General features: G+C 41.8%; 7 protein-coding genes across 14 annotated transcripts in view; 5 read left to right on the forward strand and 2 right to left on the reverse strand.

The window, feature by feature from the left end:
• Positions 1-3,462: 3,462 nt before the first annotated feature.
• On the reverse strand, positions 3,463-10,902 carry tsr1 (TSR1 ribosome maturation factor). The gene is made up of 15 exons (XM_035622975.2): positions 10,749-10,902; positions 10,242-10,345; positions 9,928-10,156; positions 9,242-9,376; positions 8,665-9,116; positions 8,196-8,340; positions 7,696-7,880; positions 5,339-5,559; positions 5,092-5,251; positions 4,883-4,993; positions 4,654-4,786; positions 4,292-4,408; positions 4,014-4,154; positions 3,847-3,921; positions 3,463-3,744 (listed from the first exon to the last, which is right to left on the reverse strand). The coding sequence occupies exons 1-15, from the start codon at positions 10,864-10,866 to the stop codon at positions 3,566-3,568; spliced, it is 2,505 nt and encodes an 834-aa protein (XP_035478868.2). The 5' UTR covers positions 10,867-10,902; the 3' UTR covers positions 3,463-3,565.
• Positions 10,903-14,467: 3,565 nt separating this feature from the next.
• taok1a (TAO kinase 1a) lies at positions 14,468-33,209 on the forward strand. 2 transcript variants are annotated; one of them, XM_035622974.2, is made up of 23 exons: positions 14,468-14,986; positions 17,628-17,877; positions 20,445-20,516; positions 20,624-20,725; positions 20,822-20,867; positions 21,009-21,105; positions 21,205-21,318; positions 21,410-21,501; positions 21,725-21,818; positions 21,944-22,025; positions 22,141-22,308; positions 22,442-22,642; positions 22,761-22,889; positions 23,293-23,529; positions 23,628-23,756; positions 23,889-24,092; positions 24,217-24,456; positions 24,809-25,021; positions 25,173-25,355; positions 26,151-30,379; positions 31,462-31,600; positions 32,186-32,230; positions 32,308-33,209. In XM_035622974.2, the coding sequence occupies exons 2-20, from the start codon at positions 17,746-17,748 to the stop codon at positions 26,685-26,687; spliced, it is 3,072 nt and encodes a 1,023-aa protein (XP_035478867.2). In that variant the 5' UTR covers positions 14,468-14,986; positions 17,628-17,745; the 3' UTR covers positions 26,688-30,379; positions 31,462-31,600; positions 32,186-32,230; positions 32,308-33,209. The 2 variants fall into 2 exon arrangements, with proteins under 2 accessions (XP_035478867.2, XP_035478866.2); XM_035622973.2 differs by having other exon boundaries at positions 14,468-14,802.
• Positions 33,210-33,782: 573 nt separating this feature from the next.
• paf1 (PAF1 homolog, Paf1/RNA polymerase II complex component) lies at positions 33,783-38,885 on the forward strand. Of its 2 annotated transcripts, none has more exons than XM_035622981.2 (14): positions 33,783-34,052; positions 34,988-35,020; positions 35,110-35,202; positions 35,296-35,417; positions 35,508-35,574; positions 35,661-35,762; positions 35,854-35,959; positions 36,287-36,355; positions 36,548-36,651; positions 36,741-36,857; positions 36,959-37,087; positions 37,350-37,455; positions 37,915-37,999; positions 38,120-38,885. In XM_035622981.2, the coding sequence occupies exons 1-14, from the start codon at positions 34,006-34,008 to the stop codon at positions 38,575-38,577; spliced, it is 1,638 nt and encodes a 545-aa protein (XP_035478874.2). In that variant the 5' UTR covers positions 33,783-34,005; the 3' UTR covers positions 38,578-38,885. The 2 variants fall into 2 exon arrangements, with proteins under 2 accessions (XP_035478874.2, XP_035478875.2); XM_035622982.2 differs by having other exon boundaries at positions 33,784-34,052; positions 34,991-35,020.
• A 180-nt stretch (positions 38,886-39,065) lies between these two features.
• On the reverse strand, positions 39,066-42,409 carry gmfg (glia maturation factor, gamma). Of its 3 annotated transcripts, none has more exons than XM_035622985.2 (8): positions 42,311-42,409; positions 40,761-40,867; positions 40,246-40,342; positions 40,079-40,128; positions 39,951-40,000; positions 39,770-39,852; positions 39,593-39,666; positions 39,066-39,291 (listed from the first exon to the last, which is right to left on the reverse strand). In XM_035622985.2, exons 2-8 carry the CDS (start codon positions 40,761-40,763, stop codon positions 39,220-39,222), a joined length of 429 nt encoding a protein of 142 aa, XP_035478878.2. In that variant the 5' UTR covers positions 40,764-40,867; positions 42,311-42,409; the 3' UTR covers positions 39,066-39,219. The 3 variants fall into 3 exon arrangements, with proteins under 3 accessions (XP_035478878.2, XP_035478876.2, XP_035478877.2); XM_035622983.2 differs by lacking the exon at positions 42,311-42,409 and adding an exon at positions 41,972-42,128; XM_035622984.2 differs by lacking the exons at positions 39,066-39,291; positions 42,311-42,409 and adding exons at positions 39,324-39,452; positions 41,972-42,128.
• On the forward strand, positions 41,507-52,750 carry LOC118299353 (protein Smaug homolog 2). Its single transcript, XM_035622976.2, has 13 exons — positions 41,507-41,958; positions 43,134-43,655; positions 43,806-44,276; positions 44,403-44,645; positions 44,776-44,885; positions 45,193-45,279; positions 45,622-45,892; positions 46,046-46,131; positions 46,506-46,621; positions 46,886-47,084; positions 47,521-47,647; positions 49,186-49,269; positions 49,835-52,750. The coding sequence occupies exons 2-13, from the start codon at positions 43,460-43,462 to the stop codon at positions 49,861-49,863; spliced, it is 2,019 nt and encodes a 672-aa protein (XP_035478869.1). The 5' UTR covers positions 41,507-41,958; positions 43,134-43,459; the 3' UTR covers positions 49,864-52,750.
• Positions 52,751-52,849: 99 nt separating this feature from the next.
• Positions 52,850-56,929, forward strand: socs9 (suppressor of cytokine signaling 9). 2 transcript variants are annotated; one of them, XM_035622977.2, is made up of 2 exons: positions 52,850-53,037; positions 54,090-56,929. In XM_035622977.2, exon 2 carries the CDS (start codon positions 54,253-54,255, stop codon positions 55,945-55,947), a length of 1,695 nt encoding a protein of 564 aa, XP_035478870.2. In that variant the 5' UTR covers positions 52,850-53,037; positions 54,090-54,252; the 3' UTR covers positions 55,948-56,929. The 2 variants fall into 2 exon arrangements, with proteins under 2 accessions (XP_035478870.2, XP_035478873.2); XM_035622980.2 differs by lacking the exon at positions 52,850-53,037 and adding an exon at positions 53,050-53,361.
• Positions 56,930-61,870: 4,941 nt separating this feature from the next.
• The window catches only part of lrfn1 (leucine rich repeat and fibronectin type III domain containing 1), a 147,492-nt gene continuing 140,757 nt past the window's right edge, over positions 61,871-68,605 (forward strand). For all 3 annotated transcript variants that reach the window (XM_035622178.2, XM_035622185.2, XM_035622179.2), the window contains exons 1-2: positions 61,871-62,362; positions 62,867-62,934. The gene's annotated coding sequence lies outside the window, so the exon portion shown is untranslated. The remainder of the gene's footprint in view (positions 62,363-62,866; positions 62,935-68,605) is intronic.

Below are 68,605 nucleotides of genomic sequence, written 5' to 3' on the forward strand. Positions count from 1 at the left end.
ATGAATGACTGCATATCTGGGATAATAGCACTTTACCAGTATTTATGTAAGTAAGTAGTTCTGTTTTACATGACACAATATTTTAGTCACATAAATACAAGCAGTGTACTGCATTTTATATGCATTGCACCCAATGGAACTCAGGTGAAACTCACTCGTTCATGTTTAGCAGGCTGCAGATTCTCCACAGGGGGAGCCATTTTGTCCGAATTTTACCACATTTATTGCGGTATTTGTGTATATAAAAATGGTTGTGGTGACCTTGTCCAGAAAGTCCCGGAAGCCTGTATTCTCTTGAATGGTCAACAGAGGGCCAGACTCTACTGGTTGCAAAAAAAGGTACAATTTCTATAGAAGTTGATGAGAAAATTATTGTAATTCTCACTTAATTCATGACATCAGTAAAGATTTTCCTGAGGGTTTTTTGGTCTCAATCTCTGTTTTCAAGTCCTCTTCAATACAGCATGAAGTTCGATTTTTTTTTGGGTAAAATATGGTCCTACTTAGTAAAATAGACGATAAAGCACCGTATTCATTGGGATGTGGAAAGCTTGTGATTGACAGCTAGTACCGTCCGATAGGTGCGGGTCGGACGGTGCATTGGACAGTAGGTGGACATGCATTGGACAAGCTCTTAGTCAGGCCCAGTCCCCGCTCCTCCAAATATGGTCACTTGGTTTCAAAAAACCAAGATGGCGCTGGCCAAACTACTAAACTCGAGGCTTCAAAACGGTCCAATGGGTGACGTCACAATGGGTTGCCACTTGATACCTACGCTTTATATTTTGAGCTCTGCATTTATGTTTACAGCAGTATAAATTTTCCTTTCTGCAGCAAAGATGGTGTGCCTTTTCACGTGTCGACAGACGGCTCATCCTCGAAGGTTTTAAGATGAGCCTGTCACCTCTAAACCGTGTGCTGTTTTTTGCATTAACCTGTGGCTTTGTTGGAGGCCCGACTCAACACATGCATGATGTTTGGGTGTGCTTGTGCTTGCTTGAACCTAAAGTGTGATCTGCTCACCCCTAGTGCCCGGGCCAGTGTGTATTTGAGACCTATTCTCCCTCTCCTTTCCCCCACTTCTCTCGGAGTTTTATGGGCTGTGTGCTGCGGTGCAGTGACCTCCCTCTCACCCCGGTGCCACCCAGCCGGTGCAGTATTCAGGCGTGCATGGCCCCTGCCAAAACCCCATAGCGCCACATCTGCAATCCATAAACGCCAGCCACTCTTGCTCTCCTCCTCCCTCGCCCACACCGCCTCTGACTCTCACACTCCTCCATTTCACTCTCACTCTCTCTCTCTCTCTCTCTCTCTCTCTCTCTCTCTCTCTCTCTCTCTCTCTCTCTCTCTCTCTCTCTCTCTCTCTCTCTCTCTCTCTCTCTCTCTCTCTCTCTCTCTCTCTCTCTCTCTCTCTCTCTCTCTCTCTCTCTCTCTCATCCACTAACCTTTTTATTTTAATTTCCAAACCCCATGCATCCCCCCTATTTGCATTCCTTTGACTGCTTCCTCCCACCACTTCTGGCTTTATTCATGCTGAACATCCACTGGCTCGTCCCTTATCTCTCACTCCCTAACTGCCCCCTTTTCTCTCCTTTTGTTTCTTTATCCACATCCAACGGAAAAAAATCTCTCACCCATTATATCTTCAGTGGGAGCCAACTAAGTGTGGTGGCAGTGAACTGGGAACCACAAGACATTCCTGATCCAAACAGCACTAAGTCACCAGCGTTCACGTCTTCTGACAGTGGTTTGTGCCAAACACACACTCCACTTATCGGGAGGATTCAGCTTTACCGTGTTGCAGTTGGTCCCCAAACAGCTAAATGTTTATCTGTTGCAAGTTGATAGTCAGGACAAAAATGTCCTGTTTGCATCTACGTAAATTCAGTTCCATTTTAGTGCATGTTTTACTTTAAGAGCATTCTCCATCATGGGGGTATTGAATTCCCCCTCCCCTTACCATGAACTGCTGGCCAGCAGAGCACGTGGCCCCCCTCCCTCAGCCTTAACAAGATGTGTTCAACACATCACTGTGCCCTTGCCTTAATGTGTGTACAAAAAAAAAGTTGAAAATAAATTGAGTGTTACAACAAAACTGTCCAGAGCTCCCAGCTTGCCCCCCATGGGCAATAGAGAACTTTGTCTTTCCCGATTCCATTATCTTTTTCCACTGTAATCAAATAAAAAATGCACAGAGTGAACTTTTCCTCCCCTTCGTTCCTTGGATCATGTTCTCCTCTCCATCGCAAAAGTCTTCACCTTCTGGTTTCCCAGACATATTGGCATGCCTCTATGCTGCAGTCCCAGCAGAGCCCCACAATGAATCATGTTGCTGCAAGCATGCAAGAGCTCAGTTTTATGATAAATATTGCGATTCATAAATCAGTGTTTTCCTAAGTAAGAAAGCACAGGGCAGGGGAGGATGCAAAACTGTAGAGCGTTTCAGCTTCAGCTTGAAAACAACAGAGAGGTCACGATCTCTCTGTGTGTGTGTGTGTGTGTGTGTGTGTGTGTGTGTGTGTATGCATGTGTTGACTAAAGCTAAAAGGGAGGCATCAGGTCAGAGCAAGACCACCGTGTGTGTGTGTGTGTGTGTGTGTGTGTGTGTGTGTGTGTGTGTGTGTGTGTGTGTGTGTGTGTGTGTGTGTGTGTGTGTGTGTGTGTGTGTGTGTGTGTGTGTCTATTTTTAGATGCACATACAATTTTAGATAGACCACTTGTAAATACAGGGTATGGGGAAAATTATTGCTTTTAAGGCTGTTTTTCTTCTCTCTTGCCCTCACACTAATATCATGTCAGTGGTGCCATGTAACTGAAATAGTTTCAACAGAAACATATCTTGCACTTTGTGCTTCGAGTTGTTTGTTACTGTATTAAGATTAGGGCTTCATTAGTGTTCGTAGCCACTAAGGCATGTTTGTGATGAAAGATTATACAAATGACTGAACCTGACAGCTGCTATTTGTCAAAACCTTTAAGGCCAAGTTATTTATTGAGAATATGGACAAGAATTTTTGCTCATAAGTACGATATGGGAGTTCTTTTCTCATGATTAAAGTCCTTCGATATCACAAACATTATCTATATAATGATTTTGTCCATGTTTGTAGGTTTTAATGTGGATGCAGGCTTTTAGCCACATCTGCACGACTTCAAAGAGTTGCCAGTGTAATGGGCTTGACATGCAACTAATGTAAAAACTATTATTGACCTGCCAGTTGTTGTGGTTACAGCAGTTGATATTTGTTTAATCATTAAGTACACTGTAAACGCACACGGCTATTTGTTCTCCAGTAGTCACTCATTTTTTACCTATTTCAGACAAACGCTGTTGCTCAACAAAAAAGTGAGGAAACTATATTACTTATTCATCACTGCCATCTAGTGGCCAAAACAGACTTAGCAGCAAGTTATAGGCTTCAAAGCAAAACGGAATATGCTTGCTCAAGAAGAACAATTAAACAAGGTCAAAATAGGTTTATTTAATACACATTACACACTGATGTTAATTATTTCTGTTAATACATGTCATTTGTCTTTCTTGCATTATCATGTTGTCCCTCCACTATTCCATGTCCGAGTCGTCCAACACCACGGTGACCTCTCTCTTGACCCACGGTAAAGATAAGGGCACATAGGGGTCATATGTCCAGCGAGGATAAACTCTCTTGAACAAATTCATCATGACAGTGTCTTGAGAGCGCAGCTGATTATCAAACACACACTTCATGTGACCGTGTGTTCCTGTAAAAAAAATATATGCCATTCAGAATTCACAATATATTACAAACTCTGCCTGATCAAGCAGCTGACTTTTTTTTTGGGGGGGGGGGGGGGGGTTCTCACCTAAAGCCTCTTTGATGTGACCTCTCCGACCCCACTTTGTCCGCAGCTCCACTGGCTTAAACCACATGATGTCATCTGTCACAGAGAGAAACAAAAGACCAATAAACATGAACAAAAAAACACAGAGAGGTCAAGGATTAAGAAAAAGTGGAAGAACGTCCTCTCACCCCGATTAAAGAACATGTAACGGACAACCGCAGAGCGCCTGTTAATTTTGAACGGGTGTCCGCTCACTACAATCCTCTTCAGCACAACACGCCGAGGGTCACAGCTGAGCACACTGCCTGTAGCCACCAGGTCCTGGATCCCTAGAAGACATGGCAACACGAATGCAAGCTCAACTACCACTTCAGACTTAACTCAAGTGAATCGTTCAATTCAATTGATGGTTTGAAGATTAAAATCAAGGCTTGTTTTCAAGGATAAGCAGGACTTTTCATCTCACCATCATCCTTTTGTTTGAAAAGCAGGACTCCTGCAGGGGAGAACGTGATGGGCGCGTACACCGACACCACAGTGGGGGCATCGGGCCTGAGGAAGCGTTCCATCTTATGCTTGTCAGCTATGAAAGAGCAGAGTTCAGTTCAATGCCAAGTGATTCATTTTTTTGCTGTACGGTAAATCAAGCAGCTAAATCAGTTGCAGATCTTCACACCGGCAATCATTCTGCTAATATATTTGCATAGACGTAACAGCTCATCCTGTTCCTCTCAGTTCCTGTAATGCATGTGCAGCAGAGATTTTAAGAATTATTGTTTCATTCAAAAGAAATTAAGGTTAACATGTGGGCATGTTTGCTCCAATTACCTGAGGTGTGCTGAGAGAAAATTGGAGAGGCCCTGAACCTCCGAAAACCACAGTGGAACACCAGCTCCTCTTTGGATTTGATCGGCTCTGTGTTGCTGGGGTGCCTCCGCACCAAGACGTGCATCACTGACATCTGTGAACAATTACGAGGGCAGAACAGTCAATAAAAATATGAGTGTACGGTCCAGTTTCAAGTGGACAGTTACGAAATCAGAACTGTGGATCATACCTTCTGTTCATGGGGCAAGAGGGACACCAACACCAGAGGTTTGCCTGATTGGACACTCTCCATCACAGAAAAAGGCACGTCCATGATGTGCAGCGTAACATACCAGCCCACCTGAAACCAGAGGAGCAGGAGAGTCGGTGAAGCAACAATTCTAAAATCTAACAAAAGTGCATCTAATAAATGAAGACAATCATTCATTTCTTTTTTACCATCGCTCCCTCGTCTTCAGCTGCAGCCTCGGCCAGTATGCGGTGGCGAGTGCGATCAAAGTTTTGGAACTGGAAGATGCGAGAGTAGTTGAGAGGCAGGTTCTCCATGGGGTCCCAGGGCGAGGACCGGAAACTCTTTAGGCCTCTATAGCGCTGGAACCTAGACAGAGGACAGCAACTTGTGTGAGTTTACTTACCCAAACTCACACATTTATTCCTCATCCTACATAAAAGAAGCAGAACTGACCTGATTCTCGCTGCTGAGTCCAGTGGTGTGTCCACCTCATCTGGAAACATTTCATTGGCTCGAGCCTCACGGTAGCGTTTCAGGCCTTCTTCTTCTGCAGCCTCATCAATGTGTTCATCATAGCGCTGATCTGCTCCAGTTCGCTCTGAGGGGCACACCTCCTCCTCTTCCTCCTCCTCCTCCTCCTCCTCCTCCCCTTCTGAACCACATGAAGCAGCGTCCTGAGCAGGGAGGATACAGTACAAATCAATATAATATAGCACTGAGCCCTGTGGACAGAAGAGGTCTAAAAAAAGCAAAAGAAAACAGCAAAAATATCCAACATCTTTGAGCGGCCATTTGAGAAGACGTTCAAAGAAGCAGCTTGCTCCCTTGTTTTTGAATATCCCCCAATACAGAATCAAGCACTGGCTTCCTCAGAAATACTGTAGTTTTTCTGTTGATCACACTGGCCTGCATTGACACGAAACAGATTCAGCAGAACAGTGCCACAGTGCTTTGCCTGTTTAGAACAATAAAAGTTGCTATTTAGATCAGTCCGCTTAAAGGCTGCAATTAAAAAAATTGCAGCCTCAATATTTCACAAACAATGACCAGACGCACATGTTGGCAACACATTTTCGCAGTCAAAGAGATTTCTAACAATAGAAATAGTTATTGTATGGTAGCCAAACATAAACAAGACCAGCCCAGCCACAAGAAAAGCCACAAGTGTTTTAAGGAGACGTGTACTGTTCAGAACAGTATTTGCATCTGTATGTGTGAATGTGATAAGGAATTCTAGACCAAACTAATCCTTAGTTTGCATATATCTAAATTTTGTGTCTGCAAACGACTGCTTCCAGCATATCCAGACATCAACCCTTAGGATATGTAGAAAAATTCAACTTTGAATGCTAAACATATTAATGAATCATCAAAGAAGACATGCAGTACAGTGCTCCCATGACTGGCAAATTACAGGAGGAGCCAGACACATGAGGGGAAAGCACTCAGCATGGGGCTGATTCACAACCTTTCCAACATCCTTGCTGCAGTAATAATAATCAATATCATTTGAAGCATCCTTTTCCCTATTGTTACCCTCTCCTCAATATGTATTCCTGTGAGCTAACCTCGACATCAAATACATGCTAATAACAATTACAGATCATAAATGAACCCGTTGCATGAGGTGAGTTTCCCCCGACTTCTTTTCAAGCGCCACTGGAAATAAATAAACTCTCAACCCCTCCCTCCGTCCAGACAGGAAGTCCTTTTTCACAGGACAGGAAGACAGGAGGCTTCTCTTGGGAATCTTGCTCCAAACACTATTGTTGTGGCGAGCAGCCTGGCACTACAGCCCAGAGACAGACAAAACAAACAGTGCCGCTCAGCAGCGCGGTGCACTGACCGTGGGTCACGTATGCACTGGTCCTGCCCCGGAACCACTGACACTCAGATTTCACAGCTTCTCCACAGGTTGACTACAGCCAAACTGTTGCTATGACAACAAGATGCAGCTGAACAAACCAACTGTTAAAAGAGTGTTCAGGCTGAACCATAGATTAAATGGATGTAGTCACTGGGTGCGGGGAAAAAGTGCTTGAAGACTGTATTCTCTGGAATCACCAGCAGAGGGCGACTCACAGGTTGCAAAATTATGTCATTTCCATAGAACTGTATGAGAAAATGACTATTTATAACGTCAGTAAACATATTCCTGAAGAGTTTATGGTCTCAAGCTATAGTTTCAAGTCTTCTTCAATACAGCATGATGATACTTTTGTAAATTGTGGTCTCTTCCCCAGTTCTGTCTGTTGGCCCTTGTCAAGTTAAACTCCTTATTCTGATTTATTATAAAAAATAATATTGTAAATAAAACTACTTAAATTTAACATAGACTTATTTTGTCCTTGTGGCTGCTCGGGGCAGGGCATAACAATAGTGGTGTACCTATTATTTTGCTGTGATTTTTCTACTGCATTTTTTTTTGTCATGTTTATATGTTCATGTGTCTTGCAGTCTTGTATAGTGCCCAGATATAAATCATATCATATCACATATTTGAAAAAGGCAATTTGGGAAATTGGAAAATTTAATTTGACCTTTGTCCTGTTTTTTTGTCCTTAAATTCAAGCACAAAACTTTCTTTTTAAATTTGATTTCACAAAAATAAATATAGTAATTAGTTGAAACCCGTTATTCAGATGTTTTTAATCACTAGTGTTATTCAGTCCGTTTATTCACCACAAATGTCATGCTGCCATCTTGTGTTTTACACTGACACACACACACACACTCACCTCCCTACTTCATTTTCTGTCGTCACCAACTGTAATAAAGATTTAAAATGCTTGCAATATTTAAACGTTTACCTGAGAGTTTATCTCGTCATCCTCCCCATCCATGGCTTCGTCCATCATGTCATCAACATCATCATCCTCACTGCTTTCTTCATCCGTCTCGTCTTTCTCTTCCTCGTCTTCATCAACAATCCACGCAGCCTGGTAGTCTGATGTTCCTTTGGGAACCTTCATTACACGTTTGTTCTTTCTGGCCTCTAAACAGCAAAAAGAAGCATCAAAGAAACATTTAGATTACTATCTCATTGTGGCAAAATTCATTACATTAATAAATGAGCCTATTAAAAAAATGTAATCAAGAAAGCCAGTTTAGTACCAAAAAAACTGTTGTGTGCAATAAATTTTCCATTTACAATTTAACTTTTCATTTTACTAACTGAAGGTAGCATCGGAGCAAAGGTTTTCTATCTAACGTGTTTATCAAATCTGTTTTGTATGAATATGATCACATTGATGAGGGTATCTTCATCTTGCCAACTGTATCATTTTAAAATGCTATAATGTTTCTGCACCTTCAGCTTCCAGCAGCTCGGTTTCAGTCGGCCACGTCTGCTCTCCGTCCATGGGGTCCACCTCAGCCTCAGTCTGCAGACTCTCCCTGCAGGATGGGTCTGCTTTCATGAGCACCCGCACTGGAGCCCCGTCTTCACCTTCCTCCTGTGGGTGAGACAGATCACTGGGTAAACGGTTCACATGTTTACATTCCTGAATTGTTTTTGTCATCTTACAGTCAGCCACTCATTTCATTTATGCTACATTATGCTACAATCTGAAAATGTGATACTTAAATTAAAATCTAAATTCTGCTCTTTCTCTTAAATTCACAAATTCACATTACAGTACTTATTTAACAAACTTATTCTGGACATTTGTATAACAAATTAATATTTGTCAAGTTAGATCATGAAGAGAGGAAACATTAAATTTTTTAAGGACACTACAACAGCAATTCTTACCAACAAAATGACCAAAAACTCTTACCTGCATGTCAATGTCACCTCCCTTGCTCAGCTTTGCTGGTCTGGACGTTGAGTTGAGGGGAAGAGGGTCTGACGGTGCATCAATCTGACTGAGCTGAAAGTCTCCATGTCCACTGATGTGCACCAGTCTGTCAACCTGTAGAGGACGCCCGCGGACATACCCAGAGACGCAGAGAGCACCTAGGCCGGTGTTCCCACCAGTTGTACCCTCAGCAGGGATGTTGGGTGTAAAGGTGACATGCTGACCCAAAAGATGGGAACGTCTGGAGCGGAAACCAAGCTTTCTCTGTCTCTGTGTGCCCAGGTGTCTAAGAAGTAGAGTGGCATCCTGCTCTGAATCCAGGGGGAAGAGACGGGCATCAGGGAAACGGACCTCTGTGATCTTTGACAAAGCTCTCTTCGACTCAACTCTCTTCTTCACGGGAATATCGGACACACCTTGACACACCAGTGCTACGTGGAACAAAGTCATGGAAAGAAAACACAAGGGTTTACAAAGTGTTCGAAAAAGGGAATAAACATTCCGGTGACAATAGTGGAGTCTGAAGGCTCCGGTTTGTTCAGGTATATATACGCACCATGGCTGGGGAGGCCCTGGGCAAAGAGGCAGGACAGGCAGTAGTCTCCATAGCTGTCCCAACCTTCAGTCGAGTCCAACACAAATACAAGACTATCTGCAATCTTTGCCACATCCAGCAGGGAGTGCATGTCAGCTGTACAAAGGAAACACAGAGACAAGCTTCAGAGTGGGAAAACAAAATGCTCATCTGACACAATTAGTCCAACAAAGGTATGTGCCATGGTATGATCTTTAAATACCTGTTGTAAGCTGCCACTGCAGCACAGTGTGGCATTTGATTTCACTGTCTCTGGCCGTCTTACTGTTTTAAATTATGGACAGTCTTATATCCTTTGTTACGTGACCTGAGGTACATATGTTTAAACTCCAGACTAACGTGAATAACTTTAAAGAATCATCTTTTGTTGGCTAAATAAAGTATCGCCTTGCTTTGAAAAAAAGGGAAATACGGTGTTATTGATTGAAGTAATTCCATAAAGTTTGTAGGCTCTTATATTCTTGCATGTTGTGAACAACCGGTCAGTATTTGTGTGCCTTTTTATTTTTATTTTTTTCATAAAACAGGTTTTAGTCCCATCGCTGAGGTTTGCAACACTATTCATGTAAGATGTAACTGCATTCATTCATTTTTGCCTCAGTCAAGTTTTTGGCTGCTCCAACTGCTCCATATCACTAAACACTCACCTGTGCTGTGGCTTAGGATGGTGAACCTTTGCTTGAACCGAGGCAGAAACACGCCAAAACTGTCACCGATGCCACTGACGCACTGCTGCTGGTGGACGATGCCCCCAGCTCCCTCTTCACAGAGCATCTTGGTAACAGCGCCGGCATCGACTCCAGCGTGGAGGGACACCACAGCAACCAAATGAGGAGGACCGTCCCTGCTGCCAAGCCGCCGCTTCTCTGTCAGCACCTAGACAGAGGGGGTATATGAAAACTCTTCAGTACCACACAGGATTTCAAGAACAACCGATTCTTAATGTGAAACAAGGTATTACCAGGTCTTTCTTGTTCCTGCGTAGCTGGCTGGCTTTGTGCCTTCTGTCCATCCTCTTGTGCTCCTTCCTCTGTTTCTTAGTCAGGGCCGTCACTGACACTCGCCCTGTGGGACAGTTCCACACAAGTGTTCAACACAAATGGGCTACAGCTGCTGTGTGTAAATTAAGTAAGTGTACAGTGTATCTGTGGGACATGCATTTATAGTGTTAAATAATTCGATTTTGATATAATCAGGATGTGATTAAGACGCATGCAAGTAAAGTTGTGAGATATCATTATCATATCATATCTTTTATGTAGAGTCTACATGTATGACAGAAGAGTCTGAATTCATTTAAAACGCCGTATTCTCGCTCAGTTGAACACAGTGAGACTGTTTCTCTGCTGAGAGATCAATCCACCCACAAGTCAGCACGTGTGTCCGCAGAGCCGGGACCACAGCCACGAGCTAACAACACAGCTAACAGCAGCCGATCGAACACACGGTCTTATCAAGCGTGGCTTACCTTTGTTTTCTCTCTCAATTTCACCTTTCGTCCGGTGCTTGCCATGTTTATGCCCTTTGTTTTTCTGTTTGTACGTGCCCGATCGGTGGCCCTGTTGTTTTTCCTCATTCGCAGCCATTTTTTGCCATGTGGGACATTCAGGGTTTTTTTTACTTCCGCCCTTCACACTTTCCGGTGAGTTTTTCCTTCAAAATAAAAGCCCGAGTAAATAACGTCTTGATATTTGTGGGACAGGGTTTGCACATCAGACAGACGTGACTGAATACTGCATTATATCAGTGCGTTTACTGCATACATTTGAAGCACAAGATAAGAAAACCGGAAACTAGTTTATTCTGCTCATCAGTAAAAACAATTATTAAAGTATTATTATTTTAAATACTTCATATTGTTTCTGATAATACATACATTCCTTTACACAGTAAATATTTGAATGCAGAACTTTTACTTTAGTCAAGTGTTATATTCTTCCATCACTGGATAAGAGATTGGATTTGACTGGATTCATGACTGGATTGTCATGATCAAAAAAAAGAATCAGTTGTTTCTCGTAATGCAGCACTTAAAAAAATACAATAATCATCAATGATATTGAAGTTGATGAGTTAGTTTATTTCCAGAGTTACACAAACCCACCTCTAAAACGATGAATTCATCCTGTCTTTCGTCATTGTCTGATATTTAATCATCTTTCTCAAATGGTGCAAATGATTCTTCCTCTTTTTTGTCATTATGCAATTCTTGAGTTTATCCAGGGTGAGAAGCCTCTCTTTACACAAAAGCACAAAGCATTCTCCCTCCCTTGACCTGGAAAGAGTAAGAGGGGAGAGAGACTAAGAAGTATAGGGATGGAGGCAAGAGAGAAAAAAAATGAAGGAGCGCCTGGTGCAATGATCATAGCAGCATCATTAATGGATCCCATTGTTTTATCCTAATCAAGTGTATATACGCCATGGTTCCTACCCCCAAACATCTCTTATCCCTGCTTTTGAAAGAAAGCCTTCAACTCCTCTCAGCTATACTATCTCTGAATTCTTACCTTACTACCATCAATTAATCCGTAGCACTCTCCAGGCTTGTTTACTCATTTAAAGATTGTTGTTAGTAGCAGTAATCTAATCATTGCCTAGGTTTCAGTTCAGAAAAAGACTGGCGACACACTTTCTGTTGCAGATAAAAATGGAAGGAATGACTCATCTTCAACTATATTTCTTGTAGTAACTTAAGACACGACTTCTATGTACCCTTTGTTTTTATAACTGGAGAGTGCTGTGGCCTTAAAGAAGATGTATTGGGTGATCATTGTTGGAATCAAAAAATTAATAGATAAAATTAACAATCAGAACAGGTGAAAGAGAGAAAGGAAACAAATAACAGGAATATTCAAAAGGTCTCTCCTTAGCAATTAAACATTGATGATACATTGCTATTATGAGTAATGTTTCCTATGAAACAAGTTTCTTCATCCATTTGATTTAATTGTCCTCACTGACGTCGTTATCATCATCATCCCTTTCATAAGTAAATTGTGCATATTCATTTCAGCCTGGTATTAGGAGCCCATTTGGTTTTCAGTGAAAGCCTTATAAGACCAGGCTGTTCTTCTTTTTGTAGCGCAGTTTGGTTGTGGCTATTTTGGGCGCAGAACAGCCCTAATTTTCTGCTGTCACCCCCAGGATGTTCATTATTTGTGGAGAAGCTCCAAAGTTGCGCAACACACATGCAGCACCAGTCACATGTGGTATCATCTGGCAGATGAAGACCTGAGGAACTTTGCCATGTGATGGGTTTGAAACAGACAGGTGACATGCCCTTCTCACAGCACCCTGTTCTGATCAGGAGTCGGAAATACTTCATTTCATTATTTACACCTGCGCTTCTCTCTGTGCTTCTTCTCTTGTGACATGTCAAAATGTCTGCGATGAAAAAGGCTCATTGTACAGGCTGAGTTACCAGGCAGACTGTGATGGCTAGAGAGAGAGAGAGAAAGAGAGAGAGAGAGAGGCTGAAGTTGAAAGACTGAGTACAGGGGTTTCTTCTGTATACTGTTACATCATGCACAGACCCACCAGCAGAGAATCTATTAGTAAACAATAGCTGACTATCATACCCTGCTTGAAGGGGAAAATTGCCTACTCTACGTCTGCTGATGAGAGTCATCAAGTATGATGTAAGTATATATTTGTATATATATATATACAAATGTTTATTCATTTATTTATTTGTGTGTGTGTTAGTCATCCTCAGAACACCATCTTTTATGCTGCAGATAATCAGAAACTTGTTCAGGGAAAATTGGAAACAAACCAATGTTTGATTTTGAAATTTCTGAAACTTGAGATCAGTTATATTGTTTGTTTGGAGATACTTGTGATGTTTCTACTTTGAATCCTCAGGAGAAAAAATACAGTGGAAGGCCTCGAGATTAATTCTCTTGCCTCACAACAACAAAGCCTACTGTCAGGGATCCCCAGGGCGAGTCACATAACACCCTGTTCCAGTGGAGCTGCTGAGTGGCCAACAGTAGAATACAGGTTTATTCCCTAGCGTGGACCATGGACGTATAATCCTGTGAATATGTGTTTTGAGTTGTGTTGAGTAAGCCCTTTGTGGCCCTTTTTTGTGTTTTTGCCAACGCAGTGTATTCGGTGCCAGTGAATATGCATTTCAGATATTTTCATATTCATTAACACCTATAATAGTCAAATATACATAAACTAAGTACATAGGCACATTAAGCTCATGAAACAAACATGACAGCAATGTCATGACAATCAATAATATTGGTTAAGAAGAAATGTTTATACTGCAATTGAATGTGTCCCCCAAGTTTCAATGCTTTTTTGTGTGTGTGCGTTTGTGCTGGTGGTGGTGGTGATGTTGGTCGTCAGCCAGTTGCATAGTCTGATTCTCCCCCTATAATCTATCAACACCACAACTGGCCAGTCCAATGTGAACTTTGGCATGTCCCAGATCCAACAGATTCTGTGTAATCACCTGAATTTTATGTTCTGCCAATATTAGGTAAAAATCTTCCTGACCGATGTGCTAATTAACCAAGAAGTTTGATCATCTGATCTGAAAGAAATTTTGTTACTGACGTTCAGTGGTATTTGTAGCAAATTAATCTACTGGATTTATTAAGACGTTTTTTAATGAGGCCTTAACCATTTCTCTGGTGCCACCCTCAAGCCAAACATTTTTTAAATAGCAACAAAATAAAATAATTCTATCATGACATGCAAAGACCGCCTTCATGCTTTTAATATTTGCTTTTTATTTTCCCATAGTCCATTTTTGCCATTGACTCCCATGTTTCTGTCTTTAGTCTGTTTGCTGTGTTTTTGAATCCTTTTGTTGTGTGTCATCTGTTCCATTTATAAATGAAGCTGCTGCCCTTCTTCACTAGGATTGCCTGGCAGAAGAGAGATTGTGTCTCAATGGCACTTTTCTTGTCAAAGAGAGGATACATACACTTAGACCTGCTTTCCATTTCGGGCACTTGGTGAACTTCTCATCTCATGTCACCTTCAGCGTACCAATCAAGATCCAGTCTACTTCTCAGGTAAGAATGTTTCACTTGAAAGGCGAAAACAATGACGAGGTGACACGTGTGAATAACAGAGCCTGTTATTCAAGAGTTGCAAGAGTTCAGTGCAAAACTCTCCTTTATATTAATTGTGTGCTGTTGCTCTGTATTATGCTCCAGTGTCTCCGCCTCTGGGTGTTGGGTCAGAGAGAGTTTACTGCAACAGGCAGCAGGGCGGAACTGCTGTTCGCAGGAGGGAAGACAGGCAGTCGGGCAGAGCCTTGGCATATGTTAATAACTAGTCCACACGCCGACGTGCTGGCTTAAATCGCCTGTTTTTCTGTGGCGACACCGCGGACACCGTCGCGTCGCGTTCACGGGTGTCTCGGTGGGGTTTGAACTTCCCTCACATTCTCCACCAACGTATTCTTCGCGAAGGGAGGCGGCGGCGGAGCGCTCGGCAGCCATCTTTGGACCTGCCTGGGAGTGGGATCCGACTCTTCTGGCACCCCAGTTACCTCAAGGGTGGGGATTTTTTTTGTTGTTGTTGAAATCTACCATAATGAACAAATGTGTCTGTTACAATCGACTGGCAGCGTTCAGAACCACGAGGATTTAGCGCGCGGGAAGACCACTTTTAGAATTCCAGACACTTTTGAACGCGACACGACATTACCCGACGCGCTGAAACCTGGCCTGTCAGAAGAGGGTGAGTTTTAAGCTAACCAGCTAAGCTAACTTAGCAAACACCACACAGGCTAGCCTGCTAACTTAGCAGTTTCCGACAAATGTCGCCTTAACGTTGTCTAAACCCGCACCACCCGAGCAGTTGTCCGGCTCTACGCGTCGTGAACGCGCCGTGAGCGTTGCTCGGGCTGTTTCATCATTTGACACGTAACTTAGCTCAGCTAGCGTCAACTTTGGTGTGTAGCTAACAGTGCAGTCAGCGTTGGAGGGTGTTGTTTTGGGGTCTTCACATTTCAGACTTTGTTCGTGTGACTCGCTTGGGTGTGTGTGTGTGTGTGTGTCAACCGAAACAGCTGTTGGAAAGTGACAACTTTCAGCAAATCCCACTAAAGTGTTCTCTGTAATCCCACTTGTGTTGTAACTCCAGCGAGGTGTTTCCCAGCCACAGGTAAGTCGGGATGTGGGGCAGCAGGTAAGACTGGGCTGCTGCCCCACATCTGAGCGTTGTGGCAAACCTGGATCGTTTCAACTGTTGTGGTTTTAAACATTTTTCTTCGGAGCAACAACACTACTGTGTGTGTAAGTATGAACGTGCCCTTGCTCTGATTGAGGCCTCACTGCTTCTTTATTAATGCACTCCAATGTAGGGCTGTACATGGAAATACATTGGCTGTAAGATCATAGTCTTGGAATTATTTGTTCTTTGTCATGGGTGGTAAATATTAAGGAAACACTGTTGGTTGACACAGTGTGATTCACCCCCCCCCCCCCCTCCTATGGATTGTGTCAAAGGGGAATGGTTTAACTGACCTACATTACTGATGAGTTTAAGTTTAGTAGGGATTTCTAAGAAGAGATGACAGTTGCATTTCGTAGAGATAAATGATCAGTGTGATGCTTTATTTGACTGTCCAAAAATGCAACGCTTTGCATGAAGGCATGCCATTGTTGTTAAGTGTAGACGGACAGATAATCACTCGTCAAAATGCTCACCATCGCCCAGTCCTACCTCCTCATTGCCGTGCGAACAGGAAGTGCTGAGAAATGCAGAGCAATGCGGGCATACATTGGGAATTCCAGCCCTCCAGCTTTGTTGTCCTGTCTTGCTGCATTCTTGGTGTGTGTGTGTGTGTGTGTGTGTGTGTGTGTGTGTGTGTGTGTGTGTGTGTGTGTGTGTGTGTGTGTGTGTGTGTGTGTGTGTGTGTGTGTGTGTGTGTGTGTGTGTGTGTGTGGTGCTAGCAGGAAGGCAAGGGTGTTTTATGAAGGTATCGGTAATCATCACTCACTTTTGCGCTCCACAGTTGAAAATGCCATGTGTGAGATATGACAACCAAGCTCATTCGAGAGCAACAATGTCGTGAAGAACAATGGCAATAAAGAGGCACAGTCCCACATGGTAATGAGGCTTTATTTCAGGGCTGTGGCTGCATCTGTGTGGAATAGTGAGTTGTTCAGTGTTGTTGTGAGACAAAAGATGTCTGCTTGAACTGGGGGCTGTTTCTCCCCGGCTGGGAAAAGAAGTCTTGTGACTCTAGCGTCAGCTCTGCATCTGTTTGCAGCAGATCATCTGAGCCGCATGTACTCAGTAAACCTTCCTCAGTGATCTTTTACAGTCTACATCTGTATTACAGCAGTGAAGTTGTATAACAAACCATTTAAGTTGTATAGTTACAATGTTAAGCCTGATAGTTTTTTCAATATAATAACAGACACATGGGAGGGGGGAAACACATTTCCTCTCAAATCTCTAGTGGAATCTAGTCCTGTAGATAATTTTGTATAATGCAGTGAACATTTGATTTTTCTCTCAGTAGTGTCAACATTCAGAGGAAATGGTTCTCAATAAATAGTGCTGCTCACAGTAAGTTTGATGGATTACCCACTATGTAAAGTCTTTCAGGTGTTATATCTGCATTGTATTGATGTTTTCTCTGTGGTTATCTTCAAAGGGAATCTATGAATATTTTGTTGATGGTGCGTGTGAGAGATTTTGGTGAACTGGCTCTTAATCACTCGTAGGAAGGTTACATGGACAATGTTTGGTATGTCTGAGAATGTGAGTTTACCAAACACTTACAGGTTTAACAAGTAGTCTTGTCAGTGGAATGCTTTCTTTAAGTTCAGGCATTTATCTCACAGCGAATCAGTGTGTTGTTACCTCATCTCTTTCTTTGTTCCAGCTGATTCTTTGTATCCTCATCACATCTATCTGTCCACATACGAGTTACTGAAGGTGTGTGTGGGGGCGAGGGGGTGTCAGGACACAGCCCACCAATTTCCTCTCTGTAGTTGCTGTTACTATGGAAACAGGAGACTTATCTCTTGCTACCTCAGGATTTCCAACTGGCCATTCCCCACATTTGCACCTGACGTCCTGGTGCAGTTTGTGTATTTGCTTAGCCTTCTCTTGCTCCTGTTAATAGACTCTGCTATTGCAGATGTGGACAGTCAGAGAGCTGTGATTTTTTTACTTGCATATTGTTTTGCATTCCCTCTAACTGTAACATGGAATGGTAAAGAATGTGTGGATTATGCTCCAATGCACTTATGGCGATCATTGTACATGTAATTTATATTAGGGACACATGAATACATTAGCTTATACCACTCTGCTCCTGTATTTCTTTAATTGTACTCATTCTCATTTCTCTTTGTTCTTTTAGCTCTGAACACATATGAGACCACTGTCCTGCAGATGAGCCATCGGTGGGGGCTTTCAAGTCGCTGTCGCAGACCCAGATAGTTGCTGGCGGCAGCGGCATTGCCCCCCAACTCACCATTATGCCCAACAGCAGTCGGGCGGGAAGCCTGAAGGACCCCGAAATTGCTGAACTCTTCTTCAAGGAGGACCCAGAAAAGCTTTACACCGACCTGCGTGAGATTGGACATGGCAGCTTTGGTGCTGTGTATTTCGTGAGTATTTTTCAATATGAGGCTGAGGTCTGAACCTAAGGCCATGTTCATTGTGACACCTGAACCAGGGCTCCAGACTGACTTTTTACATTGGTTAGAATGGTGCACCCAACATTTTTCACTGCACCTTTTGGCAACGCAATAATACACTTATTATTCCTATCTTGATAGTTCCTATATACATTGGTAATTTCTTAACACATTATGTAAATGACTGTAAACAGGAATAAATGTGCTTTTCCATGAAAATGATTTGGGAGCTAAATTTGATAAATGGTTGCTCTTCTTTGGTTGTATTAGCAGCAGTGTTACATTTTATTATTTTATAATTTCTGCTTCGGTTTGCCGCTGCCTGGTGCTAAAACGCTGCTGGAAGGGGGGCTGCTCTGCGGACCACGCACCTGTCGGTCACGGCAAAGGTTGTGTTTCTTAGAGACATTGTGCTTTTTTTTAAACGTTTCGTTTCGGAACATCGATTCTCCGACAGCAAAAGCACTCTTTGCAATAAATGCAGTGCATAATGTTGACTGTTTTATCATAGCTGAGCCACAAAAAATGGACAAGCCATTCCTTCTGAAACACATATACTTTGGCTTGTACGGATGTGGTTGGCTCTGACTCGGAGTCGGATGAGGCCATCTCCACCAAGCATATTGAGACAGGACTGGACATCTGACTGGCGCGAGGGTGGACAGGTGGTGAAGCGGTTAACTCCACCGATGATGTTGTGTCTGTGCTGGGCTTTTCAGGCCTGGGGACAGGTGTTTCGGGCACAGCATCTTTCTTTACGATAAAACAATCTAGAGTTCTCTTCATTTTTCACTCAAGGAGGAGTAGTATAGCCTACAAGGCGTGGTTTCACACGTAGGATATTAAGGCGTATACACTATGGGTGCGGTCGAATTGTCAAACTTGCTTAGGAAGTTTCCTAAATCTTGACGTGACCTTGAAATATTTCATCGGCAGATATGATAAGAGCTGTTTGGGTTCTCTACATGCATTGGAAAGGTGTTTCAATGCTTCCTTTCCTATCTTCTTTAGCATAGGGTACACTGGACCTGCCTATGCGAAAGGAAAGAAGATTTAGACGTCCCACAATTCATTGTGGCAGAGATATATATAACATAACATGACGTGCCATGCTCGAACGTTAACGATGCAATCCGAAATAGAAGTAGAAGAGTATGAATATGTGATGTACATCATCATGTAAGTTACCGTTGTATATGAAACATTTACAGCTGATGTCACACAGTGGTAAAACACACTGAAATATGTTGATGGAGCCACTGCGTTTTTTGTAGTCCATCTTCGGATATTTGTAGTTTCACCACGGCAGACGTATCAATAACATCCGCCGCGCACAATGACATAGTATAGTGAAAGTCGAGTCAGATTCTCTAAGCAGCCCTGTGGGCTTTTCCTAATTCCTTTGAGTTCTCCTTTACACTTTTCCTTGACCTATTGACATTTTCCATTGAGGTGAAGGAATAGTAGATAGGAAAAGACGATAGGAATGACAATCTGAATTCACCCTATGCATGATTTATTTTTCCCCACCAACATTCAGCGAAGACGATTACTAGGGTCAGAGCCAATCAGATACAAAAGCCCGCCCCTACTCTGCCTCTGACATAACGCTACACAACGACCAGCAGAATGTTAGGCTCAACGGTGTGACCAAGGGAAACATTTTTGTGTTGCACTTCACAGATTTTTAGTCGCATGTGTCTTTTGAACTGTTTCAAAAAAAACATCCTCTCTCATTTCAGTGAGGCCTCTGTGGTGGTACATAAGGACACATAGGGGTCTGGCAAAAGATAAAAGGCTGTCAGAGCAGAAAAGTTTTGCCTGGCTCAATTAATTTAATACATTTATGCATATATTTGTTGTGTAACAAATGGCAAAATTCATTTGTAATCCCGCATCATTGTTACAGTGGGTAAAATGCCTCCACGATAACATCGCTGAAAATCACTTAAATATTTTTTTTCTCTGCAATTGGAAATCACACACCACAAAGGCTTGCTGGGTCCCTTTCATGAATAAAAAATGATATTTCAGAATGATTTCAGAAATGTAGCCCTGTTGTACAGACACTTTCTCAGTGTGTTGGCCAACAACCGTCAATTCGTTGACTTCAAGCAAATTAATTAGCAAGCAATCTTTACACTAAAATAAAATATAGAATTTTTTTGTCATAGTTACTGCTGTAATGTGAACGTTATGCCTGAGCAGTTAAAAGCATTCATGGTTTATGTAAGTTAACCTACAGAGAATTGTCTTACAAGTTCCAATTTGTGTTTGTCATACAATGCCAATGTTGACCAAAGGCTTCATTACATCTACACATCTGAATTCAAATGTGGGTCATGAAGTTGAGTCTCAGAAACACAACATGTGTTGAGGGTTGGGGCAATGAGATCAGATATATTGATCTAATCGATTTACTAATGTAAAAAAAAAAAGCATTACTAGGAAATAATACAGAGACTCTGGAGTATCATTGTCACAGTTATGAAATGAAGATGCCAATTTCACCAAATTGTAATATGCTCATTACTCAGGCACGGGATGGGCGGACAAATGAGGTGGTGGCCATCAAGAAGATGTCCTATAGTGGAAAGCAGTCCATTGAGGTATGATAGCTTTCACTAACCCCCGTCATGTTAACAGGCAGTTGTTTTTTTAAATCAATGTTATTACGTCTGTTGTTACAGTGCTCTGCTTTTTACTGTTTTCTCAGAAATGGCAAGACATTATCAAGGAGGTGAAATTCCTGCAGAGAATACAACACCCCAACAGCATAGAGTACAAAGGATGTTACCTGCGAGAGCACACTGCCTGGGTGAGATTCATCACGAGAGTTAGTAATGGTGACCGCACTAATTATTCATGGTGAAAAACAATGAATTAACACAGACCACTCTTAATTTGATTGCAGCTGGTTATGGAGTATTGTCTAGGCTCTGCTTCAGATTTGTTAGAAGGTGAGTTAAAAAAGTTTCAAACTCATCATCTTTGCACGAGGCTGCTTGGCTTCAAGCAGAGAGGATAGTCTCTCTTTTTAAGTTTATCCTTGTTACGCTTTTTCTTGATTTACATCACTCCTGGTGAATGTTCCCTTCCAGTTCACAAGAAACCTCTGCAAGAAGTTGAAATAGCTGCAATTACCCATGGTGCTCTTCAAGGCCTGGCTTATCTTCACTCCCACAACTTGATTCATCGGTGAGTGTTCAGGAGCATGCTGGGCACAAAGCACCGCTGCCCTCAGGCGGTCTGTCTTCTGTGTGGAACTGTAATCTTTCCTTCATATGTGTTTGACAGAGATATCAAAGCAGGAAATGTCTTGCTGACAGAGCCAGGGCAGGTCAAACTAGCAGATTTTGGTTCTGCCTCCATTGCCTGTCCTGCCAACTCCTTTGTTGGGACTCCATATTGGTATGCAAAAAAAAAAAATTGTTATAAAAATATAAATATATATTTTTAGCATTCAGCATTTTTACTGTACGGTGTGTGTTTGTTTTCTCAGGATGGCCCCAGAAGTCATTTTAGCTATGGACGAGGGACAGTATGATGGAAAGGTGGACATCTGGTCTTTGGGAATAACCTGCATTGAATTAGGTAGAGTCACAGATTCACATCATTCACAATATTGAGACCTCATCTGTTGTTGCATCACTTGCATCCACACATCGCTTTTATAATTTTATAATCTCATAGCCAGAATTAATTTTGCTCATTTAATCGGTCAGTCACTCAATAATATTGCTCTTTCATCCTCCTTATAAATACATTTTTTTCCTCACATCCGACTCCTTGGTGTAACCCGCTGCTTGGTTTGTAGCTGAGAGGAAGCCTCCACTGTTCAACATGAATGCAATGAGTGCCTTATACCACATAGCACAGAATGAGAGCCCGATGCTGCAGTCGAGTGAATGGTGAGTTCAGAATTTAATATGCAAAAGCTGATTTTGTTTTTCTTTCTTAAACCACGCAGAGACCAGATGCAACAAAATAAAATAAGAATATTATAATTTTTCCATATTTCATCTCTCAACTTTAGGACGGAATATTTCCGAAACTTTGTAGATTCATGCCTTCAGAAATTTCCCCAGGATCGGCCCAACTCAGAAGAGCTATTAAAGGTACTTATAAAAATAAAAAAAATGCTATGAATGGGCCACAACTTTAGTTGACTTTAGTTATCTTTTAGACACATTAGAATTGAGGATTTTAAAGCAAACTGTGTCCTTCCTCCAGCATGCATTTGTCCAGCGTGAACGACCAGAATCGGTTCTAATAGACCTAATAAATCGGACTAAAGATGCAGTGCGGGAGCTGGACAATCTGCAGTATCGTAAAATGAAGAAGATCTTGTTCCAGGAAGCCCACAATGGCCCCACAACTGAGGCACAAGATGAAGATGAGGTCTGTTTTGCCTGTCTCAACTGCTGCCAACCTGCATCTCCATGTTAGCAAGGCTCTACTGTACCATTTGATAAACCTATGTTATAAGAGAGTCTTGTTGTAACCTTGTTACCGTCTGCGCTGTTATTTTCAGGAGCCAGAACACAATGTGGGTAGGACAGGCACAGTGAACAGCGTGGGGAGCAACCAATCCATCCCCAGTATGTCAATCAGTGCCAGTTCCCAGAGCAGCTCCGTCAACAGTCTAACAGATGCGGGCGATGACAAGAGTGAGGTGGAAATGGAGGGAGACCACACGGTCATGTCAAACAGCTCTGTCATTCACCTCAAACCGGTATGAAGTTTAGGTCTTGGGCTATTCTGAAGCCATGTCTTACTGTATATATTGTGTTCAAGAGTAATGGTATATGTTTTAATCTATTGTTCCTCTGTTCTTTTTGTGTCCCCTTCAGGAAGAAGAGACGTATAATCAGGAGTCAGAACCTCACTCTCGGCCATCTGAGCCACAGTCGCCACCTGCACACACTCCACGGCCGAGACGAAACCGCGAACACTTTGCCACTATACGCACAGCCTCAGTGGTAACAATACATTTATTATATCCCCTAACCCTAACCCTTATATCTCCAGGTTATATAAGAAGAGGGCTAAAATAACTGGTTGATAATGTTTTTATTGCTTGTATACCTATTACAAATGTTGAACATCAGTGGGTTGATAAATGAAAGAACTCTTTTGAGATTTCGTCCTCATGATCCTTTGCTCATGCTTTAAAGTTTTAAAATACTAGTATTCCATGAAATTGCCCTGTTTCTCATTTTCTTTAATATTTTACTTTAAAACATATTGTTGCCTCACATATATACTGTTCTCTCAAAAACGATTTCCTTCCAACCAACAATAATAATAATAATAATAATAATAATAATAATAATAATAATAATAATACATTTCTAATGAGAATCTGTGTCTTCTCTTTGCCAGCTCACTCGCCAGATTAAGGAGCACGAGCAGGATTCTGAGTTGAGGGAGCAGATATTGGGCTACAAGCGCATGAGGCGGCAGCATCAGAAACAACTGATGGCTCTGGAAAACAAGCTGAAGGCTGAGATGGATGAGCACAGACTCCGTCTGGACAAGGAGCTGGAGAATCAGAGGAATAGCTTTGCTCAGGAGATGGAGAAACTCATCAAGAAGCACCAGGCGTCGATGGAGAAAGATGTATTTTTTCGTCTCCTTTATGTTTAATAAGATTTACCATGAACTGTGGCCAATACATTGCATAAATCAAACTGATTTTTTGTGCATTTCTCAATCAGGCAAAAACCGTTAGCAATGATGAAAAGAAGTTCCAACAGCATATCCAGAGTCAGCAGAAGAAAGAACTGAACAGCTTCCTAGAATCCCAAAAACGGGAGTACAAACTTCGCAAGGAACAACTGAAAGAGGTCGGTGGCTTCATCTGCACTCTTGCTCCATACATAAACAAACCTTTCACCTAACTTACTGTAATCAAATAAACATCAATCAAACGTATGAAGTCAGTTTGATCAGTGATCTGTAATCCTTCTTCCCTCTAGGAGCTGAATGAAAACCAGTCAACACCCAAAAAAGAAAAGCAGGAGTGGTTGTCCAAGCAGAAAGAAAACTTCCAACACTTCCAAGCTGAGGAGGAAGCCAATTTACAGCGCAGGCAGAGGCAGTACCTTGAGCTGGAGTGCCGCAGGTTCAAACGGAGGATCTTGATTGCTCGCCACAATGTTGAACAGGACTTGGTGCGAGAGGTCAGTCCGCTCTCCCACATTGTACGATTGAGTTTCAAATGTTACAAATACTGTTACAAATCGTTCTCGTGTTACAATCTCATCTTTCTTGTTGTTTGCCGTTTCTCCATGCGCAAATAATTAGGAGCTAAACAAGCGTCAGACCCAGAAGGACTTGGAACATGCCATGCTTCTCCGCCACCATGAGTCCATGCAGGAGCTGGAGTTCCGCCAGCTCAACACCATCCAAAGGACGAGGGCTGAGCTGATCCGCCTGCAGCACCAGACGGAGCTCACCAATCAGCAGGAGTACAACAAGAGGAGGGAGAGGGAGCTTCGACGCAAACACGTCATGGAGGTTCGCCAGCAACCCAAGAGTCTCAAGGTAAGAATAAGTGTGTGAGCATGCATGACCACTGAATCGCTCATTTAAATTATGATCGTTAAAATAAAATGCTGCTCTAAGTACCTGAAGGATCACCAGTAAGCAAGTCCCTGTTTGTCATCAGACCTATTCATCTTGTATTAGCTAAGATTTGGTGAAGCATTGATCTGTGGAATTTAGAGCACAAAGACTGAATCAGGGTTATAAGCACAGCTTTAACCTTGTGGTTAGCCAATGATATTGTGATTTTACCAATCTAATATGTAAAAATAAGTCTCTGTATTTTTGGTGTTCAATTTTTACTTTTAGATATAAATACATGTATAATTAAGGCATTTTCTGTTCAACATAGTCCAAAGAGCTACAGATCAAGAAGCAGTTCCAGGACACCTGTAAGATCCAGACCAGACAGTACAAAGCACTAAGGAACCATCTGCTAGAGACCACACCAAAGTCGGAGCACAAGGCTGTTCTCAAACGACTAAAGCAGGAGCAGCACCGCAAACTCGCCATCTTGGCAGAGCAGTATGACCACTCCATCAATGAGATGCTTTCCACTCAGGCGGTAAGTCCAGAAATCATGAAATCATAAAGGAAGACCATGACCATGAAGGCTCTTAGCCATATAAAATGTTGCTACCTTTTCAGAAGATGTTTCCAGATCAGTAATGTTTGTTGTCCCTGAGCCCTGACCTTGATTGTCTCTGTGTCCTCAGCTCCGTCTGGATGAGACTCAGGAGGCTCAGTGCCAAGCCTTACGAATGCAGCTACAGCAGGAGCTGGAGCTTCTCAACGCCTACCAGAGCAAGATCAAGATGCAGACAGATGCCCAGCATGAACGCGAGAAGAAGGACCTGGAGCAGAGGGTGTCACTCAGGAGGGCCCTGCTGGAACAGAAGGTTGCTTTCTATAACTGATTCTCATTTGGTGATTTACATTGGTCTGACTCCATGATTATTACCAGGATTTGCGTTGTGTATGTATTTTTTCAGTTTTCAAAACCAAGCACGCTCACATTGGTTTTTTATTTATTCTGGTTAACTTGACCTGCTTGAATTGATGGTGGGAGGTTGGTGGACCCCAACAAAGTAAACAGGAGGGCAAAGGAGATGTCAATCAAGCACAGTCTCTAAACCTCCAAACCTAGAGAGGTGTAGTTAGGTAAAATAAGTGAATAGACTTGATGCGTATATGTGTACCACTGTTGTGCTGAGACTTTAAGGGTGTTCCCACAACTGCATTTGCAGACTAAAACAATCACCCTGAGACCATTTAAGAGAAGGTGGTCTCGGTCCCCGACATTGAGCGGTTCATTTTTGGTGGGAATGTGTTGCAACCTCGATGCGAAAAAACAGCTCCCGTACCCAAGTGGGCTTTGCGTTATGGGATGTGGCAGAGCACGCAAACTGAAGCAGCCTGCATAGTAGTAATAGCAGCTATCTTGAGAATGCACTGGGGTCATGTGGACGAGCAACAGGGAACAAGGTGCCTTCCTCAAGTATTTACTTTCTTGCTCGGTGGATTGATGCCAGTAAAATGCAGTACAATTAAGCAGGACTGTTGGGAAACACATACAGGATAGGAAAGCATCATTAATGTTATCAGGAATGACTGATCCTACTGTAACAGTTCAAAATTTCTGCTGGGAAAAAGGCATTTATTGACATTATTATTTACTCAACTTTTTCCCTCAGATTGAGGAGGAGATGATGTCCTTACAGAATGAACGCCTGGAACGAATCCGGAGCCTGCTGGAACGTCAAGCCCGAGAAATTGAGGCTTTTGACTCGGAGAGTATGCGCCTGGGTTTCAGCAACATGGTGCTATCAAACATCTCCCCTGAGGCCCTCAGCAGCAGCTTTCCTGGAGCTTCAGGGAATTGGAGTCATCAGCAGCAGTTCCACCAATCTGGGAGCTCTCAAGGGCCACACTGGGCCAGTGGCAGTGGCAGTTTAGGCGCAGGGTCAAGTCACCAAGGCAGCCTTCACCACTATCACTCCAGTCCAAGAGGGGCATCTATGCAGCAGGGCTGGGGGCAGGGAGGTGGGGGGCCATCCCCGTGGGGCCACGCGTCAGCAGGAGCCCTGGTGTCCCGTAGCAGTGGAGGTGTACAGAACAGCCCCCAAGCAATGGGGAGGACACCCTCAGGAGGGCGCAGTGAGCAGGGCATGAGCAGGAGTACCAGTGTCACCTCTCAGATATCTAACGGGTCACACCTCTCCTACACATAGGTCCCCTGTCGACCTCGGAGTCCGAGTTGAGCGTGGAGATGTTGAGTCCAACAAACACAGAAGGAGTATTTGCTGAGCTCTGTGTCTCTCTGTGGCGCCCCTCCATTTCTCCCATGTACAGATGTGGATGTGTGAGTAAATAAATGTTGCTCAGGTCAAAAAGGGCTGGAAAAGGCACAGCCCATCCTCACAGCAGTTTATCAGCAAACATACAGATCCTTAAATTTATGTTACATTAGCAGTTTGAGTGTCAACACATTATACTCCAATTTGTTTTTATTTACAGCTCCTCTTTTTTAGAATATGTTTCGTGCTATTTACAGCCATTGCTCTCATTTTGCACATGACACACTGTTAAAGCCTTTGACGTGTGTTAACTATGTCCTTAGAAATGTGGTATCATACAACCACAGTTTGTACAGGACTTCCCCTCCTTGATTCACCCAATTCATAGTCATTTATAGTCTGGCCGGTCCTCTGATGGTGGTTAAAAATGCGGCAAACCCAATATTTTTCTGTTTTGCTGTGGTGGTACCAGCCTGCTGTAATGGTCATTGTGATAAATTAGATGACTCCTTTTATTCAGTAGTTTTATTTTACCTGATTTCCGTTCATTAGCTAAAAGAGACTTAACAAATTTAAAGCCAGATAAACAAATCTTAACTGTTTTAGGCTTATGCTTCACTATTTTAGTGCCTTTTAACCATTGGTTATCAAAATCCCTCTCCGAAGTTTATAGATTAACACTTAAAATTTCATCAACCATTTCTAATCAGTGCCAGTGTATGTTTTTTCAGTTAATTCTATTTCATCACATTTTAACTCAAGATGTCTGGGAGACTTTTCTCAGACGATTGTGTTCACTGCGTATGCAGTGGAGTTGATTAAAATCTTACACATTTTAGATAAATTATTTGTGCATATCTGTAACTGTAATGTGGGTGAACTTGCCATTACAGAGAATGTCATTGTACACGTTGAGAGGAGAAATAGTTTTTGCCTTCAAAAACAATCCTACTATTGACCTGTTTATTTTTATTAGTGCCTTTTTAAACTGCTGCCTTTTTCAAAGCACTTTATACAGCTAAATATGTGTAAAATTAACGTTGGACCTCTTTTCCCAAAGCACCTGGTGGATGAGTGTTTTGTCGGTACGTGCGTTGTTAAGTTGAGGAGACGCGCTAACCTGTGCTGTGATTTTTATTTTTTTCATTTTAGGAGCAATTTCCCAAATACGGACAAGGTCTAGTTTATGGCAACATAGTACAGTACTGTATGAGTGAAAGCATGTTCCCCTTTACGGCATTCACTGTGTTTTGAATGTGTTATCTCCTTAATGTTAATGCTGAATATTGAATGAGTGGAGGATGTGAGGATGCTGCAGATGTTTTGGCTTCGGTTTCCATTAAACAAACTGAACTCAGTTAACTGAAGATCGTCCTTTATGTGCAGGCAGGTAGTGTGAGGAATTGTCATGACCATGACAGCAGGCTTGTCTTTCTGAAAAAAGAAAAAAAAAATGTTGGGGCCCAGTTAAGTAACACTAAAAGTTAAATTTAAAAAAAGGTGCTATGTTAAAATTGCTACACCAACCCAGCAGGACCCAGGAACAAGGGTGACTGAATGAAGCACATGCTCACATGATGATATCCCAACAAAAACACTGGGAACTTGGCCATATACAAAAAAAATGTGTCAAAAAGCACTTAGGTATTCCTTTTGATACCTGTTACAGTTCCTATTTGAATAATATCTGTTTCTGTTCACTCTTTTCTCTGGTTGATGAAATATCTCTGGAGAAGTCTGTAACCTTTGACCTTGACAGCGTCCTTTAAGTGAGGTTTATCATTTCCATACAGAGAATTTAAAAACACTTTTTTGAAAAGACCTTTAAGGATAAATATCCATAGAAGTTAAGGATATATGCTCCCCCCAGAATCACAAAGCTGGAAATAAATGTTCATATGTGTTTATTTTATTAAATAAATCATTTAAAAACTAAACTCACATTTTAAGAAGATAATTTCTCAAACTAACTATTTAACTGACAGAATACAATGATATTAGCAAACCTTTCACTCTCCAAGTTGAGGCGGTTGTTAAATGTCTGGATATATGCTCAGTGGAAGATATTCTTGGTCTCATGTACAGAATCAAAATGCCTCATATGCAAGTACTTGGTGTCATCTCCTTCAAATGCCACTTAGTCACCTGCCGTCTCTGAGCATCATCACGGCAGAGTTCACCCCCACAAACCCCCTCCCCCCTGCACACATTTGACCATTTGTCCCCATTCCACTCTGATTCAGAGCCAACTGTTGAGACGCTGGCTCTTTCTGCATGTCATACTGTGATGTGTTCCCGTCACGTTTAAGGACACAAAAACGCTGGGGTCTCTTTATTACACAAGTGGGATTTCATGTTCCATGTGTGTATATCCTACCTACAGTAGAAAAGTATGCATAATATCAAGTTATGTGGGGGGGGGTTCGAAAACGTTTCTTTCTTTTGCCGACTTGTTCCAGCTACTGTAAACCAACACGTTACATTCATCATTAATTGATATTTGATTAAGGGGAATGTACTTATCATTATTGAAATTTTACCTTAAGTCAAAAGCCAAGGCCGAGACTTTTAATGTTCGGCCAATCAAACCTCAAATACATGCCAGCCTTAAGTTTTTATGCACATTTTGTGTTCACTTTTTGTCTGTGTTGTGCGTGAGGGAGTCGGGATATTGTTATCAATCATTGTTATTCACAAGACCTTTTTCAGCAACCTGGATTTTATTTGTTACTTAAATGTTTTGTTTTTTTTTTAGTTTTTTTTTTTACTTTAACTCTGATGTCAAATTTTGTCCTACTGACTGAAAGCAAGGGATATCGAATGAGAATCAGCAACTGAATAATGGCGATCCTCTCTATGGTCAAACACTGTGCCATACCTGAGTTGCCAAGCCCAGACACCGCTGCATTGTCTCGTCTCCATGGTTTTACCTATCATTGGGCTGATGGCATGAAATGTATGTAACAAATGCAAGTTGGTTCAGGTGTAGTGTCCAAAGTATAAAACAATGAAAAGAAGAAAAAAAATGCTTGAAAAGATGATGTGGTGACAGGCAAATTATGAAAAGAGATTGCATTTCTTTGAAGGTTTCAGTATTCTTTGGCACATTACCACTACAACATAACCTGTATTAAAATGTATAGATGGTGGAACTTGTTATTGAATGTCAGAGAGATTATGAAGACACTACATAAGAGATGGTTAAATACTAAAAGTGGATTTAAATTGTGTTTAAAAGAAGAGAGATTCACACAACAGAATAAAATAGGATCAAATTTACTATTGTTTGTATTATATTTACCATTGTGTTGGCAGAGGGAAATTGAACAGAAATCAGCTGTAATAAAGTAATTTTAGTATAACTTGAAGTGTGTGCGTGCGTGTGTGCGCGCGTGCGCGTGCTTTCGTCATTGTAGTGGTGACGTTACTTCCGTTGCTTTGCACACGAAACACGCGACGGGACCTCCGAAGGGCCGCGGACCACAGCTCGGGCACCGTCCAACCAAAACGGTCCCAGAAGCGGAAGCGCGTGCGACGCGATGTGCGATGATCGTTGTAAACAAAAGTGGATGTTTAGCGTTAGCGGGCGTGGAAGAAGAATGTCTCCCCAATAATCTGTGACTCGAGTAAGTAAACGACTTCGAACGAGAATCAGCGTTTACACGTCGACACTCTGTTTTATTTAAAGCAGCAACTCTGTCGTTCGTAAGTCTGCGTTCGCGATGCATCCATTGCATTTGAGTGTGACCCGGGATGTAAAAGACAAAATCGAAGGTCTCGCTGAATGACGGAACACGCGAGAGGCTTTGGAACAAGTAGCTGTTAGCTAGCTGGCTAGCAGCTACTTGAAGCTCGAGCTACACGAGCCAGCGGAGCAGATGTCGTACTCCTCTCTTTAACACAAAACATCGTTCCTACCTCGGGGACATTGGCCGACGGCTGTGTATGGATGGCGACAGCAATGCACCCGCTGAAGTACCGTCGGTGAGATCAGTTAGCTCTGTGTTGTTGACGTTTTGATTTGCTTCTGAATGAAAAGTTCAAAACAAATGTCAATGATCGCAACAACACCGCATAATGCGACGGCTGTATGTCGTGTGAGGGGCTGCAGATACATATAGCATACGTGTGGTTTTAGCACGAATCCTTGATTAAAATATTAACATTTATATATGTTATGCATAAAAACTTTGTTTGCAATATTTGCCTTGATAATAATAATAATGATACATTTCATTTATATACACTTTTCATTGCTAAAATCAATCTCAAAGTGTAGAAAGAGAAGAAACAAGATAAAAGAAAGAAAAAACATCGGTGGAAGAAAAAGTACAAAAATGTGTACATGCAACTGTAAGTTGTCCAATGGAAATCATGCAAAGCATTGAAGACTGTATTTTCTGTTCATTATGAGACGTATTAGACTGTGGCCGCCTGCTAAGATGGGAAAGAGACGTTGGTCACGTTGTCTGCGCTGGACGCATGGATGGATGGAGCACACAACACACCATACAAATATATATATTTTCAAATACAAATATATGTTCACATTTTGGTCACCGACCCAGGTGGACATGAACAAAAAAAACCCGTTATGCAACATTTTCCAAACTGGTTTATTTCAACCAGGGGCATTTAAGAGTTATACATTTTTTAAATAATTTGCAGGAGGTGTCACTTATTTCTCCTGTATGTCTCTTGTGTTCAGAGAGTTCCAGGATGTTGTGTGAGGTCCTGCTGTCGTCGCTATGGTTCCTGTTTGTCATCTTCTGGGTGGAGACAATAAGCGTCTGGCTGTTTCTGTCAATGTTCTACCAGGACCGGGGATTTTACCACTGGGGAGATGGGTAAGATTTGTGGTTAACTTTTGTGCTTCACATTTTTCAAGCACAAAAAGAGAATCTCACTTCGTGCTGATTGACATTTATAGTCATTCCCACATGATCTTTAGCTTTACATACCTCTGAATTTATTTATCGTGTTTCTTCAGCTTTGTGCTATTCTAGTTATGTGAGGACATCGTGTGGTTTCTCCTCACTTATTATCACTCGTAGTGGGATGAAAAACTCAGAGTTGCAGATAAATGAGTCAGCTGACAACCAGCTTGGTGATACGAATTAGTCAGGAACACCAAGAGCCTAACCTAAAGAGAGACAGATCAAGTTCAACTTGTTACAGAGTACAGGTCCATGATCTACGAGTTGGTTTTCCCCACCAATATCTTTGTCAGCTAACATGGAAGTAATTGGAGAGAAGAGAACATATATATGTGTTAAAAGGCAAAGAGTCATCTGTACTTTACTTGATAATGCTGAACCGATGGATGGAAAAACACTTCAGACCTAATGGGCAAAGTCCATTATGGCATCAGTATGGAGCATGTTCATTTCATGGGTTAGTGAGCATGATTTTTGTTTCTTTTAATGTTACAGGGTATTTGCAGATGATCCTGGTCAGATGCTATACATGTTGAGCAGGTTTGTACCTTTCCTTTGATCTGTGTAACATTTTGAGAATTGGAAGCCAAGGTCTAATCTCTTGTCTCTCTCCAAAGAGTTGACACCCGTATGCAGACAGAAATGCAGACCTGAGTCGGGGAAAAGATCAGGAAGTCAACTGGAAGACACTCAATAAGTGGCTGTTGCAGTTATGTGACAGGGGAACATATCACGAAACGCATTAGCTGTTTTTCCTTTGCACTGACTGCCTTGCACACTGCAGTGCACAGTCCTTGTTAACATTGGCTAATGTAGGCCCATTTTTAATATTAGGTGCTGGAGAGGTGCATCATGAGTGAAGTCAAACAGGGAGGCTCTCGCAGAAAATTCATTATAAAAGATATGTTTGTTGAGCCTTTTTCTTTTATTTCTTTAAACTCCATTTGAGACTTGTACTGAGATGACATTTTGTTCATACTGCCGCTTCTATGCAACTACAGTTGTTACTGTCTGCAGCTATATTTGTGTTTTTTAAACACCTGATTGCAGTAAATCTGTTATAAGCCAGGCGTATCAGTAACAAAATATTTTGTCAATGTGTTATGATACACCTTTAAACAAGGAGCTAATTTTACTTGGGTCTAGATGAATGTCTAGAGCCCAATAGATGATATGAAGAGTTTATCATTTGGATCGTATAATTTTCACACTAAGAACCCTCGCCTGCAATAAATGAAATGGCAATAGGAGCAACATTATTTGAGCATGAAGGTTTATTACTAACATTGGAAACATTACAGATGCATCTTCTGGTCTTTTATTGGTGGACGCATTTTGTTCAGATGTCATGTATCTGTATTCTACGTGGAGCTAAGGCGATAACAACTAAACCATGCATGGCAAGTGCAAAAGCTCCATCTGCTATGGAGATCAGAAAAGAGGACCGGGACGAGAGTGTAACCCATGATAGGGATGTCATTGGTTTATTCATTAAATGAAATAAAAGTATTTTATTTTATACTTGTATCTGTTTGATTGACCTATGAGATTATTGGTCTTTTATGTTTTCCCTCTTGACAATTGAATGGTTTGGTTGGGAAAAAAAGAAGAAGACTGAACATACTTTTGATCTCCAATATGTTTAAAAAGTCTGTTCCATTATTTGAAAGAGACAGGACTTATGCAAAGAATGTTATTTATTTATTTATTTATTTATTCATTAGCTACATTTTTACGTATTTATTTTAATTTTGTTTTGGTTGTTTTGGTTCTTGTTTTGGGTAGAAAACTCTGGCTCACACTCCAACATAGTAGGTGGCGGTAATGCACCATAACGCAGGTTGCCACCGGCCAAAAGAAAAAAAAGAAGCAGAAGAAGCAGAAGAAGAAGAAGCAGAAGAAGCAGAAGAAGAAGCAGCAGCAGCAGCAGCAGCAGCAGCAGCAGCAGCAGCAGCAGCAGCAGCAGCAGCAGCAGCAGCAGCAGCAGCAGCAGCAGCAGCAGCAGCAGCAGCAGCAGCAGCAGCAGCAGCAGCAGCAGAAGAAGAAGCAGACACCTCCCATGCCAGGGCAGTAGGGGTCGCTGTCACCAAAGCTGATCCCTGTTCAAAGCCGCGGGAGCCGGATACGCCACCGACTCGTCTTCCTGTTCTGCCGGGGACGAACTGACTAAAATGCATCGTGATAGAAGTGAAATTTAACTGTTGTGTGCAGTTTTACCGGAACCAAGTTGTTTGTTGGTTTAACATCAGGCGCGTTTGAGTTGATTTGTGCGAAAAGAGAACTTCGCTTTCGGTTGTGAGCCGTTTGCCACAAAAATGGCTCCGACGATCCAGACACAAGCGCAACGAGAAGACGGACACAGGTGCGTTACAATGCTTTTACAAGTTCGTTTACCGAGCTGGATTTTTGCATATGACAACTTATATCAGCGTAAATGGTGAAGCAGCCGCGAGTAGTCAACATTTCTTTTGTTGCGCAATTCACAGTTGTGTACAACGTTAACCAACAATGACAGCTAGCCGAACATCACGTCAAGTTGACTGGAGCTAACTCGCCCGCTAACCAATCCTCTCGTCAATAAACTCACTAAGATAATAAGTTAGTGACTCAGTTATGTGCATTAAGTTGTAGTAGTTTGCTGTCGATTCAAATTAAATGGCTGAATTTCTGTGAGTGGTAGATTCGACTTAGTGTAAGATAGCCGAGGTTAGCACGCCTGCATGCTAATGGTAACGTTAGCAAATTGACGGAACTATAATAATAATATAACAATAATAACGATCTTTCTATAGCACTTATCCAAACAAGGTGACACGACGCTTTACAACATATAAAGGGACACATCGGCACAGAACAAAACAAGACAAAACTTTAATAGGAATTAAATAACATAAAATACAATAATAAAAAACAAAACATCAGTTATAACCAGTAGAAAACCAGGTCACCTGTGAGTTAACGATGAGTTAATTAACTTCAGAACAGAAAGCGATACAGTACATGTATATATTCCCTAAACATATCATGAATGTGCCTGAATAGAGAACCACACTCAGTGACCATACTATCAGGTATGGAGATCCCACCTAGGTGTTTCAACCCGATGTAATTCAACAGCTCTGCCATAAATGTTAAGCTTTGTTTCCAGCGTACATACACAAAGATGACAAAATATAACAAGCTCAGGAATATAGCATAGCACAGCACAGTCACTAGAAAAAGAGCAGTGAACAATGCAGTAACAGTAGATCATGAGTGACAGTAAAAGATTTGACTAATTGCTCTTTTCTTTGTCAGTAGGTCGTCCTCTCACAGATCTGTCCCAGAGAGGTGAGTAGATTTAACACTATTTTTGTATTTGCTGTTTTTTTTAATACAACCTCAACTTAGTTTGTCATTTACTTCTGTTCCCACCACAGGTCGGGGGTTGTCTGTCGAGTGAAGTACTGCAACAGCTTGCCCGACATTCCCTTTGATCCTAAATTCATCACATATCCATTTGATCAGCACAGGTAAAAACAGTCAAAACATCTGCGTCGACGTTCTCCAAGGAAACACTTATAAAACACAGATGGATTGAAAAATGTCTCTTTCTGCTGTGGCAGGTTTGTACAGTATAAAGCCACTTCTCTAGAGAAGCAGCACAAGCATGAGCTGCTGACTGAGCCAGACCTTGGGGTCACCATTGACCTCATCAACCCAGACACCTACCGCATAGACCCCAACAGTAAGTCTTCAGTTGTGATCACATATGCCACATTCTATTGTTAATTTTTCTTTTCAGATGATCTTTTAACCAATCTTTTTAAATTGATAGTATTGTTGGATCCAGCGGATGAAAAACTGTTGGAAGAGGACATCCAGGCTCCATCCAGTTCAAAGAGGTAAGTCTACTAAAAAGGCTGCTTGATATTGTCGTAAATCTATGCAGATATTTTGGGGTTTACTATTTTTTTCCCTCTCGCTTAAGGTCCCAGCAGCATGCCAAAGTGGTCCCATGGATGAGAAAGACGGAATATATTTCTACAGAGTTTAACAGATATGGTGTTTCAAATGAGAAAGTGGAAGTCAAGTGAGTTATTTAATGCTTTTACCTTGAAACCCACATAGCAGAAAGGTGTTTGATTTTGTGTTTGTGTGACCGAGACATGTTTTGTGTTTAGGATCGGTGTATCGGTCAAACAACAGTTCACAGAAGAAGAGATCTACAAGGACAGAGACAGCCAGATTTCTGCTATCGAGAAGACATTTGAGGATGCACAGAAGTCGGTGAGTGAGCATATTATGAGGCCGGCCAAGTCCTTCGTGTTGAACATCCGTTATAGATCAAGCCACAGATAGAAATGACATTATTTTTAAAGTGGGTCCTGTAAGACTTTGACTCAAGACTTTGCAACGGGGATTGTGGAAAAAATGTCTGCAACTGTTAGGCTGAATAAAACATCTTCCTCGAAGGCTATGGTGTGGAGCTGCTCTCTACAGTAGAACACTGGTTTGTAATGGTCGGCACGTTATCTGTAATGGTCAACATGTATGTGTAGGTCATAAAAAAAATTAGCAATGGTTTGTAAACATGATATCGCTGTTTCTCTCCAGATTGCACAGCACTACAGCAAACCCAGAGTTACTCCTGTGGAGGTACTACCTGTGTTCCCTGACTTCAAGGTGAGCTAGCTTCTTCTCAGAAGGTTCATTGACTTTTGATTTCAAACTGCATACCACATGCACTGTGGCAGCGGACATGCAACAAGGAGAAAAGATACCAAACACTTCACTGTAAAATCTGTTTATGGTACACGGACAAACTGGCACCTTATGGGCTTAGATAGTAATATTGTATACACTCTCTTTCTGCAGATGTGGATCAACCCATGTGCTCAGGTCATCTTTGACTCTGATCCGGCACCTAAAGACCAATCAGCACCACTAGGAGTGGACATGATGTCTCAGGCCATGATCAGGTGTCTACAAAATGTCGTTTGGAAATATGTATCCACGGTAGCAATTTTTAAATAAGTACTAATCGACATTTCTTGTCTCTTGAATACAGAGGCATGATGGATGAGGAAGGAAATCAATTTGTGGCCTACTTCCTGCCCAACGAAGACACACTTCGCAAGCGCAAGAGAGATTGTGACGAGGGCGTGGATTACATGGCTGAGGATCTGTACGTAAAACATCACATACAAATTATTTTTTTCTAATGCATTTGAAAATAACCCTGCTCTAAATTGTCTTCCTAATGTATTATATTTTTCTGTGTTTCAGATATGATTACAAGATCGCCAGGGAGTACAACTGGAATGTCAAGAACAAAGCCAGCAAAGGTTATGAGGAGAACTACTTCTTTATCTTCAGAGATGGAGATGGTGTTTACTACAATGAGCTGGAGACGAGGTAAATCATTGATCTGAGAACAGACTGGCTTGTTGTTGCACCTCTACAGGACGATGGGGAGATGTGCTTTTTGCAGGAATAATTGCAACTGGTAGTTTTTTGGTCTAGCAAGTAAGAGTAGATGTGAAAGTGTAGATTGCTATCCTTTAGAAAGTTTGATGTGAAATTGTAATGCACACAAAACAAACAGCCCCAACACTAAGGTTCTATGGAGTTTTCATGGGAAGCTTTGAAGTCTGACAGCCTTTCTCCTCTCCTGCAGGGTGCGGCTGAGCAAGAGAAGAGCCAAGGCTGGAGCACAGTCGACCACAAACGCAGTGCTGGTTTGTAAGCACAGAGACATGAACGAGAAGGAGCTTGAAGCTCAGGTGAGTGTGAATGATGAATCTGGAGTTGAACTGTTTCACCACTTACTGGGTAGATGTTTGTGTGTTGGGAAAATAAAAAACGTCATGATACATGAATTATGATCAATAATGTTTTCATGTAACTAAAAGGAACTAATTATAACAATACATCATACTGTATTTGTCGTATAGAATATTACTGAAGTTTCGAAAAATTGTACAGTATGAATTAAAGATTAAATGTGTCATCAATCAATACAACAGAGGGATTGATACAGGAGGTGATTTTGTGAATAGATGATTAATATTTAGATAATGTCAAATTGTGGTGCTATCAATGTGGATTATTATTTATATGTTACATACATATTTAACAATGCTTACCAGTAAGACGAATTGACTAATTGTTTGATATATAGCAACAGCGTTGATCCTTGTTGTTTGCCGATGACTGATGATTCCCGTCATTGTGACTCTCAGGATGCACGTAAAGCTCAGCTGGAGAACCATGAGCCAGAAGATGAAGAAGAAGATATGGACTTGGACAAAGACCTGCAGGACTCCGGTGAGTTTTCTTCCATGCTCTGCCACTGCAGTTCTCATGACTTGGCTACATACAGTCATGTCATTGTTTCTGCTAAACCATTCACCATCTGCTCCGTGTGGCACTTGTTGTTTTTTCCAGGTGACGAGAAAGAGAAGGGTAGCGGCAGCGAGGCCGAGAACTCTGGTAGTGAATCCGAGAAGGAGGATGAGGAGCGACAACAGAGGGGAGACGATGAAGAAGAGGACGAGGACAAAGGGAAGAGACAGAGGAAAGTCAGCGGCAGCGGAAGTGAAAGTGGCGAGGAGAGGACCAGAGAAATGCGTGACGAGGAAGAGATCTTTGGCAGTGACGATGACAGCGAGGACAACGAAGACAACGAGGACAATGAGGACAACGAGCCCAAGAATTCGGCCAGGAGCAGCGGGGACGAGGGCAGTGGAAGCGAGGATGAAGGAAGAAACAGGGGTGGCAGCAGGAGTCGCAGTGCATCTCCAGCCCACAGCGACCGCAGCAGCGATCATTCAGAGACCCGGGCTCAGAGCGGAAGTGGAAGTGAGAGAGCCTCAGACTCCAGTGATGCCAGTGACAGTGAATAAGATGCATCTGTCTTATCTGTACATCCAGCTACAAACATTTATGATTGCTTCTGAAATCCCCAGTGAGATTTGTGAGCAAGATGCTCATTGGCTTCGGACTGGAGACATCTCTCTTCAATCCAGTTTTTAGATTTAGCTCAGTATGTATTTGTACACCATTTCTGTTTATGTCTGTCAGATCTTCATCACAGGATCATGTCAAAATAAATGTCTTTATTCTCCCAGATTTTTGCATGTCATTATGTCACAGCTTTGGAACTGATTTTGAATTGCAGGTGGCATTTTGTAATAAACTCTGGTCAAAGGTTGGTTTATTTTTTTTGTTGTTTTTCGTTAACACTGCATACAAATGACAAATAAATTCAGGGAGACTATAAGTAATCCCATAAATGTTACTGCTTATTTTAGCCCCAGAGGTACAAAAGTGATTTAGCTCCATCTTGAAAAGATGAATTATTTAATTTGTCGAGTTAATGCTGGGTTCAGACTTTTGTTGGAAAACTTTATTGTTTAAATGCAAAACAACATTAAAACATAATTTCATACATTTATTATTTAATAGTAAGAACAAACACATTTGAAAATCAAAATCGAGGTGTAGATTTTATAAAGAGAAAGATCTTGTACAGGAAATAGGAATTTTCAGCCAAAAAATGCCAGTTGGTTCTTCAGCCATTCCTCTGTCAAGTCATCAACGCTTCTCGTTTCAAAGACCTTGCAGAGTAAAGCACAGAATGTCCCATTCAGATGCAAAATCAAAAGTATGAGGAGCCCGAGGAACAAGTGCAGGTATTTTTTGCATTTTAGTTTTAGTCTCATGATTTGTGGCTGTCAGGTGCAGGTTCAGGAAAAGATGCCAGAGATTCTAGTTGGTCCTTTAGAAAGCATGACATTTTTCATTTACAGTATATGCACAGATATATGTATATTTGGCCTACAGCAGTCATGTTCTTGCATAGTTAAGTGGGTCATTCAATTTCATAATAAAATATGGGCCAAATTTTGTTACAATTACCTTAGTGAGCTCTGCTGCTTGGACCAGTCGATTCTTGCTGCCTGCATACATCATCTGTTGCTCTGGCTTACATCCTGTAAGAATGAAACTGACTAATTCAACTGATGCCAATTTCATAAAATCGCAGTTTAGTTAATCTTCAAATTGTTAAACCTATGGAAAAAGATCATTACTTACCCATCGGGCTGGAGAAGATGAAACACAGAGGGTAAGACACTCTACCATCAGCATGGGCGTACTTGCAGCTGTAGACGATGAATGTGCACTATTGTCAAGGATCTCTGAATACATTTGCAAATATACTTTGTGTAAATTTGAGAGTTTTCTATATTCATGGTGCCACATTCGGTTAGGATATCTGGGTTGCCGTTCTGGAAGTTCCTCTCTCAACTCATCCAGTGAGATGTCCTAAAAGACAAAGTTGAGCTTTACGTTACTTTAAACTGAAAAATGAAATAAATAAAAAAATACTCTATTCTTACTTACTTCATATTCCTCTTCAAGAATAACAAGTTGTTTCTCCATGTCTATTTTCACTAAGAAATGACAATGATTATGAAAGCTATATATATGCACCAATACATGGTGTATATGGGATTTGAATTTGCGTTGATCATGTTACAGATGTGTTCGAGTGGAGATGTCATACTTACTTAGTATGGCAGCATTGTTTGTCTCTTTTCGAAATCTAAACTTTCTCAGTTTAGCTTTCAGACTTTCATCCACCTCACACACAACCAGAGTGCTTGACTGCAAAATGGCATAAAAGAAATACCTCTCAAACCGTGTCAATGTAAGTAATATTAAAACATCTGGTTAAGTTCCTGTGCTTCTGAGGAGGTTAAGCGTATTGGTCTACAAGCCATAAATATAAACAAAGACACAGTGCAAGTGACATCTATTTGATCTGTTCAGATATCAAACATGCATGGATGCATTAAATATTTACTACATTATTTTGACATATTGAGGGCAGGAAATGTGTGTGCTGGAACATGAAGAAGAATGTAGTTTCCTGTGTGAAAGAGTGCGGGGGATGGTCGACTTGTGTCGCAATGGTAAAGAAAAAAAGATTAACACGATCATGTTTGAACGACAATTCATCAAATCCATTAAATTTGAACAGAAAAGGAAAAATGTTTCCAACAATTGCATCAGTTTCACCTACCATTTTCAAAGGTTTCTTTTTCGCCCTCCTGTCTTCAGGGGGACGCTGCCTTCGAGAAACAGTTTGCAACAGACTGACAGCTACTCTCAGACTGTCAGGAGATCCTCCTTTAGGCGGCAAGGGGAGGAGGCACAGCGACAACATGCATTGGTGCTTCCTCTTTTCAACAACACAAGTCGATGCGGCCGTGAAGCTCAGTGCTTTGTTGGATGAAAGCCTGTGACCATCTTTTAATGCTTAGATAATACCAAAAAAAAAAGATGTAAACCCAAAAATAGAATGTTGGAATGACAGCAGAGACAGGGGTGTTCAATTAAAAACACCCATACTGAGGCTGTCAATATCACCATAGGTTGTGTATTCCTATCTGTTTACTGAAGGTTTACTTTCATCTTCCATTATCATATGGGGATGATATAAAATGGAAAGTCTTCTATCAATGTTGTATTGCACCAGGTAAGTCACTCCCCCGTTCACTATGCTCTACTTAACAAACACACACTAGTTGACTCCAGTGCTGAAAGAACAATAAGATTTATTTTGGATTCTCAGTTAATCATTTAGGTCTTTCTCAACTGGGTCAGCTGTTGGTGGTGGACCAGGTTGCCCAGAGTTGATAGTTTAATTCCATTCCAATCATCCGTAATAGCTGGATCAACCAGAAATATAATTAACAAATTATTCTAAAATGAAAAAGAATGACCACGCCCACGTGTGTCTATTTTATAAAAATATGTGTCTATCTGTGTAATATTAAAAATCACCCAATATGTATGTCAGGATTTGATCTGAGTCTACATCTTTTCATTCCACAGGCTGTGGAGGAGGAACACGACGTGCCGTCCAGACGTGTGACGTCACGCCCACGTCTTACGTCAACTCAAAATCGAAGTAGATGTCTACAGGCGTACACTCTCTGTTTTCTGTATTGCAATAAACCTTCTTTTTTAATATACGTACACTCTCGAACTTGGTGTGTTTGACCCCGCCGCTGTAGAGGAACACCCCCGAGGAACAAGCACGCACGGGACCTGAGTCGACGCTTCTTTCCGCTGGACCAGCGTTACTGCATCTATTAGCAAAAACTCGCTAGCTAAGCAGCTGCTAGCGTTAGCACTGAGCTAGCACTACCCCGCCGTCGAGCTAGCTGTGCGTTAGCACCTTAGCCTAGCTCGCTAACCAGTGACAACTGACAAAGGTAAACAACAAACCTTCCGTGTGCTTTTCTTGTAACTCCCCACCCTCGCGACTTCGTCTAGGCACCGAGCTACGACCCGCCTTCGGTTTGAACCGCGTTCTGACGTCGCCGTGTTTGCCGCCGACGAAAAACAATACAAATCCCGAATCCCTCATCACCGACTAGGCCGACCGAGCTAACTCCGGCTAGCGGCTACCTAATGCTAGGCTGCCGGGTGTAACGCGAACCTGCTCGGACTTAATAAAGCTCACAGGGATAATCACGGCAGCCCTGTGCCGAGCAGAGCTGCGGGCCAGACGACACGTGTTAGTGATCTGAATGTAAGTGCTGCTGAGGATGTTACAGGTGTTACCGTGCGAGGTCGTCGGCAGTTCGTAGTTGTGACATGTAACGTTCACTACGAACTGTGTCACAGATGAAGCTCGCAACGAGTATGTGTTGCAAACGCAGGGCACCGACGTCTGCCCCTCGGTCTTTGGATAGCAGCCTGTTTTTTAATGCTCTTTTAATTCCCGAGTGTGAGTGGCCTGGACTCTCGTCTCTTTTACAACATATTCGTCACATCTTCTGTGAATGACTTGTGCCTTTGTCATTACAATATGATTCAAGCTGCATGATCAAGATTGGTAAGAGTCTCAGTGAAGGGATATCGTTCATCAGTAAGCTCTTACTGAATAACATCCCTACAGCACCGTGAACATTGGCCTATTTGTTTTGATGGTGAACCTGTGTGATGTGAATTATACATGTAGTCTCCTGTTTGATATTGTCTCCCTCGTATACTCCCATTCTTTTCACATCATAACTGGTTGATGCAGTCTGTCCTATATTGGCCTGTGTGTATTTTTTTCGTCTGGATCAGTCTCCCACTGTCAGTTCAGTTGTGCTGTAACTGATGATTCATCTCTTTAATTTAAAGAAAACAAATCAACTGTCCAACTCCTTTGGGGCAGAAACCTGTTGTTAAATTTATTTTAAAAAATGTCGTAGGAACCGCAGAAAGAGCATATTCCATTACAAAATCCGATGTATGGATAGACTTAATCCGTTTAAACACTCATCAGTCAAATTAGAAAAGATACATTTGGAATGGATGTTTGCTGAAGTGTGTGGTTTGTGAAGATTTTAAAATTCTTAAGTTGATTTTTCTCTCTGTCTTTTTGTTTATTTAACAGGGCATGGATGATGTGATCCTGAACCCTCAAGACTGAAAAAAGGGATTTTCCTGTTTGCCTCATTACTGACTACAATTGACACACTTTTAGACTCGCTTCATAAGACAACGTCCCAATAATCCACGCGGCATTCCTGTCTGCAGTTCTTTCTGCACCTGAACCATGTGAGGGCCCCTCGGTCCAGTCTGAGGGGATCCCAGGACTGTTGCAAGTACGCCCCCGCTGTGCGGGGTGAGACTGATCCTGTCTGTGTTTGAGAGAGCAGTGTTTTCAGAAGCCCCCTCCCCACCCACACATTCCTGTTCTCCTTACTGAGGAGACACGCCATGATGTTCCGAGACCAAGTAGGTATCCTCACAGATTGGTTCAAAGGCTGGAATGAGTGTGAACAGACGGTGGCACTGTTGTCCCTCCTGAAGCGGGTGTCCCGCACCCAGGCTCGCTTCTTACACATCTGCCTGGAACACTGGCTGGCAGACTGCACAGAGATCCACATCCTCGAAGCCGAGGCCAACAATGCAGGTACCTTGAGTGTTTTATCATGTGCTGTCGGTTTTCTCTTAGTGTGAAACATTTTTAATTATATATTTTTCTAAAATTGAATAAGGCTTATATTAAATCATTAATATAATATTAATCACTGGTACAATTCTGCTTTCCTGCTGTTATTAGCAATTGTCAATCAGTGGCATCAGGAGCCAAAAGAGAAAGTGGTGTCCTTGCTGCTGTCCCACCTGCCTCTGCTGCAACCGCGCAACAGCGAGGCCAAATGTGAGTATATGAAGCTGCTGCAGAAGGTGTTGAGTCACACGATTGAGAGCAGCCTGTTTGTGGAAGAGAGCAGACAGCTGCTGTCCTATGCTCTTATCCACCCTGCCACCACACTGGATGACCGCACCTCTCTGGCCATGTGGCTAAACCACCTGGAGGAACACCTATCCAGTGGCTACGCTCCCCGGGCCCCATCCAGCCCCTACCACCCACGCCAGGGCTCAGATGAATGGCCCAGCTCCGCTGAGGCTCTGGACCCTGGCCATGCCTGGCATGACAAGTCCCCATCATCCAGCACATCTCCACCAGGCCAGAACGGACACATGCCTTTCCCAGGCGGGATGTCCTCTCCCATCAACAGCAATAACACAGGTAATATTTCTCGCAAATTTTTGCAAATGGGCATTTGTTCAAAAGTCCTAGAATGTAATGTTATCCTTTCTTAAAAATGGGATTGTCTTCCGTTGTTGCTCACACCTGGATTGTTTCCTTTGTCAGGTCTATGTGGGCAGTTGCAGCCCAGCCCTCTGAAGAAGTCCATGTGCGTTATTCCTTCCAGTCCCCACGCTTGTGGCTCTGAGTGGATTTGCCAGGATGATGCAGGGGGACGACAGAGCTTCATTCCCACCGACCATGCACCTCTTTCACCCCAGAGCAGCGTAGCCTCCTCAGGCAGTGAGCAGACAGAAGAACATGGCTCCGCTCGAAACACTTTCCAGGAGGATGGCAGTGGCATGAAAGGTCAAAGTTCTCTACCTATTTGAGCCAAGGGCACTTACGCCTTTTGGCTCTGCTAAAATCCGTGCACAGCGAACAGCTGTGGGGATATAATATGAAATGTAACATGACTTGGCTATGTGTTTTGTTTCAGATGTTCCTGCATGGTTGAAAAGTCTCCGTCTTCATAAATATGCATCGCTTTTCTCCCAGATGACCTATGAAGAGATGATGATTCTCACAGAGCACCACCTTGAGTCACAGGTTTTTAAACTCCCTTTTACATACACTAGGACAGGGCTTTGGTTATTCCACCCTCCTTATCAACTGTGAACATTACTGTCTTCAAACCTGATGATACATCAACTCTCAATGAGGCATGAAATTAAGCAATGCACCCTACAGTTATATCCAGCCAGTCACAAACGGTGTGATTTTGCCTCTGCCCCTTGGCTTTAATGAAACAGATGGTAATTAGCTTTGTTATTTAGTGATATTATGTAATTGCCTATTGTTCCCACAAGAAATGACTTTCCTGTGTCTTGTTATTTTTTTGATCTTTCCATTTTAGAATGTCACTAAAGGAGCACGGCATAAGATTGCCTTGAGCATCCAGAAACTGCGAGAGAGGCAGAGTGTGCTCAAGTCTTTAGAAAAGGTAACTCAAATGGGATGATGTTATTCTCATAACGCTAAAAAAAGGGGGGCAACAGTATTTTTTCCTTGTGAAATTTTAGTCATACTGATTAAGGATGTTCATGAGTATGTTTTCATTGATGATCTTGTGACTTTTGCACCGGGAAATCCCCATTCTTCTTTTGGCACAGATATAAAGGGGGGATGGTCGAGATTCAGTTACTTCCTCTAAGATAGTTCTGTGGAGCACATTTGCTCTTAAAGCTTGAAAACGAGATTTACAGCTTGGATATTTACTCACAACGTCACCCTTAAACTCAAAGCTTATACAGCATGTGGAAATGATGTTGTCGTCTCTTGTCAGGATATTTTGGAAGGGGGGAACCTTCGTAACGCCCTGCAGGAGCTGCAGCTGATCATCATCACACCCATCAAGGCCTACAGCCCACCAAGTGCAGCGCAGCCTGCCGGAGACACCAGCTCACTTTCTGAGGCAACAAAAACAGGAGCCGATAAAGAGTCAGTCTCTGAGGGCTTCCAGTCCCACAACCCACCTCCCTGTGATGGAGACTCCACAGCCACACCCATCTCAGACGGCGACATTGCTGGACAGTTCACCCGTGTCATGGGCAAAGGTAAGAATATGATGGATTTTTTCTGATCTGATCTGATATTTATCTAAAAATTGGTAGTTATGTTATTTGTGCTTACAGGATACTTCCTTACATGTCCACCAAAATTTACTTTGTGGACATGAACATATAAACCCAGACTCTTTTGTTTTTCAGTGTGCACCCAGCTGCTGGTGTCGAGGCCAGATGAGGAGAATATCAGCTGTTACCTTCAGCTCATTGAGAAATGTCTAACACATGAGGTGAGAATCTGCATGTCCAAGTGTTTTCATTTAGTGAATATGTTTCAGTCAATTGCATGCAGTGATGTAAATGTGTCTTAACCCTCTGAACTCTAAGCCATTTTTTCATAATTTTGGTCCGCCACGTCTCCTAGTGTAATAATGCTTCCCAAACCTCAACCCTGTAGCACCTAATACACAAAATAATTAAAATATCATAAAGATAGATGTACATAAATTGTTGGTAACAAAGAATAATGAATGATAAAACTCTTTTAACTTTTTCTGTAAAAAATCTAAAATATCAGAAGCATCTCCCGATACACTTACTAATCCTTTTTGAAAATCGGATGCCTTTTTTCTTCTGCTGTCTCTCTTTTTTTTCTCTGCGTCAGGCTTTCACAGAAACTCACAAGAAAAGGCTGGTCTCCTGGAAGCAGCAGGTCCTCAAACTGCTCCGCCTGTTCCCTCGGAAAGCTATGCTGGACATGCCTGTGTACCGACAGAAAGGGTGAGGCTCTGTTAAGATCCTGCTCTCTTTTATCTCTGATCTCCCTCTTTGGCAGGGTGATGTCACATGATCTAACTGTAATACTCTCTGCACTCAATCCTACAGTCTCACTATTATTCTGGCACACGTTCCCTTCCCTTTTCAAATAATATCTGCATATTAAAATGACTGCATAACTTCAGCAGGTCTCTTGACTCACTCATCTCTGATGTGATTTCCCTTGTTTTTTTGTGTTGATTTTTCTTTCTTTTCTTTTCACTCCAGCTGGACGTATGGGTCCAACTCCCTCCCCACAGCTGGTTCTGTGAGTGGAAGTGTAGCGCGACGAGGGCAAAGGCAGTTCCAGATGACTCCTCGTGGACTCCAAGCTGGGCGCATAAGTCTTCTGAGTCCTGGTGGTATAGGGGGAGCATCTCCACGCCACACACTCACTAACCCTGTGCTGTCAGGCCAGGGTAGACAAGTATGTATTCCTGTCATCGTATGGGCATTTTAATGCCATTTTGTGGCATCAAGCTTGCATTAAATTGAGGACAAAAAAGAAAATATGGGGTTGAAAAAAAACTTTTGCACTAAAAGCTGATTATACAGCTTAAAGTAGTTTGTTTAGGATAATTGAACCTGAGTGCATACTGACTCTTCGTAGCATGTCTTTTCACTGTACCCGAAGGTGTTTACTCACATGATTATTGGCCATAATGCACAATAGTAAACATCTGTTCTTATGGGGAGATAAATGGAAAAACAGGAGACGTTAGTTTAATCAGCTGGGGTTATGCATCATATTTTAATATAAATCGAGTCATTATGTAATGATTTAGCTGAAAGATAATCAAACCACGTCAACCTCACCGAGTGAGTGGGAATCATGTAATGAGACCTTGTATTTTCCTCTGTAGAACTTGTGGTTTGCCAACCCCGGGGGCAGTAACAGCATGCCAAGTCAGAGTCGCAGCACTGTGCAGCGGACCCACTCACTCCCTGTCCACACTTCCCCACAGACCATGCTCATGTTCCAGCAGCAAGGTATTGTGTGAAGTCAAACCTTTTTTATTCTACAGTAACGTGGGTGCATGCTCTAACCCACAGTCTATGCCCGGCTGTGTTTACATTTTGATATACTGTCAGTTTTGCCGTCCTTTAGTCCTGTTTTACATTTTACTACAGAAATATTGCCTTTATGTCGCTTATATAGAACTCCTTATGTTTTTAAAATAAAATAAGCTCTTTAAGCTAACACTGGAAATGGTTAATCTAATCGTTTATTTAGAAGTGAGTTTTGGGTTCTTAAAAAAAGTAACAATTCATAAGAAGCATCTGATAATAATACAGATTTCAGTAAATCCATTATAGACTTTCACTTCAAGTTATCTTAGAAAATCCTCCTATAGTGATAAAGATTAATAACATATTAACTGTAACAGATCATAGCAAACCAAGGGATCAAACATGTGTACATGTAGAGAGACAACATAAAACAAAAGTATGGATTTCAATAGTGCATTCTCTTGGGTACTCCGAAAGAATCCAATTTAAAATTGTTACGGCATCACCCTTCACATCACTGCACAGTCTTGCAGCTGAACATAAAGATCAGTCAAGGGTCAAATGTAACACCCAGATGATCGTCACTGGCCTGTGTCCTGTGGTTTGATTCACATTCTGTCCCTCCTCAGACCACTTACATATCATGTCTGCGTCCACTTGAGACAGAATTCACTTTACGCTTGATATCAGAATACATCTCGAGTGGTTCTTGTGTGGTTACATTCTGGGTTTTTTACGCAAGTGAAATGTACGCTCTGTCTCATGCTCGACAAAATAAGAAACACTTTACTTCAGCCATAGAATTAGCTAAGAGGATTTCAGAGGTGAAATGGTGTGACCCACCTACATGTGTGGACAAATTACATTCAATTTGATGTTTTCATTTCACGTAGTGAAAATAATTTTTCAAATTCATAATCAGGTTTTTAATTGGTTAACGGCATGTTTCAGCTGTAGTTTCATGGCATGCTGAGTTTGTTCCGATTTAAAATGATTTAAATAATTACACTTGACCCTGTGAGTTTGGCACTTCATAATGGGATCTTTTTCTAATGATATTGTTTTTCTGCATTTTGGAACAAATTCCATTATAATAAGTAACACGAGTTATCAGAAGATGAAACGATTGCAAACTAATTCCACTTTCAATTACTTTATTTCTCTCCGTTTGAGAGGTCAAAGTTGTTGTGATTTGGTGCTATACAAATAAAATAGGATTGAAAGTAGCTCCATAATCTAATAAACATTAACAACAGGCACTTGGACTTGGTACATGTTCAGCTACGGCTACTCAGTGAATTTATTATTAGTCATTTTGTTATTATTATCAGGCCTACACATTTTCTGAAAATCACAACTAGTATTAGAGCTATTATATTTCACATATAAACTCTGTATTTCTCTTTAAACCGGATTTTGGATATTGTAAATTTAAAGCATGAAAAATACACCGTCTCCTTACCATAACATAAAGCTTAATCTTACTTTGAACGAAAATACTTTTACTCATTCCCCAGAATGCCAAGTTCCAGGTGCTGACCTGGAGATCAACCCCACGCTGGAGTCACTGTGCCTCAGTATGACAGAGCATGCCTTAGGGGGTGAGTATTGCTCAGCAGCCTGGTACTGGTAAATCTCACACAACTATCAACTACTCACTGAGAGTAATTATTTTATTTGCTCAAATAGTGACTGGGCTTTTAGTTAACTCAACTGCAGAAGGTAACGGGCCTTTATATGACAGGCTTGACTTAGAACGTGTAATTGACATATTTTAATACAATGCTTGATTTTGATGTGTATTTGATGGAAAGGTTGCATTAAAAATATACCACAGGCCCCAAGTTTAGGCTTTAATGAACAAACTTTTTCTGTGGGGCGCATGCACCTTGATCCCCCCCCCCCCCCCCCCCCCCCCCCCCCCTACTCATCAAGCAATGCGTCTAATAAATATACCATATGCTAGGTTCACTGGCAGGTATGCCATAAAAATGCATTAAAGGCAATGAATATAAAGATTAATGGACACATAAGAAGGCATCAATAACTTTTTTCTGCGAGTGAGATCGGAGGAAAAGAAGTAGCACTCTACGATAGTGAATGGAGCCATATATTGCATGATTGTAAATGTCCTGGAAATAATTTCTTTTTTAATCTCCTCTGCAGATGGAACAGACCGGACATCAACGATATGAACAGGAGAAAGGAAAAATACACTTCATTTGAGGCCTGTTCAGTTCCTCATCACCCAGCACAAAGATATTACGTATGCTTAAGAAAACCAGGCAAAGCAGTCACTACAAAATGACAAAAAACTGTGTATATGTTCTCTAATATTTTTCTACTTTATTATATACAACTAAGTTTATTAAAAATGGAATACAGATGATTATTATATTGCAGGACAGAGAAAAAAAAAGGTTAACTGTGGAATCTGCTCCATGTCACCTGCAGGACTGTGACATGGTGTGCAGAGGCTCAGTTTGCCACGGTCTGAGAGAAAAACGGTTGATTGGTGCTGTCTTAAAGGGTTTCTGCCCTATGAGTTACTTTTCTTTTCCCTCTGCCATGGAGCAGGGCTTTCTATCCAGAACACACCGCATAATGTGTAATTTAAAAAAATGTCTAGCCCGAGGTAAGGCACTTTTTATTAACAATTATCTGTGATATTAGGCAATTGGAATTGGCCCAAGAATCAACTCGAGGAAAGGTTCAACTTGTTAGACGGGTGTTGATATACACTTCGTAGCCACCTTAATTGTTCTATAACTGATGATAGTGAGAGCTTGTGTTGGTTGAAAACTCGAGACACCTTTCCTTGGTTCTTTTTATCTTCTCAAGAGAAGCTGTTTTTGTTGCAAAGGCAAGAGACGGAGGACCAAAAGGATTGAGAAAAAACTTATACCCCTTATTTTTTTTTTCTTTTCCTGAACACGTAGTCAAAGTAGAAGTGACTGTCCTCCTCTTAACTTCTACAAAGCCAAAGAGAAAGGTTTTACGATGGTTAATTTGAGAAGGCTATTTGTAGTGAAATGCAACAGAATGGTATAATTTTGTAAAATAACAAAACAACAACAACAAAAAAACAGCAGTTTGAAGACTTAATGCCAGCTGCAATTTGTCTCTGTCATTTGATGCCCTACTACATAAATGATGATGAATCTCATTTTGTGCCGAGTAATCCCAGAGCGGGCCTGTGTGGATCGTACTGTGCAAGAGCTGCTTTGATATTCAATTGATAAAAGCAAGAGGGGTAAAGTGTTTTCAATTTACACTCTAATGCTGGGTGAGAAAACGAAATGAAACCTATTTCAACTCTCTGGCCCCCTTGCAATTGGCTTTGGAAAATGAAGCTTGATCTTGTAATAGATGCTCTGGAGCGCAGCGCCCTCCCCCTCACAGTGCCCGCTTCCTCAGACGGCCAACGTGATGATTTGATGAATCATAATTTTCAAGGCGCTTGACGATGTCCCATGTTTTCTGTTTGTGTCTCTGTGTGTTTCAGTTTCAGAACCCAAACATTATCATGTGGTATCAGTGTTGAATCAAAAACAAAGTCTTATACAGCCTCTGTCTTTGAATGTGGCAGAGCGGAGGTGCATGTATGTGTAATATGGTCTTAACTTTTGGTTACATCTTAAGGCAGGGACAACCATTCACATTTTTATTTCAGCAGAGCCATAGGAGGTCGGTCTAGTAAAAAAAAAGATGGTTATTTACAGATATCTTTTCCAATTGTATTTTTTACTCTCCCTTGATATTGATAACTTATGCTTAATTTCTATAATCGCATGTTTTGCCACACTAATACAGCACTGTTGTAGATAGAGGACATGGTGGTTGATGGCACCCAGTGTCACCAACAGCAAGAGAGCAAGGAATCTTGCGACTAATGTTGTATGTTTATATCGCCTAAATGTTTACATCTCTCTGGGATAATGCCCGATTCATGTTAAGTGATGTCATGAATTCTCCATTGTCTCATTATGTAACACATTAAAGAAACTGAAGCCTTCTCGCACATGAGCTGGCCGGGTGGAGCCTGAAATCAAAAGCCTTCTACCCCCTTTATTCACGGACTCCCTGCGAGTCAGTAGATTTTTTTTTTCAAGTGATTCCTGTACGAGTCATATAACGTCTGCTTTTCTGGTCATGCGGTGACGAGAGGAGAATAGCCTTCCTGACCTGGCGATTTGAGCTGTTAGCTGTCATGTCCTGACAAACTGTTCATGTGGTGCCTGAAATGCACAGCTCCAGTATGCTCCACAAGATGATGTAATGGTCTTGAGTAGTGTTCTAGTCATGAACTTCTTTCTTCAGAGCAGGCTCTTGGATAGATCTGACTTACTAAAAGCATCACACTCATGCCCTCAAAAGACTTCAGCGAGTGAGCAATGCTGACAACTTTAATACCGTTTCTTTTTTTTTAAAAACTATTCACTATACTGTATATTGCTTGTGTTATGTTACAAGTGGCTCAGATTGTCCTTTTTCACGGCCTCTGAAGCTTTGGACAGTCTACATACTAGTGAAAATCGACAAATAGGTACAATGCAGCAGACTCCTGCAAGTGTCTGGGCCTAATGAAGATGCAGCGGGGGACGACGACGCTCATCTGAGCCACACATGATGGGATCATGAGTAAACTGAACACTTACAACAGGCCAAGGAATATGTTTACCCCATGTTTACATTCCAGTGATCCATGAGTAGAGTTGGGGCAGTGCACTTCACAAGTCCAGCCTGGTGTGGGTAGTTTTTTGTTTGTTTGTTTACGTACAAAGCATCCACCAGGAGGTACAGAGCCTGTGTCCTGTGGACCTCCACCCGGTGTCCCCTGCCAGGCTTGATCATTGAACTAATGCAGCCTTGCATTGCGTTTATTTGTCTTGTACAATTTACATTTAATTCTTATTATCCCCCCAGACATTTTTCTAATATTTGATGAACCCCTTTGCGTCACATGCTTACTCTCTACTTTTCTACTGTCACTCGTGTGTGTGTGTGAATGGTCTGAAAGTGCAGCATTCGTCGGATCCTTGACAGTCCAAATAAAAGAGGTTCAGTTCTTTTGCAACTTCACTTGTGCTTTGTTTGTGTCTTCCTCTCTCTGTCTCACACGTTCACCGCTGTCACTGTGTGTTGTTGTCAGCGACAGACGCCCAAATTACTCCACTTCCTTTTTTTACTTCCGGGGTCGCACGGTCCCACTAGCCTACCGAGCTAACGTGCGCTAGCCGCCGTGTTACCGTCACTAGTTCATCTCAGGAGAAACACACGCTCTTTCTTCCTGTCGCCTCATACCGACCGCGGAGGAATGCCCCGTTGCGCACAGTCGATGCCCTCGAGAAAGCGACACACAAGTGGCCGTAAGTACACCTTAACATTTCGCCCCTACGGGATGAAAGTATCCAAGTTAGCCGATCGCTAGCTGAGTTAGCTGGTCCACAGTTAACAACAGCTGCTCGCTTGCGACGATAGCTCGGGAGCTAATGTCGATGGAATCCCTCGGCATGCTTCACGGTGAAGGGGTGATCCGAGTCGCACATTCGCCTGGGGGATTTGACGACCCAACGTGCTCCGCGTTCAACGCGCTGTCGCGGAGTAGATGGGAAGGTGTCTGCTTTTTGTTGACCATCCACTTTCTTCAGATGAGGTGATCCCACGCGCAGCCGTCTGCTGCTGTCCGGCTTGTGAGTGTGTTCGCCGTGTGGGACGATGGATCCAACGTTACTGAGCAAAGAGACAAAACTTCTTGTCTTCTTCTGTGTCAGATGCTTTTTGTTTGTTTCTATGAAAGAACAATGAACTCGGTAGTCAACAAGTTTAAAGCTAAAATAAACGACAATGCAATTTACAGAGAGTTTTCTCCAAAAAAAAAAAGTGTTTTGGTAAATCTCACTGCAGGTTGGACTCGTGTTACAGTTAAACTGGTGGTCGTGTTGTCTGTCGGGTTCGATTTTTTTAAAATTCAGCCTAACGGAATAACGCCATACGTTTATAGTCGCAGATTCGTCATATTCATGAAAACTGTGGTAGTTAAAACCAACCGTCAAAATGACAGAACGTTATAATACTAACAATTAGTTCTCAGCACAATGAAATATCATTTTAATAACCTTAACAATGTTAAAATAATAAAAGTAATTCATTGTGCGGGGTTCTGTTAATTGAGAACCAGCTGGCCCATCCTATATATAGGAAAATACATGTGGCACGATGCATGATTCCATGATTAAGACATTAGTTAACTGTAAGTGCTCCAGACCTGCCTTACTCATTGTCACGTTCACCACACACCCAACACAGTTCAGACAAGTCAACATTACAATACATAAACATATTAAATAACAACAACTGCTGAAAACAAATTACAAACCAACCAGTTTCCTTTCCATGACTCTCTCATTTTGTCTTGCAGGTTCTATATAGTCTATGGCCACAATGCATGGACAATGATAATGACATCTTAGACTAGGAATGTGGATGGAAACTTCCTCCTAATATCTAACTGCAATTACAAGTAATCCCTTGGCAACTCCCTGGAGTGGTGCAACATTTGCCATTTCACCCCATAATCCACCATGTCACTACCAAACGAATCAGGGAACCGAGGGAAGGATCGAGAGAGGGGGGCCCGTCCCAAGGTGAGACAGAGCCGGTCAGAGGAGAGACGAGATACAGGACGCAAAGTTGGAAAGGGAAAGAAAAAAGGCCTTGCCTGCCACGAACCAGCAGCTGAGCGACCAGTCAGTGATGGCTTTGAGTATGGTCAGCTGTTAAGTGACGCAGAGACCAGGGAGCAATCTTCCTCTTCTCCTCGGAAGGAGAGTTGGAGATGGCAGGGTTTGGAAGTCACTACATCTTTACTAGGACAAGAACATGCGACAGCCAGTCCAGGACTGGGAACAGTCAGCTCTGTCAACTTGTTACCCCCACCAAGTGAAGGTGACAGCAGAGGGTCAAGCAGCAGTCGCACTCTCCGGCAAAAAATCCAAGATGCCATGGGACAGTGTTTCCCAATAAAGACACACACTGCAGCATCAGCACCAGCACCACAGGCTCTATCATCATCAGCATCATCATCAACCGCCTGCGCCTCCTCAAAGCGTAAGATCCATCTCAGTGAGTTGATGTTGGATGACTGCCCTTTCCCTGTAGGATCAGAGCTGGCTCAGAAGTGGTATCTCATTAAGCAACACACAGCCCCCATCACCAAGCCTCCTGTGCTTGATTCTGCAGTAGTGTGCAGCGCCCCAACTCCTGCTGTGGCTACTGTGGTGGAGGATGTAGATGATAGGTTGCGAGAGCGCAGGCGCATCAGCATCGAACAAGGTGTTGAGCCACCACCAAATGCAGAGATCCACACATTCGAGGTGACGGCCCAAATTAACCCTCTCTACAAGCACGGCCCTAAGCTGGCTCATGGTATGAATGAGTTGGCCGGCGCTGACAGAGCCTCTGTTGATCAGCAGCAGCAGCAGCAGCTTCTTCTCCAAAGTCAACAGCAGCAGCAGCTTCTTCTCCAAAGTCAGCAGCAGCACCAGCTCCTACTGCAGAGCTGTTTGGACACTCTGGATGAGGTGGTGGCCTCAGCCTCAGCCTCAGCCTCAGCCTCAGCGTCGGCCTCTGTGCACACCAGTGATACTGTCTCTGACCCGCCGGTTGACCCAGAGGTGACGGGGACCAGTGTGCCCTCTAAGGTTGTTGTTCATCAGACTGAGCATGACAAATCTCAAGATGGCTACCGCATTCACACTCAGATTGATTACATTCACTGTTTAGTTCCAGACCTGCTGAAGATTACCAACCTGTCGTGTTACTGGGGGGTCATGGACCGCTACGAGGCAGAGACGCTGCTGGAGGGAAAGCCCGAGGGCACGTTCCTCCTGCGGGACTCTGCCCAGGAAGACTACCTCTTCTCTGTTAGCTTCCGCCGCTATGGCCGCTCACTACATGCACGCATTGAACAGTGGAACCACAATTTTAGCTTTGATGTGCATGACCCCAGCGTCTTCCACGCCTCCACGGTTACCGGATTGCTGGAGCACTACAAGGACCCAAACTCTTGCATGTTCTTCGAGCCGCTGCTTTCCAACCCCATCCACCGCACACAGCCCTTCAGCCTGCAGCACATCTGCCGAGCAGTCATCAGCAGCTGCACCACCTATGATGGCATTAACTTGCTTCCCATTCCAAATGTGTTGAAAAAGCACCTGAAAGAATACCACTATAAGCAGAGAGTACGTGTGCGGCGAATGGATACCTGGTGGGAATGAAGAACAACAAAATAAACTATTAAATATATTTTTACACAAGTCTCTCCAAACTGAACTGGACTGGACTTGTTCTTCACTCTGCCTTGCTGTATTAACCTACACTGCACTGTAATAATTTATTTTATTCCTGCTGTACATGTTTTAACAATTGTGAACTACACTGACGAGACTAAGCAATCTGACTGATCTTGTACACTCCGAGTTCTTTGTGCTCAGATTAAACAAATGTATTTAGATGCGTGGTTGTCAGAGAGCTACCCTCCCATCATCTGATCATCTGCGTTTCCAAGTGTGACTCAATCAGCTTTATTATCTGACGATGTGAGGAAAGTGTCTTACTGGAAATCAAAATGATTATAATAATAGAGTTGTTCATCAGTCACATGCTGGGAAGGTGGAACACACGCTGACATGGTTAATTCCTTCATGTTACTGAGGTGTGGACGTGCAGCAAGTCTGCAGTATTAATCACTGTTTCCCACAATGATCCCAGGAAATTCTAAAGGGGGTGAGAGGAAGCTGTGTGTCCTACCTGTGCTTATTATGAACGAGAATGCTCGCTCCAAAAAAGATATTTGTCACACCGAAATCATGATTACACGCTCGCATTATTTTTCAGTCTTAGAGTTTAATTGCAGAGAAAGATGCAGAGGGATATTGCACAACTAGTAGTAAATGAAATGCCATATGTTGAGATTCTACTTCATTTGTTTGTTTGATTTTCCCCACATCATAAAACCATCTGTTGCTTCTCCTGAGGTTAAATTCCACACAGCGCTTGCTTGCGGTCTTCATTAGTTTTGAAATAAGGGATCAAATGTAAAGGTGAAGGTGATCAAAATCTGTCTACTGTGCTGTTCTAAATTTAGTGAAAATGAAATTTAGTAGACATTTTTAGTCTTATCGTTTATTTAAATAATTTTTCATGTATTTGTGTAAAGACCCAGATCCTTAAATAATAAAAAGAAGCTTGTTGCTGTTAGCCCTGCTGTGCATGTTATAAAGAGGCATGATGTGTACACGCTAATCTTTCATCCCAGTAGCTCTGTGATAAAATTACGGTAGTGAATTAGCACTGATGAAATTGAATTAACAGTAGAAGTGATGTGACAAGGAATGTAAGTAAGCTTTTTCTGGAGCTTGACATCAAGTCTGCTAGAGATAGAAACCTGCAAGCTCTGAAAAGCTTTTACAAAGATGAATCAATCCCGAGAGAAAAACCTGAAGGCACTGAGGAGAGAGGTAACACGCAAAGTGCAAGTCTATCAACTTAACCCAATAAGATGTAGTGTATGGGAGAACAGGGTGTAGTGCACTATATGGAATATGTCATACCGCATTATACGCTTGTGTCTGTGCACAAAAACAGGGATTCTAACAAAGTATGTCACCACTCATTTCACTCACAAATATTTGAGTGATCGCAAGGAGAACAATCATTTTCTGGATATTGAAAGACCACAATTGACTCTTATGGATTAATTCTAACTTGACATCGCAAGTGGGGCTATTCTGCATAAATACTGTAAATCTCTTCAATGACAAGACGAGCTAGATTTACAAGTCTGAATGTTAAAATAAAATTAACATGCCACAAATGAGTAGAACATTTCATGCCACACAGACTTGAACTTGTTGTCTACGACTTAAATCAAAGATAAACTGCAAAATGTACCCCTGCAGTAGTCATTTACCACTGTGTGTGTGTGTGTGTGTGAGCTGCATTATGTGCTAATGAAAACGTATGAGAGACTAGGCAGCTAATTGTTGTATGCAGTAAGTAATAATCACAAAGAAGAAAAAAACACCCCAGTGTTAATGGGAAAGCATGGAGAATGGATCCCAGTTCGCCCTCTGAACCACTGTCATGCGGCTCTCTTCCTTGGGATGGGTGATTAGATATGCTGCATGCAAATTATTCATGGCAAACACTTGCCCACTAATAAAGATGCTTTAATTTAAACAGCAGTTCCAAGGCAGCATTAAAGTCTGTATAGAAATGCAAAGTCACCACCTTTGACCTTTCGTATACTCAATGAGGTCACTATAAAAAACAAAGCTATAAAATAAGGTTCACTGTTTTGGAAGACATTTGACCCGCCATGCACACATGAGGGCGGTCCACACTAAGAACCCTCTGCACATGCAATGTCTGCAATTTGGTTTCTTCCAGACCGTTTGTGTGGAAATCAAATGTTTGAAAACTAAACACAAATACATATGACAATATGAGGAAATTTTAAAACTAAGTGTCACCAATTCAATATACGATTTATTATATCCTAAATTATGCATCTTTCATTATCTATTTCAAATAAACAGCACATGCAGTCATGCAGTACAGTGTTTCAGTCAGTGCAAATTGCTGTATTATATGAAGCACAGCAGGGGGCTGTAAAGAGCTTCAGTGTGTTTTGCAGTGGCGGCTCTCCACCCTTTGTGCTCTGCGTGTGTGTGTGTGTGTGTGTGTGTGTGTGTGTGTGTGAGGTGCCCTGAAATGGTGGGATTGAGAGTGGCTGTTGCAGCTGGCAGCACCTTGGCTCTCATCGTGCAGGTATTACAGGTCCTGGAGGGGGAAAAAAGAGGACTGTTCTTTGCCTGGATCAATGGGCCCAGTGGACAGCGTGCTCAAGCAAAGCAGAAAGCCGATTAGCTACACATACTTAGACTGCTTGTGTCGGTCTAGACCCCCCCTCTCGCCCTCTCTCTTTCGTTGAAGGAGTAGATTTTACTATGAGCCTAATCTATACCATTGAGCATCATGGGGGTGGAGATTAAGCCTGACTCTTCATAACACCTGGGGACAATAATTAGTTTCCCAAATAATCTGCAAAACAAATAACCTTGAAAGGCTTGATTTGGTTTAGACTCATGGCTAATTTGAGACTGTAAATATTTTCTTGTAGGTCTTTGCTTTTGGCTGCTGTATGTAGACCCATATAGATCTCATCTACCATGAGATGATATGTGTATCTAGGACATTAATTCAGGGGAGGGCTTATCAAACTGGTTTGAAATTGCTGCAAGATGTATGCAGCTAGACATGATTCTTCTCATCCACCCACAGAGGAGGAATACATTTCTGTGACAGAGGAAACACTGCGGCGCAGAGGGAGTTATTTTTGGTCAGTAAATGAATCCAGCTGAATTTCAACCTTGAACATGAATAGGAACATTCTTGCCTATTTCAAGTCGCTGCGTTTCAAACGGAGCACTTCATGTCGAAACCAAGCAAGTCACTCCTGGGGTATTAATGTTTCGCTTTTTTAAGTCTCACAATTTCCCCCCCTAGGAGGCACATTGTCACCCAGTGTCATGCTGACGTTTGATGTTTGTTTCCCTGGAAGCAAGCCTTTGACAGCGAAACGTTTCCTCTACCTCCTGTTTAGAATCCAAATGCACTAGTTCTCTCAGGCACATCTCTGTCTGCACTGACAGCTTGTTGGTGGAAGAAAGGAGGTGTTGGGCCTGCTACAGTTTAGCCAGTGATTCGACACAGATCAATGGGATTGTTGTGTAAATGACACATCACAGCCCACATCCTAGGCTTCAGCCCATGGAGTCATTAACCCACAGCCTGGAAACAACACAGGGACATATACAGTGGACAAATAATGACGTTTGATTATTTATGAAGCTCGGCAAATTAACATACCCTAAAATGTTACGTATGCAGCTGTAATGTGCATCAATGTGTTTGTACATACAGAGTACGGACTGTAATGGAGCTACAGATAACCAGGATATAATTATAGATAAGCATTGTTTGCTTTGAGAAGAATGGTTAATTATAACAGGCGTTCACAGTGACAGCTAAAAATGGCCATGCATCATTGATACAAAAAGGGGGAACATTTATAATTGCATAAATGATGAATTAAACTACATAACTCCTGCTCTCGGTGGCTAATTATGCTGTTGCACAACAGTGGCATTGACCGGTGTGTTCCGCTTAAAAATTGCAAATGAGAAAGAAATGTGTAGACCGTGCCAGCTAGTTATTGTGAGGGTCATTCCTCAAAACAGGCAACCTGGGTTTTTTTTTCTGCCACTTATGAATTTTCCATCCTTGTAACAGTTTGTTTAATTTGCAGGTTAATGTGTCGGTGGAGCACAGGCAGCTGAACGATCTGGACACTAAGAGGATTACACAAACCATTGCTAATCCACTCTGTCACTATGTTATAAAAGAATTTGTTTGATAACATGCCTTTTCACTCCATTAAAGTGGATGCATTTTTTTGGGAACCATCTCGAAGGTGTAGTCTTTTGAGTCACATAGTAAAACTTTAAATTTGCAATGGCTACATTCTGGCTCACCATAGACAAAATATATCAGGAGACTAAAAAGTGACTCGGTGGATACATGTATATTTACATGAATATACAAATACACATTTTAAATTATATATCATGAAAATAGATAGATAGATAGAAAATATTAAACAGACAGTTGAATACAAAATTTACTAACAGCATTACCAACAGTTTAATTAAGCGTGAGCCATGACAGTGAGCCGGCATGAACAATACTAGAATGGAAGCAGCTAGGAAATATGACGACATTTTTTTTATTAATGAAACGTGTGGTTTTCCTGTCAAATAGTCTGAGGTGAAAAACAGCCTGTTGTAATCATCTTGCCATCACACAGTCAAATCAAATGACAGGCCCGAATCGTAAATAAAACAAGGGAAAATGTTGTTGCCTTTCATGTTTCAGTTCACACTTCATTAATAAATGTGAGTTATTCCTCTTTTCACGTGTTAATCTAAAAGTATTTACTGCCTCATTTAGCATTCCCAACTGCTTTGATAACAAAATGTCAATCATGACACGGGGGCCGTATCTGTAACTGCAATATTGGACCTATTTGGGTTTGTCATAAAACACTGGCTAGACTCACATAACATACTTCCCCAAAAATATACACATCACAAATAACACAGATATAAAGAAGACAAACAAACAAGATATTTCCATCATGGCAGATCTCTTCCATCCTCTGCACCTATATCTGCAGTAATTTGCCATTTACCCTGTATTAAGCAGTCCCCATATGCAGGTAGATTTTAAGAGAGCTTTTTCTTTGGCTTGCTTGTTTATGTCCATAATAATGTAATCATTGTTTTACAAGTGAGTTTTTGAATTGACTGGGTAAGATGTTGGCCTGCCCAGGGGGGCTCCAAACTGAGTGGAGGGGAGGCTCAGTGGACTGAGGTGGAAAAGATACATTGACATTTGTTATGACAGTAGTTATCAAGGAAGATTATGTGGTATAACGTAAAAATGTTTTTGATTTGGTTAAAGAGGCACAGTAGTTTGGGGGGAATTGTTCTATTTTCCCCACTTTCCCAGAGCCAGAAACTGATAAATGCCTCAGGAGCGACCTTTTCATTTATCTGGTGGAGTCTGAAGTTAAACAAGACTAAGCAAGTAAAGCGAGGTGATGTGAGGGATGAGCTCCCCCCCCCCCCAAGCTTTGTCTAAGGGGAGGCCCACAGTCCCAGACTTTGAAAACCTCACTTGTCAGCATAGTTTTCATATACAGCTGCTATCTGCAAGAATTAAAAAAATACATATATAATTATACAAATTAATTGGATATTTATAAGCCACGGCATCAAAAAAATAAATAATGATGGGCTAATTTAACCTGATAATAAAAATGTCATTCTTGAATGAGTCATCATGTCTTGAGAATAAGATGGGCCACTGTTTCGTGTTGTAGTTAAAAATGTTTTTTGTTGTTTGCACAGACTGCATGTTTTTGAACCAGCTCGACGTAGCAGCCGTGTGGAGATGTCCTAAGAACAACCACAACAGGTAAGATGTTTTTAAACGTGCTGCTGGAGTTTGGCTGTTTTGGCTCGCATCTTACCCGTGTGGGGGAAAACCCGACGCTCTCTCCGTGTCTTGAACTCACCGCGGGTTTTCGATGCGGAAGCGCCGCATTGACATTTGTCACGTGAGCGACACAAACTGCGGGGGACTTGTACAAACACAAAATTATATCTTCATAAAAGAACTAGAGGAGCTGATGGGACGAACATCCCCCACACTCGCTCGACTTCTCTTCAGTGTAACGAAGGAGACGACAAAAAAAAAAAAAAAAAGTGGAGAAAATAAAGTTGGCCCTGGTTGAAGTGGTGATCCCTGACGTATGATGGATTGTGAGATTGTCCCGCCACGCTCTGTGGGAGACGACGAGAAGACGACACTTCACATGTGAGGGAGAACATTACACATTGCACAGACTCACGAGGCCGCACGACACCATGGACAGTTGACATGAGGAGAACCTGAAGTAGTATAGATATATCTATAGTAGATGTACTGAAGGTTGAGAAGAACAGAACCCCCCTCAGATGCTCCTGACCCCCCTCGGAAATGTCTGTGAAGGATTCAGAGGATAAAGTGAGTAATTCTTTTGAAATTACATCTTTGAATTGCTGTGCTGCACTGAACATTATAGCTCTGCAGCGTAAAGTGCTTGTATATGGTGGTCTGTGTGTGTGTGTGTGTGTGTGCGTGCGTGTGTTAGTGTGTGTGAGTGTGTGCCTGCGTGTGTGTGTGTGTGTGTGTGTGTGTGTGTGTCATTGGCAGCCACATGGTTTGGTTTGTTGATCAGCATTGTTGCTATGGTTATTGATGGATGGTACCTGACTGATGGAGGTGTGGTCCCATTTTGGGCTGCACCCAGTTTTTTCTGGGTTGTAGGGATTATTGTTGTTGTTGTTTGGAATGAGTTTTAGTTGTTGATGGTGCAGCTGCCAGCCAACACGTGGCTCCAGCTCATAGCATGTGTGTAATTGGCTTTTGTTTACTTGACTGGTGTAAAATAAGACCCATGAAAATGTGTAAAATTAAGCTGCGCCGCCATCCAAAATATGGATAAATTGTACTTCATCTGCACCCCAGGTGATGTCGGCGTGCGACGGGAGCTGTGGGGACATGCAGCCAACACGACTGGCTGGAAGAAAACAAAGGTAAATGTCAGCAGTGTTTTTACATTTAGCTTTGCCCATATCAACTGTCTGCGTCTTCAGTGCCTGTGGTGGCTTTAGGCGGAGTTATTACCTCAAAGTAGGCTTCATTCTGGTTGGCACCTCATCAACATGAGTGACACCGTGTGGGATATGGGCTTGAGGGAGGTGAGGTAGCGAGGATCTTACAATACACTTCTTCCCTCAAAGCAAAATAAAGCAGCACATATTAGCTTTAACCACACGGCATCCTAATAACATGTGGCTTTTATAACAAGTGTGTCGTGTGTTGTTGTTTTTTTTGTTTTTCAAGTGATTGATGTATATTATTGCACATGCCCCTCAGTGCCATGGCGAGTGCTTCACACCTCTGTGGTCCAGTCGGTATATTTCTGTGGCTTACTCAGTCAAACCTGGAATACACACTGTGCAATTAAGATGCATCTATAAAAGTCACTATGTAATATTTTACTCAGTGTGGTAAAAGCTTTGTTCTAAAACCAGCCTGGAAAAACAAAGTCATTCTACTGGTCTACATATATATATATATATATATATATATATTGCTCTTTATTATTTTTCACTTTACTAGAAATTACATCAAACAACTTTGGTGATCTACACCGGTTTATAGTGAGCCAACTACGTGACAACAGAAAAACCAGAGTTAAGACCAAAGATGGTAGCCAAGTACTGACTAAATAAACCAGGGTAATAGAGTGAATGTATAACCCACACAAAATAAATTAACATAACGTAACGATAATTGTTGCGCGTGTGTGTGAGTGTGTGTGAGGAAACTATGGTGAAGACTGCAGCATAATATTCAGGGTGGAACCCAGATAAGGCAAGAAACAAGTTTAAAGTTGAACAAGTTTTTGTTAATTTTAGGATTAAAATTAGATGAAGAACATGGGGCCATATGAGTTCCTGCAGGCTTGGAGAGGTGCTGCATATCATTCACTGTATATATGCCCAGCATGCAAAGCCTTTCTGTGATTTATATATACCGGAGTTTTTGCATTTTATGCAATATTTAATTAGAAGCTGGTGTAGAGTCCACAGGATTCGGTTTAATTTAATCAATGTGATCGTTTCTAGTCAGAGACCTGTCATGCATGTTTTCACTTTTGATGATTCACCGACACCAGCGAATATGGCAATAAAGTCCCAATGAAGTTTAAAGCTGTGTGATTTACAACAGCTTCTGAGGCTGCTGTCGAACTGATTTCCCCCCCCTAATTTTGTGTCGTGAACATCTGGACCGGATAAGGACAGAAATGCAGCTATTAATTTTCCCAGGTTCATCAGTGAAAAACCAATTACACAAAAACAATGTTTGTCTACCTTGCATTAAAATACAAAAGTATGAATATAAAAATCTTAAAGCCCATCATTGATGGCAGGAGACTTGTGACACCCATATATTTTCTAAAGGCCTTCATAAATATTGGGAGTAAATCCAATGTTTAGAGCAGGTTCTGGATTATTTTCTAGAATAAGTAAATGGCCTGTTTGCTTGTTGGCAGAGCAAATTTTTAAGACAGATTTTTTTCTTCCTCTTCTGCTTTGTCTTTTTCTTTGTTAACATGTATGTCAAATCTAAAGCAAGACATTGCCACCGATGCATGCTTGTTTAAATTCTGCGTCTCATCGAGAGGAATCATTGGGAAAAAATATACAAATTCATTCTTGGCCATAGGGCAAAGGCGTAACGGTGAGCTTTTTCAGAGTAACAACAATAATACTGAGCATATGGAGAAGGACACAACATTAAAGTTGTGCTCGTTACTGAATTGTACGTCATGATAAGGAAATGGGGCTATATATTTGTTATTTAATTCTAATTTTCTATATATAGTATATATATTAGTGTATTAGTGCTCAATCTTTTGACAAAACTGGAACATAGCTAATGATTTGTTTGTGGGGGGGAGGCCCGCAATGCAGCATTTTGTGATTTCTTGCCATAAAAAAACCAACAACTTTGAAACTGCACTAGACAATGCCAAGAGAGGTGGAGACAGAAACATACAGAGGCTGTGCAGAGTAGGCGTGGCAAAACAAAGAAGAACAGATTTGATCACATTATAACTTGGCATGCTTGCATGTCTCTGGGACACTGTGAGTCCAATCCAACTCCGATACAGCTGCCAACTTTGTGCGTGTGTGTGCGTGTGTGTTTGTGTGTGTTGGTGTGTTTTGTATTTTGTTTTACTTATTAAGTCAGCAGAAAAGAGAGATGTGCAATGATGTATGTTTTTTTCATGGATTTAAGTGAGTGTGGTGTAGCATGGCTTTTTCACGGCTCTGCTTTTCATCTTCCAATGATGAGAGGAGTTGTCCCACAGCAGCAGCAGAGTTGTGGCTTTGGTAGTTGTGCGACTCAAGCAAATATAGAAATGCACTGGAACACTGGAGCACACGCAACAACAAAGTGTTGCCAGGGTAAGCAAAGAGCGATGAACTGGGCAGGGACATGATTGTTATTTCCAGGGAAATCGATGTTAATTTAACGAGTAGCTGACTTCATAACTTTAAAAGTCACAAAGCATTTAACAAGTGTGTCCCAGCTTGATTCAACACTTATTCGTGACAACACAAGAAGAGCTTGTCTTGCACCATGTCAGTCTGTTTGGTTGTGTTGTCAATTTAACTAAGATGTTCTCAGAACTTGCTTGTGTTCTTTTTCTTAAAGATGGCTTTCAGGGCCATTGTATCAGCCTGTAGTAATAGATATTCTGTGTCTGTTGGACTAAGAGCAGGTTTCCTGACGGGCTTTTATAGTCTTAAAAAGCTCTGCGCGCCGCAGACAGTAATTTTATCAGATGTATTTGTACCCAATTGCAGGGTGCCAGGCGACATAATACATTCGGCATAATGGGAGTGATTTTTTGTATGTGCACACAGTGGACTTGTCATTTCAGCCAGCGCCATCAGATTTATTGCAAACACAGTCACCACTGCTACAGGAGCTTGGAGTCTGATTGTCTCATGAGAAAAACTGCAATTTTAGCAAAAACCTAAATGAACTTAACCAATTTTTAATTTCCTAATACATCCATTAGTTTCCTGTCATTTATCCAGAGTCCAGGTCATGATAATTTGATTAAGCATATCATTAAGAATAATTGTTATATAGTGCTTCGGATTACTAAAAATGTGATATAATGCTAAATAATTCTATATGCCAAAGTATCCTGATAGGTTCTCTATTCCTTTTTGTCTGGCATGGTCATGAAACAATTATTAAATAGCAACTTAACTTGGTGACCCTGTAACCCAGCAGAAAGCCTGTAAGAAGCTGGCTAAGGAAGCGACCTCTATAAAAACGTCTGCATTATCAACTTCTCCCCGGTTGCCTGGTACATCAGACAAAGGGGTTTCTCTGTTCAAAGAGAACTGAACTTCCAAAAGTGGTATCCATTAATCATCAGTGAAATTGTCCCTTGAAACTTCTCACATTTATAGTATCTCAGGCTGCGGAAATCTACTCTTCACGTGCCGTAGATGTTTTTTGATTACAGTTTTGCTGAATGAACTACTTCCACTAAATCCCTCGGCAACCTTCCACTTCAAGTCCTGTCCAGTCAGAGTTGTAGCTCAGGCTGACCTGACCCAGCCGGTGACTGACTGTCCCATATTGTTTAAATGAGGGAACAATGTCGCTTTGGGACTTTAATATGGCCCTTTTCAAATGTACAAGCAAAACAGGGGGCTTGGTTCACTTAATGAACAGATTTTTTTTTTGCATGGTGAATTGCCTTTCTAATAAAAGCAACACAACTGCGTCCAAGGACTTTTCCTTACGGCAATCAGCTGCAGCCAAAAGTAGGACAACGTGCTAAGCAGTATTATTTTGGAGTCAAAGGAGTGAGAACAATAGTTCTACTCCAAAGATATGCTTTCAGCCATAAGCCAGTCTGAGAAATCCTGCACCCGCTGTGAGAATTGGAGATTCGCTGGTTCTACCCAACATAACAAGACCCCAACCTGAGAGATGGAAACTCACACCGCTCACAGTATGTTCCGCATCCTGCCCTTGAACCAAGAAGTAAAGCCAGGACATTCTGTACATCGACATTATCTATGTACAACTGTCAAGGAAATGTGGCAAGCAACCTGTTTTTCTCATGTCTGACAAGGAAGCCAAAAGACCAATGTTGTGGTTTATGTTGGAGGAGTATTAACGGCTGCAAGTCGGGGCAGATTTGATGGTCGGGGCGAGATTCAAGAGCTTAAAATCTTGGACTGAAGGGTAAAAACACAGATTTAAAAAACGTCATTCCTCAAATATTGTCATAAAAACAGATATGCTGTCCTCTTTTCAGTGGAAATGTGGAAATGAATCTGCCTGAAGGTTTGAAGTCGGAGGGTCAGTGAGAGGATGAGCACGATGAATGAGCATAGGACACTGATTCTGGCAAATGCTCAGGGTAAATCATGACCACGCTGTGTTATTGTTTAACAAAATGTCACTGTCTAAAAAAGTAATTTCATGCAAACTGTAATTTAAAACATTCACACATGGAGAGGTTCCCCGTCTCTTTTTTCTCATTATTCGTAAAATGTAACAGGTGAACAAAAATTGGCAAACACAACAACACAAAGTAAATTTATACACCACAAACACTGATGAGAATAGGGCCTGTGTGTGACTTAAGATGCTTTCAGACATGCACATCTCCCAATGTGAGACTAAAGCGGGAAAATCTCTGGAGGATTCTCAGCGAGCGGGTTGGCGTGTTGATGACTGTAAACAATAAACAGTGCTTTTCTCAGCGGAATTATCATCATGCCCTGCCTCCTGCATCATGCTCTACCCAGATATATATAGTGAAGTTGTCAGCACAGACGGTGACAAACTGCTGAGCTGAGTGACGTCTCCGTCAGTCTCTCGGTTTGTTGTCTGTGGTCTTTCAGTGTGTGCCAGAGAAAAGAGAAAAAAGAAAAGGAAACAGAGGTTTTTGTTTATGTTGGCAAATCAAAGCTGAAAACCAGTCGTTGGCGGAATTAAACAAGTCATGTGGAATTATGTTGTGTAATAGAGCCTGACAACTGAGTGCGGTTCTCCGAGAGATTTCCTCCTGTTAAAATTGAGTTTTCTTTCTTCTCCACCGTCGCCAAGTGCTTGCTCATTGTGGGAACTGTCGGGTTTCTCTGTCATATTTACATACCTCACTATGTAAAGTGCCCTGAGATATGTTGTGATTTGGCGCTGTACAAATAAAATTGAATTTAATTGAATTGAGTTTATTGTTTGTTCTCTGTTCGTGAGGTGAGAGTGACAGATAACGTGGCGGACCTTCCTTATCCAGCGCTGAAATGTTTCGGATTTGAATCAAAGCTTTTATACTTTCAGTTTTTCGGCATCTACAAAATGTGATTTTATTTTTGGGCAGTACCTAGAAAACGTGTATAATCGTCAGCTTTTGAACATACGTAAATGTAATTCTATGTTGTTTGGTATTGAGGTTGTTGTGGATTATAATATTGCAAGAGCTGTTTCTTATTTTGTCCATACCATTTAGAGACGTGAGGCATATTTGGAGCACCTCTCAACATTATATATTAATACATTGTATGAATAACAATAGTAGACTTTGTTCTTATTAAATTCAGTGTTAATAAAATTAAAATGTTGACGGTCCAAATTAGTTTTGTTTGCCAACAC

Source organism: Scophthalmus maximus, chromosome 11, assembly GCF_022379125.1.
Source record: "Scophthalmus maximus strain ysfricsl-2021 chromosome 11, ASM2237912v1, whole genome shotgun sequence".
Taxonomy (NCBI): Eukaryota; Metazoa; Chordata; class Actinopteri; order Pleuronectiformes; family Scophthalmidae; genus Scophthalmus; species Scophthalmus maximus.

What these genes read in the sequence shown, in the direction of transcription:
- tsr1 (XM_035622975.2), bottom strand. Translation starts at nt 10,866, where the DNA reads ATGGCTGCGAATGAGGAAAAACAACAGGGCCACCGATCGGGCACGTAC. An exon ending in ATGACGAGATAAACTCTCAG is followed by an intron (nt 5,560 to 7,695) that starts GTAAACGTTTAA and finishes CTCCCTGCTCAG; the next exon opens with GACGCTGCTTCATGTGGTTC. An exon ending in TTTCAAACAAAAGGATGATG is followed by an intron (nt 4,155 to 4,291) that starts GTGAGATGAAAA and finishes CATGTCTTCTAG; the next exon opens with GGATCCAGGACCTGGTGGCT.
- taok1a (XM_035622974.2), top strand. Translation starts at nt 17,746, where the DNA reads ATGCCCAACAGCAGTCGGGCGGGAAGCCTGAAGGACCCCGAAATTGCT. An exon ending in CTATACGCACAGCCTCAGTG is followed by an intron (nt 22,890 to 23,292) that starts GTAACAATACAT and finishes TCTCTTTGCCAG; the next exon opens with CTCACTCGCCAGATTAAGGA. An exon ending in AACAGGACTTGGTGCGAGAG is followed by an intron (nt 24,093 to 24,216) that starts GTCAGTCCGCTC and finishes GCAAATAATTAG; the next exon opens with GAGCTAAACAAGCGTCAGAC.
- paf1 (XM_035622981.2), top strand. Translation starts at nt 34,006, where the DNA reads ATGGCTCCGACGATCCAGACACAAGCGCAACGAGAAGACGGACACAG. An exon ending in CAACGAGAAGACGGACACAG is followed by an intron (nt 34,053 to 34,987) that starts GTGCGTTACAAT and finishes TTTCTTTGTCAG; the next exon opens with TAGGTCGTCCTCTCACAGAT. An exon ending in GATTACATGGCTGAGGATCT is followed by an intron (nt 36,858 to 36,958) that starts GTACGTAAAACA and finishes TCTGTGTTTCAG; the next exon opens with ATATGATTACAAGATCGCCA.
- gmfg (XM_035622983.2), bottom strand. Translation starts at nt 42,113, where the DNA reads ATGAGGGATTCGGGATTTGTATTGTTTTTCGTCGGCGGCAAACACGGC. An exon ending in ACAAGAAAAGCACACGGAAG is followed by an intron (nt 40,868 to 41,971) that starts GTTTGTTGTTTA and finishes TGCCGCCTAAAG; the next exon opens with GAGGATCTCCTGACAGTCTG. An exon ending in CATCTTCTCCAGCCCGATGG is followed by an intron (nt 39,667 to 39,769) that starts GTAAGTAATGAT and finishes TCATTCTTACAG; the next exon opens with GATGTAAGCCAGAGCAACAG.
- LOC118299353 (XM_035622976.2), top strand. Translation starts at nt 43,460, where the DNA reads ATGATGTTCCGAGACCAAGTAGGTATCCTCACAGATTGGTTCAAAGGC. An exon ending in GGATGGCAGTGGCATGAAAG is followed by an intron (nt 44,646 to 44,775) that starts GTCAAAGTTCTC and finishes GTTTTGTTTCAG; the next exon opens with ATGTTCCTGCATGGTTGAAA. An exon ending in AGAAATGTCTAACACATGAG is followed by an intron (nt 46,132 to 46,505) that starts GTGAGAATCTGC and finishes TCTCTGCGTCAG; the next exon opens with GCTTTCACAGAAACTCACAA.
- socs9 (XM_035622977.2), top strand. Translation starts at nt 54,253, where the DNA reads ATGTCACTACCAAACGAATCAGGGAACCGAGGGAAGGATCGAGAGAGG.